The sequence below is a fragment of the Cyanistes caeruleus genome, chromosome 4, assembly GCF_971803275.1.
Source record: "Cyanistes caeruleus chromosome 4, bCyaCae1.hap1.1, whole genome shotgun sequence".
Classification (NCBI taxonomy): Eukaryota; Metazoa; Chordata; class Aves; order Passeriformes; family Paridae; genus Cyanistes; species Cyanistes caeruleus.
The window spans coordinates 54318209-54379156 of NC_141704.1; the positions used below are offsets into that span (position 1 = coordinate 54318209).

The window sequence follows — 60948 nt, forward strand, 5'->3', positions numbered from 1 at the left end:
TTTGTGCCAATTTTTTCCTACACTCATGAGAACATCTACAGATTACATAATAACTATTAAAGGTTGCAGCTTGCTCCTTGGAAAAACAGTTTGAATTTTAAGTTGTTTATATGACTTTTTTTTTAATGCCTGTGGTTTGAAGTTGATTCTGCTTGAACAACTGCTGCCTCTTTTTTCTTAAGTCTTCAGATTTTTTTTCTGACATTTCACAGTGTTCTGTTAAAAATTAAAGTTTCAATGATTAAATCATAATGTCAGAGCCACTGCATATCTAGTGAGTGACAACAGCCTGCCACCTTTTGGGTTTCCTACTCTTAGGTCTGGATGGAAACATTAGGATTCAATGTAATGCAAAGGTTTGAAAGAATCTTTGTAAATTGTCCTCAGGAGCTGCTCAGGTCCCTGGCATGCTCTACATAATGTCTGGAGAAAGAGGTGATATATATTTTATTCTTCTGCAGGGGATATGTGGCCAAATAAGTAGATTTCTGGTCCACATTAATGTGTTTTTCAGATTGGGAGAGACTGTTATATACACAACTTCCTCTTTTCATTGTCCCCTTATTGTATACACTATGAAAAAAAAAAGTTTAAAACAGTCTTTTAAATATGATTATATTGAGTGCTCTATAAACAGATAAACCATTCCTTCCACATGATATTCACCACATTTTTAAGACTAAATACCACATTAGCAGGTGGCCAAAAATAGAAGATATGGATCCTTTTCAGTCAGACAGTAACCTGAAAGTGTGAATATTTTCCTAACATAGTTTGTTTGATTTTCACTCTATGCATTAGCTACTGAACACAGAGGCTTCCAGCTGTCCTGTCCCTCAGCAGTTTCAGCCCAGATACCAAACCATGACTCACAAATAACAAAAATAAATGTTAGCAAGTAAATGAGAGTGCATCTTTTCTGCCTTCATCAGCTACCCACGGCTCTGTATCTTCAAGTGACAATGCAATGCAATATACAATATGTATTTTAGATACCCACAGTGGTGTAGCTAAAGAAAGAGGCCAAGATATGTGTCCTTTTTAGAAATGACAGCTTTGAAGTGTAAATTGTTAAAATAACAACTTGTTTATTGAAAAACAGAGGTTAATTTACAGATAACATTTTAAATACAAATCAGTTATATTCTTAGAGGCCCTTTTGTTTGCCTTCCTGAATATGAAAGCAAACTGAAATGGATAAGAAAAAAACAAAATGAGACAGGGGGAAAGGAGTAAGAGACTTTAAAGTATTCTTTAAATAAAAATGTGAATACAATAATAATGGAGAATAAACAGAAATGGACCCAAGGATACCAGTGAATGCACTTGAAGTTCAGCTTAGCTTCATAGCTTCAAGTACAATCTTTCATGTAAATCTTGTTATTTATTTATACCTATTGTAAAAGCAGGTTGGGGGCTTATTCTGAGAAACATTATGTGTCAAAAACATTAGTTCTTCTATAAAGTGTTCTTAAATGGGTGCTACTAAGTTTTAAGAGTGTGAAGCTATTAAGGTTGTCTCAGATCTAGTTTTAATACCCTAACAAGCCAGCCTATATCAAAGGAACTGAGTGTTAAGTAGAAGTGCCAATATATCATCTCTCTTTTCATTAAGCATGCCATACTTGTCTTATGAAATGGCAATTAAATGAGCAGAGGCTTCTCAAACCAGTAAGTATCCAATTACACATTGAAGGCTTTTCTCTGATCTTTGTTTGAAGAAAGTGAATTGTGCTTTACCCCTCACTTTGTGAATGTGCTAGGTTTTTTTGGTAGCAATGCAGTAGATGGCTAGTGATATTAATCCCAGTTCCACCACCAAGGAGAGATAAAGGTGGAAAGAAGTAGTGGTGGAAATCAGAAGTCAGCTCAGGCACTAGCCAGTGTGGAGGCAGAGGTCCAAACAAGACCAGCAGCAGGGCTGAATATTTGCTGTGGATTTGTGGTCAAGCACAAGATTACTTAAGGACAATGGGCAGGTTTGAGTAGGTATCGGAGCAACTGCATTCCATTCTCCATATTAGGTTATTCCTCAGACTTGAGATATGGATTACTTTTAACTTTCCTTTAACATTGTCAGGGAAATGTGTGTGAGGTATTGACTTTTTCAAATATTTGTAGGTATCAAAGGAATTTAGAGGAGTTCCTGGAAATCCCTCATTTGACACTCTATGAGAAGTTTGGTATGGATTTTGTTTGCTGGCTTTGTCTGAGACAAATCAGTTGGAAAATTCAAGTTGAGTGAAAAGCTTCAACTGAAGAAGTATAAGAAAAAAAAGGTGCTATGTCAAAATGATCCATTTTCATTGAAAGGCTATCAATTTATGAAAAAATAAATAAGGATTCACCTGAAAAATTAAACAGCATGATTAGTCAATTTAATTTTTCAATAAATTGGAAGAATCTTTCTATTTTGAATTGATCTCAATATTATTTTCAATGTCCTATTTTAAAAAATATACTTTAGCTACTCTTTGAGAAAACAGTTGGCCCAATGTGTCATCAAATACAAAAGAACTGTGTATGCACAGATTTCAAAATGATCTGAGATCATTGTCTGGGTAGTCACACCCCAAACTCACACCAGTTATTGAAAAGACTGCGGATGAGTGGGTGCTTTGCAAATATAGATAGCATTATATCCCCTCTAGAACTATAGGTCTGTGTCAGTTTTTGTGCCTCCTTTATACTGTTACAGCCCCTTGAGCTTCCAAAGGATATTTCTGCTAACTATACTGTCCTTCTGAAAAGCCATTAAAACCTGCATTGTGTGAAAAAGAATTATGAGTTAAAACTTCTTGGACTTCAAATGCAAATGAGCAAGAAGTTAATAACCAGGCAATTGCTGAGTCACAAACCTCTTATGGAAGAATAATACAAAAAAGCCTCTGGACATAAATAATGCCTTCATGTTTTGAAATTTGTCATACTAAGTGGCATGCTAGCTGTATGAACTAAGGATTCTGGTAATTTTTAGCACACAGATGCTTCATATTATAATAAAGAAAATGGCCTGATCTTCCTCCCACAGGAAATGCATTCACTGGGGAACACAGAGTCTGATGAAAAGGCACATCACTGAGAGGTAAGTTCTACACTGAAGCATGCAATCATCTCCTCCAGAAATTTGTTCACCTCACACTGGACACTGCTCCTTTATGATGAACATGCCCATCAGAAATCAAGGATTTATACTGACTTTAAATGAGAAAGTTAGTGTATCATGGAATCAGATTATTATTTAGGTTAGAAAGGATGGTTTGAAAGTTAGGAAAGTTAGGTTTGAAAGAGATGGAGTCCAAACCCCTGCTCAAGTTCAGGCTGCTCAGGGACTTGTCCAGCACAGTAAGCAGCAGAGATTATAAACTTTTTCTATTTTGTTTTTTAACTCAAAGCCTTGTTTTTGTAATTAGGTGATATCTACTTTTGGAGAATTTCAGGAAGCTTATATAGTCTATTTTTCACTTATTAAAACCATAATATTTGCTTATTCTATTTCCCAAGCACACTCTAGTTATACCAATACACAAACTGTCAAGAAACTTCCTGCTGTAATGGATTTAATCATGACTTATTCTTTACTTTTGCATTTGAACTAGAGTTACGTGAATTATTTATTAGTTTAAAGTTTGACAATGTAGTGGAAAATTTTTTACGGATCCTTCAGCTCTATAAAGCCTTTTGTTTTGTTTTGTTCTCAGATTGCAATTTATGCTATTTCTATTTATTTCTGGATTTTGTCAGCAAGGATTTTACAGGATGGGATGATTGGTCTGGATGCATTCTCAGAGCTATTTCATCACTACTGCTGGCCTGCTACTTCCATACTGCTGGATTGGAAGTTTAATGAATAAAGTGAAAACATTCAACTCTTTGTGCCTCATTGCCTGAATATGGCCCAAAAAATTTCATGCTGCTTAGTAGGTGTTTTGGAAGCCAATATCTAACTTAGACCACAGCTCTGCTCTTGAGTTTGGGAGTTCTTGATTTTGGCTCCAGTCTTCAGTTCAGGTATGAAACCAGACACATCTGACTGAGGCAGGGGGATAAAAATGCTGCGCTCTCCTCACCCTTCCTACCTCTGCACTGGTGTCCTTGTAGCCACAAATAAGACAAATGACCACACTGCCCTCCAGCACCTTCCCTGCCTGGATGGCTGGAGAATCAGTCTGCTGAGGGTGCAGGGGGTGGCACAGGAGTCCAAGCTGGGAGGTTTCCAATGCAGTTAGGGGCACAATGGATGGAAGGAGCAGGAGACAATCTTGAATCCTTGGAGATCATCTCCAGAGAAAACACCTATCTGTTAACTATTCAGACAGGAAAGGAAGGTTAGCTGACTAATATAGCAATCTAAAGCTGCCCTGTATTACTTTTCTGCTACACACACAGAGGGATATAATTCTTTGAAATGGTGTCTCAAAATTGCCCAAAATCACAGCAAGATGGGTAAGGGATAAGTAGGCATGATACCTTGAGGGATCCACATAAAACCTGAGTGACAAAACTTAATACAGTGGATGATAAAAGTGAACTTTTTGCCTGGGTAAGATTAAATGTTCAGTGAGAAAAGATATGACAGGAGAGAGAGACAGAACATTTATTTTCTGTTACAGGGGCAGACAGCCTTAGAAGTGGACTCATTTATCACTGATTGAAAAGTAGGCTAAATTTTTACAAATGGAAGAATGATACTGAGATGGCTGTATCTTTTTGACAACCAAGTGACAGATCATTTCTTGTCCTTGTCTTTGTTTCTTTGTGATAGAATTGTGAACAAAGGAGCTATGATAAATATTTTAAACCTTTATTTCATTTAAACATCAAAAATTAATGGGATTGGTGATTTATACAGAATCAAAGTCATTTTATGTTACAAAGTATCTTCAAGATCATCCAGTCCAACCTCTAACCTACCACTTCCAGGTCCACCAAATCATGTTCCTCCCATTCAGCCAGCCATGGTTTGTTCAGAAAAATGAGGCTGCCTCTGCTACTTATTTTTCTTTGTTCCTTCCACCCACAGTTTCTTCAATTTATTAGCTTAAAGTCAACCTAGTTACAGTCAGATTCTATTGTCTGTCTTTGTTTTTTGACTGCCTTTTACCATATTCTTGCCTTCATTGCAGTTCTTAGCCTGAGTCTTAGATCATAGGTCCAAAACATCTCCAGAGAGGTCTTCTATCTTTCAGGTATCTTTTCATAGTCTATCTTCTTTCCTTTAATCTAAGCACACACCACAAAGATGCTTACTCCATTTCACTGTCAGTGTTACCTGAAATCTTCACTGGGATTTTTGTGGAAATGGATGTGGGTCAAGCAGAAATGCCTTGGATGGATTGTAGGCTTGACTGAAAGAGTGAAACTGGGAGATTGGATGACCAAAAAGGCAAACTTCCTAGTGACTTCAACTCTATTTTGTGCATGTCTGCTTTAAGTCTCCTATGTGTGCACAGGTGTGTGAGGAACAGAGGCTGAGTGGGTACAGCTTTGGCATTCAAAAAGTCAGAGAAGAGCCCAGGGATAATGGGTAACTGTGGAATCTGGAGCCTGCCTATACCTGCAGTTTGGACAATAGCCATACCCAATAAAGAGTGAATTTCCCAGGGTGGTTTGCTCTGAAATTGTGTGGAAGTTTTGCCTGTGGTGTCCTAAAAATCTAAAACAGCTGACAATGACATTTATAAAATTAAGTCAGTAGAGCAAGCTGAATTGTTCACAAGGCCCATGTCTGGATAAGTACGCAAAGATAAAATATTAGCCCGTATATTACCCAAGACATATACACTCTCCTGTAAATGGATTATGTGATATTCTACAGAGCAGTACAAATAAATCCAACTCAGGCAAAGATATGCTTAACAGGCTGCTTGTTGAAAGCCAGAGAGTGCACAGACAGATACAGACACAGGCACATATGTATATGCTATTTCAAACGCTTATAAAAAAATAGATACATTAAATTTCAAGGAGGCTTTTTGGAATCCTATCAGAGTAGGGTTTACAGAGCTTTTTTAATATTTTTAAACTCAGCTTCTATTTAAATGGATGGGAACTAAACTTCCACAACCCTTAAGAAGTTAAAAATTAATAAGTCAGTAGTAATTTGGTGCCTCAGTTTCCTCTAAACTATCACAGCTAATTTGAAAATACCTCATGTAGAATGACATCCATGTTGATTTTCTCTAGAATCATCCTGGAGCTATGGATAGATTGACCAGCATATAGTTCTCCAAATCCTCTTTCTTGCCATGTTTTTTGAAGATAACGTGTGGCATTTGCCTATTTCTGGTCATCAGTCTGGTAATTATTTATCTCAATTAGGAATTTAGGCATTTCTGGTTTAGGCAAGCTGGTTTTCTACTCTGTCTACCTATTTTCTTGCAAACAGGATGAATTGCACTTACACATCATGGAAGTTATTCTTGACATCAACCAGTTTCCCTGGGCACTTTTGCCTGTGAGAAAAGCCTCCCAGGACAACCATTTTAACACTTCCCTGAACAAGCATATTCCACTAATCCTGAAGTCCAGTTTTTAGAATAATTTAGTTGGAACAGCCTCCATAATTTAGGTGGTCTTGTCCCACACTCAGGGTGGGTCCAACCCATCTTGGGTTGCTCAGGACCAAGGACAGAGGTTCCACAAAGCACCTGGCTCATCACTCCAGTATTTGACCATCTTTAGAGTTAAAAATATTTCTGTCTACCTACTCAGAATTTGCCTTATTTTAACTTGTGAATCTTGCCTATCACTGAACACCTTCAGCAAGAGTCTGGCTTCATCTTCCCTATACCCTTGCACTAGTTACTCTGTTAGCATTCTCACTTGCTTCAGGACATGTTGTGGTTCTGAAGCCCAAATCTGCCCTCGACTGCCATATCCCCAGACAGTTATTCTTTGGTTTTGAGTAGCATATCCATAGGAGCACCTCCCATGTGTGAAAAAATCTTCCTCAAAACATTCCATAAATGTCTCTGTTGCATGGGTGATGGATGAAAGAAAAAGTTAATTTCTTATGTTTAACTAGAAACTAAATGACTAAAGCTTGACTAAATTACTAGCTTGGCCAAAGCAATGAACACCCTAAAAATGCACTGTTTATTAGCCTGTGGCACTGACAAGGGCAGCATAGGTATGATATATAATTTTTCAGAATTTAAATAGAAAGTGCAACTACAGTTATATTCTGAAAATATTTCCTGTCTTATAGCTGCTGATGTGGAGAACACTAAAGTCTATTTGAATTGAGTATCCTTACTAGAATAATTTCATTAGATATCATACAGAATAAAAGTAAGAAACCATATTATTTTTAATTTATCTCAAAAGGGCAGAAAAGCCTGCTTGTATAATTCCAGTTTTCCAGTCAATCATTTAAACCAATAACTATAGTTTTATTTCTGACTACCATTATTATTATTATTAGGCTGTTGAGCAGAATTTAAATTAATTATGAGTACCACCTACTGATGGTTTAAGTGCTGCAGATTGTTGTAGATGATTTGCTATTTAGTCGTTGATTAGGATTGGGAAATCAGATAAAATGCAAGGCTTTGTCTCTTCACAAAGGAATATGCATCATTGTGGACTTATCTTGCTTCCTCAATAGTCCTTAGTGAGACCATGCAGGAGATCTCTCCCTGAAATGTCTGCAGGAAAGCAGTGGAGTAAAATTTATTACTCCATATTTTATTACTTAATCATTTCCCACTAGAACAGAGTGGAAAACACATGAAAAAACTACATTTGGATATATTTAGCCAAGAGATTTATGACTTTTAGGAAACTCCAAATAGTACACAATGTGACCATGTCTTCCTCAGCAACACAGGCTACTTTGGGCACTTCTGATTTGCATTCAGATCTTTGCACTCACTTGCCACTGCTGAACTCAGGGTTTTAGTTCTTATGTATACTTATTACACTTTAAGGCCTAAGTTCAGATAATCTGAAATAACATCAAAGGCTTACATGTAAAAACATCTGTCCTTCTTTGTGTGCTGTAGCGTAAGTAGTGCGCCGTATGTTTTATAGATAAATTTTTTTACATAAAGGTAAGTACTTTGAAAACTCAAGCAACTCAAACCAGGCTTGAAAATTAGTCAGTTTTTCATCTTGTTCTCCTTGTGCCTCAGCTCCACATCTCTAAAGGAGGGCTCTTAACACCCACTATCTCAACAGGATGCTGTGAAAATGCAATTACATGTATACAATGCTCAGATACTGGAAAGACAAATACTATAGAGAAAGTCTATGAAGAATTCCCATGTTCAATGCAAAGTTTGATTAGTGTGTTGCACCTCAAGCTTTAAGCTGCTCATCAAACAGTAAGCTTTTGAACTCTGTTTGTCTATGTGCCAAATGACACAGAGATCTCAGGAAAAAAAAAGCAGCAATTATACATTGAATTTAATCCCTGTTATAGGCACAGGAAAGATACAGGCTTCTACATTGTCTACCAATATGAGTGTCATGGTGTGCATTATGTTTATGCAGATTAGCTAGTCCATTTAACCATTTCATTTTGAAGCCCTAAAAATCTTGTGGTCTGTGTGCATATGTGTTTAGTGGAATACAATTTTTGTCATCGTATGTAAGTGACTATATGCAGATGAGATGTTCCTTTTCAGTTTTGCAGTTTGTGTCGAGATTATTTGCATCACTACTTAGCCAAATGTGGCATAGTCTCCAAAAGAATATATTCAGTCTGATGATTTTCTGGCTCTAGTAATGTTTGTTTTGTTTTATTTTTCTAATATTTTCTGTTATCAGCTATGGATCTGTCATTTACATTTAGTTCAGTTATTATTGTTCTAGCAAAGATTTCATAGGGTATTTCTATCTCACTAGGTTCAAAATTTGCTGAATCATAACTGTTGAGATATTAGTTATTGTAACCTCCTTTGGAGATATTCTTTCTGATCAAATATGGTCAATTCCAAGGCAGAGTAGGTATTTTTCCATGGGACAGGAGGATTTATCAATAAAGTATTCATTGATACTGACAGGATGTACGTACCTACCTGAATGTATCAGCCTTTATTTGAAAATGTCCTTATAGGTGGGGGAAATGAAATGAGATGAAGGCATTTGAATCTTAGGATCTGTAACAAAGGGACCAAATTCATCTCTGTTTGGGTGTATTTCACCCTAAAAAGATGTATATATCTTTTCACAATCACCCCTGTCAAGGATGGATCAGTATTTTCTTGGTTTATGACTTGGCATCTGCCAAAATCTAAGTCAGTTGCTTTGCCTCTGTCACCATTAGTACAATAATTTATCCATCTGGGTGTCAAGACACTGGGTGCTACTTGCTGGGGACCTTGGAAATGCAAAGTGGTATTATATTTTCTTTTTCCAAGTATTTCAGGTGTAAGCACTACAGGGAAACAAATCAATCCTATCTATTTAAAATACTTAAAATAAGTGAAATAACTGAAATTAACTGAAATTAAAACCCATGTCTGCTACCATTTGTTTGTGGAGAAAAATGGCTAATTATATTAATATATCTCTTAGTTGCACATTTGTCCTGGATCTGCATCTATTTATTTTTATGGTATTTAGGACATTTTTCATGGTCTCCCAAAAAAAGAAAACAAGCAAACAGTCATTTTAGTCAGATATTAAAATTATCTCACCTTGGAATCTTTCTGGAGAGATCATGTCACAGCAACTCATTTTTTATTGTAGTTCTTGCAACGTTAATCCTTTTAATTCAGCTTTCAGTTGATCCTAGCTCAAAAAACAATATGATTTGACAAGAGCCCTATATTATTCCTCTCTGATACAAGTTTTTATAGTGTTCATCACTAGCAGGGGAGGGAGAATGAGTTTACTCTGATGTCCTTGGCAGTATTTTCCTTTCTGGATGCAGTTGTGTGCAGTTGAGGGAGCCTGAGGTCTGGACAGGACTATTCTGGGGGCAATACATGGCTACAGAGCAAGGTGAGAATATGGTCCTTGGACAGAACATAGGTGCCTGAAGGAGACAGTATGAACACAGGAGGTAAGGCAGGAACAATGTTGATCTATACAAAAGCATATTTTTCTGTCATTCTTAGTTTGTTTCCAGGGTGAAAAGCCCATGCATGACTTGTGCCTTTTTATTGTTAAGACATGTTTAAGTGGAAATGAAAAGTTTGTACAGGAAAAATTAGAGCCTTTTAGAAACACAGAAATTAATTTTTCAGGAATTAAAGAACCCCTGGGACTCAAGTGTAGCTACATGTTCTCATGGAAGAAGTGACCCCTTCTTCAGCTTTTCTGTCAGCTGCTTTTCTGAGTGACTTTTACAGACTTTCACACCAGAACAATTTGTTTCCACTGTGTTTCATACAGCAAAAGCTTTTCAATACTTTCAGGTTATAAAACTTCTATATATAAAATTTACTGCATGGAGCAATTTATAGAGGAGAATATTCCCTCTGCTTCATATCTTGGGATGTCATCTGAAAACTCATCACCTGTGTCTGTAACAAGCAGTCCTGTAGGAAAGAGGGAACAATTTTGTACATTTTTTTTTTACTGGCTAAGTAATTTTTCTTTTGAAAGATCAGCCTGTGGACTCATTTTGATTGTATTTCAGTTGAACTTCCTGATATATTTCACAGGACTTCACTAAAGATTCCCAGCAATGATTTCCCAAGTCACCAAAACCTGTCATGTTTCAGTGCAATGGTTTACTCAAAATAATTTCTGTTTGCTCTCAGTGTATAATACTGGAAATGTGAAGGAACATATATTACAAGACCTTCAGTAAATTGATATATTTTGCTTTCATATGCAAACTTGCCATTCTTATAACCCTAACTTGTTTTATTGCCAGTCTGAAATTTCCTGAACATTCCCTTCATCCTTTGGTAGCTGCTGCTGAGCTTCTTTATAAATATTAATGATTGCTTCTAATATACAATATTTAATCTGCATCACTCCACAGATATATACCAGCAAGTTAATTTGTTATTACTTTTTACTTGGTTTCTTTTTTTTATTTTATTTTTTTCTTCTTTTTACCATAGGAGAAGGAAAAATTAAATTCAGATCTGTTTGTTGACTTTATATTTTGTTGTTTATTTGTATTCTAGGGTTGTGGTCTTGCTCCTAGTCTTTCCTCACAGAGGAAACTGAAAATCAACCCTTTCTCTGCTAAGCCTATTCTGATTTGAGGATGGTCAGTATCCCAGCACTGCTTTGTATCTCAGCTTTACTGATACAACCTCTCCTCTGCAATGCCAGGGCACTGTTTTTCCATAGTCACTGTGGCAGTATTTTCCCCATGTGTTATTCTGCTCTCCTTGATCCCATGACTTTGTGCCTACAGACCTCTGTATTGTTCTTAGGCTGGGTTCTCATGGGAGGTGGCTGCCACCAGCCTGAGATCTGTACCCTTTTCTCTCTCTTGCCTCTTGCTGTCTCCTCTTGCTTTGCAGATTTTAGTTTATAGCAGAGAAGAAGCAAACACAGATCACAGCAAGGTCAATAGCATTGTTTAAAGATGGGATAAATATTATGAAATTATATTTGTGCATATGAGCTGAACACACAATGGTTATGCAATACTTACACTTAACATGCTCTGGTCAGTACCAACATCATCATAAACTGAAACAAGTAACAGGGACTTTGAACAAATCACAATGGCAAGTACTAAGGGGAAAAGTGTGACGGAAATCATCCTTCCAGACATCTTCAGTGTTGCTATCCGCTGCACTGAAGGGTGAATCCTGAGGACTCATGCTGGTTTTCTTATCTGGCTACATTTACAGCTTGTTTCCTTCCTCTCACACTTCTCCCTCTCTTTCTCTGTCTTCCCCGCTGTTGCTTTCTCCATCCTTTCCCTCTCTTCCTCCCTCAACCCTCCTTTCATCACCCTGGTTTTATTGTATCTGAGAAGCAGCTTGAACTCTTGTAATTGATGTATGCCACCAGCTGTGAACCACCCTAATAAATCTTTGTGTATATGAAACTTGACATTATTTGTACAGTGGCACCATTCAACAATAAGGTGCTCCTTGAATGTGGGGCTCTGCTGTTTTAACACAGTCTGATGTGTTTTACAAGAGAAAAAGCATGTTCACTTAAGAAACAGCTGTGGGATTTGAAAATACTACCAAACTTCAGCTATTTATTACTGATCAGTACTGGGAAGAATGAGCATCTGGGAGTGCTTCTCATGATATGCCTGAGTACAGTTTAAATCTTCCAAGTGATGTTACAGGTCTTTGTCATCATCAAGCCACACCTGCACCCTTTGTAGCAGCTTTTGGCTCCAGAAATTGCCCCTTTCAGCAAGACATTTTTTTCCAGCTAACACAAGGCTTCATTAGAGACAACATCAACATACCTGAACTCTTCCAATAATATGTCATTGCTGAAAGTGATTCAAACTGAATGTGCACATTTCAGTGAGCGTGTACTAAAGAGGATCCACACTCTATGCCATTGTCCTCCAGTGGGGTCTGTAATCTCAAGTCTCTGAAATCTGTGTGAAGGGCAATTAGTGAACAAATGGAGGGGTTTTGATTACTTAGGGATTGCACAGCCTGGGAAGTGTAGCTATGGGGGAGTGTGAGCGTTGTGAACCCAGAGAAATTTGTATTACACTAAGTATGAAGAGGCCATTACTTCAAGCATTTTATTTCTTTTTCCTGTGAAGTACTGTCTTTTCTGAGTAAAACCCCCAAATAATCTTGAACTTTTTCTGGTATAGATTCCATCCAGACAGTATTAAAAAGGGAAAAAATGCGAGTAAGTCCTATCAAAGCATCATTCACCTCTTCAGATCTTCCAACACATTGATTTATTTTATTGTATTTTTGGCCATCTCTTTTTGGACACTGCATGAACTCTCACTTTCTTTTATAATTTTCCTAAATACCAAACTGCCACACAAGGTAGGGCTGACACCCTGCCAAGAGATAAACAGTGCCATTTTCTTGGTAGCTGGCTGTTTTGATTTTTTCCTTTCATTAATAAGGACTAATTTTAACACTTTTTATATGTTCTGAGTCTGTGGTTTCATTATTATTTTTAAAATGCCATACTATTTCATTGTGATATTTTCAAAATGCTGCTTATTGTTAACATCAGAACAATAATTTTAACACTGACCTAATTTGGGAATCCTTCCTGATCAGAGCAGATGAAATATCCCTTTCTGTCATGGAAATAATTTTTGGTTGACCAAATAATGAAAGATAGAGTGTTATACACTTCATGAAGGTCAGTAGCTTGACAGAGGAGAGAGATTGTCCTGGTGACCTGATGGAGAGGCTGTCGAGAATCCATGCCTGAGATACAAATCCACAAAGCATCAGACTTCATTGGTACTACCACTTGTGTATTTTTCGGTTGATTTTCTGATCTTTCCTCTTCTGGTCCAGCTGCTCAAAATACATTATTCACAGTGGCAGTGTTAGAAATCCATCCCCATGTAGCTGGGCTTTTGTGCAGGTATCCTTTGAAGCTGGTTGTTGCATTTTTCCTTGTTGTGGTAGGGAAAATCTGCTCTTTTACTCATACTGTAACATCCTGTTCATTATCCACTTCTACTGTCAAAGACTTGGTTCTCTGGCCCATAATAGCCAAGGCCTTGACTTTTTAAGGAGTTAGTCCTTTATTCACTTGAACTTATGCACAGCAAGAGGGTAAAAAAAGGCTGCAGTAAGTTTTCAGCAGGGCCCCTATGTTGACCTCCCTCAATAATCCCCCAAACTTGTATCAGATCTCTCCCATGGTGTTTCTTTCTGTCAGTAAGAGAAGAAACTGGATACAGAATTCTGAGCATATGGAAGCTTCCACTTTTAAACTGTTTTAGAGACTTGCATCTCAGTCTGAAGCAGGAGCAGCAGCTGCCTTTATTCTATTTATTAGAAATAACTGTCTTTTTGTAGTCTGAAAAAGGCCTGGTATCTAATTTTGCTCTTGATGGCTATGTTTTTCCAGTATGTCTAGTCAGACAACACCCATGAACACATTTAATAAAAGCATTAATGAAATTAAAAAGCAGTGAAGGAAATTTAGGATGGGTATTGTGGAAATACCTTCTAGTGGGAATATTTAGACATGGGATTAGGTTGCCTAGGGAGGTAAAAGAATCTCCATCTCTATAAACTTGCAGACCCTTGTTTGACAAATGTCTGCCAGGAGTTATTTAGTTGATCCTGTCTTATAAAGACAGATAAGTAAAATGACCTTTAAAGTCCTTCCCAGTTCTATTTCTTGTGCTTGCCAAGAAGGAGCAGTATGAATATATGAATTAGGAGCCAGGAACACTCATGCCTCATCCCAGATTCTATAACAATTTTAATAACAGGGCTGTATAACAGGGACTAAAACACTCATCTTCACGAAGCCCGAAGGTGGCCTGCAATAATCATGTGCGCTTTAGAATACAGAGGAAGCATCACCATTAAATACAGGAGTTAAATGTATTTTTAGACATATAAAAGGACATGTTGTTAGTAGCCTAGCAACAGGCTCATCATCCAACATTGTGGTGCATTTAGAGACACACAGATGTGCTTGAATGAATACTTTGAAGATAGAAGAAGTAAAAATAACTGGAAGCTCTCCTGCTTGCTCATCTCCATCGATATCAGCAGCATCAATTGTAAAAGTTTCCATAGGGTGTGTTCTGCAGGCTGTTTTCATGTCAGCCAGGGAACTTTGCTGATTTCCAGCATTATCTTCAGATGTGGTGGAGTCATGTCAGTAAGGAGGATACTGTGGAGTAACTAAAAAAATACCTCCTGATAAATGAGATCCTGCATCTAAAGACCATTCATTTGTTCCCTTAACTGAGTGAGCAGTGTTTTCCCAAGCAGTCATGACAAAGCAATGACTCTCTTTTGTTTTTGAAAATCTTATTATTTTTTTCTAATAAAGGGGCAGGCAGGGAAGGAAGGAAGGACGGAAGGACGGAAGGACCTAGATGTAAATGAGCCATTCATTCTGTTCATAAAAAATTACGTACAGTGTGGTCCAGATCCTTCTCAGATGGCTGCAACCAGTTGACAGTAAATAAGGGCAGGAAAAAAATAATCTTGTTTTGCTGTGGAATACTACAGCAATGACTCTGAACAAGGATTTGCAGCAAGTCTGAGGATGCGGTGTATAATTTTTAGAGCATCCTTTATGGACAATAAATCATATTTTGGAGAAGTTAGTGCTAGGGGTAAATGCAAGAAAGAATGTAGCCACTTGAATGTGAGGGATTTCTAAGGGATTTTAAAAGGTTGTGTCTACAGGAACTGGACAAGGAGACATATAACCACTTCCTTCTTTCCCTCTTATTCTAACACACAATTAAAGAAAGCAAAAGGGATACAGCAGTATCAGAAGTTATTTTTATAAGACAGTTGATATACAGAAAGATAAATGTAGTAGACCTGATCAGAAGCTTTTGGGACTTGCAGCCTGAAGTTAAAGTGAGCCAGCAGCACTCCTTGGGAGCTAATGTGTTTTCTTGTGTTTCAGAAGAGCGTAACCTCTGCAAGGGACTATGAGTAAGCCTCTGGTCAAAATTTGATTAGCAAAATGTGTTGTGAGAGGTATGTCTGTACGTGGGAGAAAGCTCAAGCCAGCTCTACAGATGCAGCAGGGATTGATCCTGCCCTATGCTTAAATGCACCTTAGGAACTGTAATTAATTTGAGTTCATCTGTTCCTGTTGTTGCTCAGGATGGATGAAAGGATGTGACTTCATTCACAGGTACCAAAGGATTTGACCTGCTCAACATACATCATCTTGTTTTCACATTTGCATCAACTCTTGGTAAACTTTGGTGCCATTCTGACAACAACTGTCTCATAGTTTGGTCTTTTAGGCTCCATCAGATGGCAGATGTTCTTGTGTAAAACAGTTTTTGTCATCTAGACCAGCTGGTATGATTAATTCTGATATGAATGTTTTTAAATGTGGAAAGTATAAAGACATGACAAATATTCAGAAGGATAGCTGGAAGAAATACATGACTAAGAGGTTCTATGGAGATTGGGTATGTAATCTTTATACTTGATTTTGATTTTATACTTGACTTGCAGGGATGACTGCAATCTTATTGTCTACTTTGTTCTTTTGTGGCTGTATAAATGCACTAGAGTTATTCAGCTGAGTAAACAAAACGAGAACTCATTTTAACACAGGGAGTTACAGGTAAGAGCAGGACCCACTGAAGGACTTTGCAGAACTTGCTGTGAGTTAGGGTGTTGAAGAAACCTGGACCACAGAGAACTGGTAATGAGGCACCTCTGCACCCAGTAGACTGTCAAGTGACATGTGTCAAGGCTCACACAAGCCAACAAGCAAATCTTGAATTTTTAATTGTATTCTAGAATTGTTCATTAATCCTCATTTATGCAGAAACTTTGTTCACTCTAGCCTTCCACTCAGGGAACTATCTTGGTCTTATTTCTGTTAGATCATATTCCTGGCACTCCTGATCATGGATTCAGTGATTGCTAACAGCCAAAGATTGAACAGAAGTGTAGTTAGTGTAGTTAGTGTCCTTAACTCCCCTGAATACCTTCTGCAAGTCTTTTAAAGGTACAGCCTTCCACTGAGGTTATACTTAACTCCCTTTCTGTATTTATTTGAAGGTGCCAAACAGAAGATTAGGACTACTCAGTATAGAGGCATTTCCCCTGTCAACTCTAAAGAGACAGATGCCTCAGGGATCCTGGAAAAGTCTGGCTAAAAAGATAAGTTAACAGGGCTCCTGCCCAGCCAGCCAGGGACCCTTCTTTCTTGGATCCTCCTGAATGAAACCTTCAAGGTCAGGCTCAATGTGAGCCTGCACACAGCTTGCACAGCTGCTTGCACACCCCGTTACCATTGTCCCAAAAGTCTAAGACTAGAAATCAGGCAGAATTTGCTTCATAAACAATGACGAGCCAGACATCAGCTTCAATGTTTCCCTCCTCTCCACTTTTCAAGCATGAGGAGGGTGCCAGCTCGGCTCAGGACCTGTGGCTAACTACAAATCCCTGTACTGTGGTACACTGCTCTCCTGAAATGTTTTCAATACTGCAGACTGTGCTTTTATTATTTCTTTTATTACTGCTATTTATTGCTAGACTTACAAGAATGTTGCAAAGGCTGAAAACAACATTTTTGTAGAAGTGTTTCTTTGTCTGAGTGTTGAAATCAGAAAAAAAAAAATGCCAAAGGGAGGTTAGAATGTCACACTTAATATGTTGAAGTATAGAGTGGGTCCCTGAAAATCCTGAAATGAGAATTTCAAGGTCAACTGTCCTAATATTCCTCTTAAGCTTCCCCATCTCCTCCTCAAAGCATGCCATCTTTAATCCATTTTGAAAGCAAAAATTATGCTCCTTAAATGTATATTGGCAGATTTAGGGATAAGATCTTTCTAGTAAAAATACTCATTTTGTGCAAGTGAAATCAACAGCTTTGACTATTCCCTGGAAGGTGGTTTGATGGTTAAAGTTCACACCTACAGATGCCCTTCTTTTGTTTTCTTAGTATCAGAATCAAGATGGAAATAATTTTTTTGTTTTCACCTCCCAAAGAAAATTTGAGGGTAAAATCCCAGCATCCATATATATATATGTCACTTGTCTTTTTTTTTGTGAAGAGGCTTAAGGGAAAGGATTTTCTAAAGCAGCTTAATAGCTGCCATAGGAGCCCTACAGATACATTGCCAGATAAGAATGATAAACTAAAGATACCAACAAAAATAGTCCATAACAGAGGAAGAAAACACAGCTGGTGTCTAAGCAGAATGGAAAGAACTGAGACAAAAGAATGTGAGAGCAGGGAAAATATTTCTTCCAAAGCAAAATGCATCTTATTTAGTTAAACAACTATTATGGCTTAGTTAACAAAGAACTTATTTTTACCTTCTCCCCCTTCTTTGGCAAATCTAGCTCTTAGGATAGGAATTACATGGGGGAAGTTGATCATCAAGCATGAGGCAGTAACAGCTGACAAGCTAATGAACTGAGTCAAAGTTTCTGATGAAGCTGCCCCTACATAGGCACTAGATAATATATAGATATATAAAACAAGAAAACAAATTTTGATGGCTGGGAGAGGTAGCAAGTAAAAGTTAGGAGTGGTATTTCTAATCTGTCTGTTCCAACTAGGAAAAATATCCAAACTAGCTTTAAAAGAGTAGTCTGCAGCTGGGAGGGGATTCTTGTCTGTAAAAGTGATGGAAGAAATGAGGAAGACGATTTTGCTTTTGCTCTTTGGACCTTCAAGAAACATGGCACTGCTGTGTCACTGATTAAGAAGGTGAATTATACATGTTGCTTTTAAAAATCTAGGCCTCACTGCCAGTTTGTGTTGTTAGTCCTCCTTTCTAGAACACAGCTCCCCATGAGCAATGACCCAGTTACATTCTTGTGCATGGCAGCCATCAGTGGTATTAAGGAAGGACATGGGTGAATGGATTCTGTCATACCTGTGTTCACTGGGCCATAAAAAAAGGTGAAGAAACAAAACTATATAGAGAATTTATTCTTGTTTTCTTACTTAACATTTGATCTCAATCCTACTAGAGCCACTGGAAATAGTTCTAACTTCAGGACTTAGACATAAATATCTGTTTTGTAACTGAGAATATTGGCTTGGAACATAGAAATCAATTCAGATTCGGGAATGAGGTCTGGCATATGTTTGAAAGTGCCCTTGTAAAAATGTAGATGTTTTTCTATTACAGTCATGTACAAAACTAGTAGGAGACAGTAAAGAAAGGTGTAACACCTTGAAGGTTTAAAAGAAAAAAAAAGCTTTTAAAAATCAGATGTTAAAAGGCCTTAATTACAGTCAGAGCTATTGCGAGACGTAGCATGTCTCTGAGTGAGTGAGTGAATAATTTTTTTCTGTATTTTAATAGCTTTCTATAAACATTACAGTTCCCACGTTACAGTTTTTATCTGGATTTAATAGAGATTAAATCTAAATGAATTCTACCTGAATAATTGCAGTGGGAAAATGTTTTTAAATAGAGAAAGTATGCACTCTTAGATTACATTGTGAATATTATGGTATATTAATTCAAGAGAGAAGCAAAGACTTTAATATATTTCCAGTACTTTAAAAACACTTATTCTTGGCATCCTTCATTTTCATGTGAATTGAAGTGTATTTGTTGTCATGAAAGTTTTGGGTTTTTATGAAAAATATGTCTACAAATTATCATTTTTCAATATAAAAAGAAAAGTTTTCCTACAGAGCTTATACATGAAAGTATCTAAGCACAGGAGAGAAAAATAAAGAGGCTGAACACGTGCAGAAGTACTCAGTTTCTCCTTCTTAGGTATTTTGAAATTCTGTCAGCCTCAAATGCATATTCACCAGCCCCTGAGAAGAGGATTGTGATTTTAAGCTGTTGACTGCCTGCTACATGGCTCCCTGTGCCTTCCTTTGAAACACTAATGGTGCAGGTCTTCGAGACAAGCTGTTATCTGAGAGGGCTGATCTGCTCTCCACAAAGAGGCAGTGGCTGCCTCTCAGACTTGGGCATGGAGTGAGCATCCTCAGCCTGGCTGCCCCTAGCCAGGAGGTGCAGGACATGACCTGTGCTTCACCTCTGGCACCTTTCATGCCCTCTCTGCCCCAGAGGAGCAATATGGGGTGGCTTGGAGAAGCCTCGTGTCTGCCTCCCTTTTCAGACCCACAAGTCCAAGCAATGCCTCCCCTTGCTCTCTTGGTGGCTGGTGTCCTGAAAGCCATGCTGATCCAACAGGATTAAAGTGAAGATCTGTCTTTTATAAGGCATTTGTGTAAGGCTGAAGGAATTATAGGCTTTGTGTGCATTAGTACATTAACAGGGCTAGGGCTGAGCTCTGGTATGTGCTCACCATCTGCTAAAATGTTTGCACAGACTTTGGCCCAGTTCTGCCTTCAGTCAGCTGAGTGCTTCCCAAAGAGTCTCTGGACTTGAGGTGGTTACAACAACCCAGAGACCATTCTCAAAGGGCCATGCCAACATATTAAATTGTATGTATAATAGTAATATTAGTACATTATTTTTACCATATATAATATAAGTAATAAAAATATATTTATATAATGCATAAACATTTATATACTAGTTTAATAGAAATACTATTTTTATAGAGTAATACTATTAGTAATTACTATATAGATAATAATTACCATCTAGCTATAAAAATCGGTCAGTGTGTTAGTAATAATAACATCTAATAATATGATAGTACATTAATATTGGTCTCTGTGTAACACTAATATAACTGCTTTGTTTAGGGGTTTGGGTGTATACCTGCAGCATAGCATTTGTCTCAGAACCAAGGAACAGCTCCCATTTCATTTTGCTTCCCATTAGAGATGTGACTACAAAGTCATAGTGGTCTGTTTGCAACTGCTCTGCAAAGAGAACAGTGGTTTCTAAATTGCTGTGGGTTATTTCTGTCTTCTGGAGACATCTGACACACACCATGTACTGAAGCTAGAGATAGCTGTGCTCAGTTTATGATGAAATCATCAACCCTGCTCTCATAATACTGGTAGCTAGCAATGGCTTTTGGGGTCACTGGGGCACCTTCCTGCAGCCACAGGGGCCTATACTCACCTTATTACTTCTTTTCTATTGGGATGCTTTTCCATCTACTTTATCCTTTTTTTATATTGTCACTATGGTTTTTAAGAGTGCAGTTAACAGGCAGTGTTTCCATCTACAGACAAGAAACATGTGGCCTCGTCAGTAGCTCTGCTACACTCAGAATTTGCAGCACTGTGAAGAATATGACACGGGGTTCCTTCCCAAATTCATAATCCACAGGAAAAGTAGGGCCAGAGACTGGTAAAACAATCTGTTTTGTCAGCTTTCCTAAAATGTGCTCTAATCACTTCCCTTTATCAGGTCTATGCAGCCCTTGTTTGCTGGGAGAAATTAGCTGGAACTAATTTACAAGCAATGAGTAATAGGCAATTTATCTAGTAGTTTACAACTGTTGCCTGGATACAAATCTCTTCCAATGTTTTTATATATTAAAAATTGCTTTGCACCAATTTGTTTTGATGACAAATTGTCAAACAGAAAGCCAGGGCACATGACATTACTACTTTTACCTCCTTTATGACGCAAAATACTGTCCCTGTGCTGCCACTGAATAGGTATAATAAGGAACAATATCTTGTCAAGCCTTGTCTGGTGAGAGAACTCTATATTTAGTTCTCATTTGCCTCTAGAGCATTAGAGACATGAGGGTGCAAAGATCAGAATTTCATTTAATCAGATGATTAAATAGCAGCTGCTGCTATTTTTGCAAGGTAAAACATTGGAGAAAACTATTATAAAAACCCCACAATCACCCATTCAATTACACTGAGTTAATAAATGGCCTTCTCTATCTGTCCTAAAAGAGGAACTTTTGGAATTGGTTACAAGGCTGTTAAAAATCTGTGAGTTTGAACCAAAAAAGTTGCAAACCAGATTATTGTACGCTCTGAAGAGGTGTTTTGAACCAGCTTTTTCCTTGTTGTAATATGTGTGTCTGCCAAAATCGGTCTGTGTACAGATGCATGCAAATCAAATACTGGAATTCCCAAGGTGAATGCTAAGCTGCACCCACATGTCCAGCTGCTGAACTCTGCCCCAGAAACACAAGACTCTGGTGGGAAACAAGGAAATCTCCTTTGCAGAGATTTGTTGCTCACTCTGATTACACCCACACTCTCCTTCTGGCAGAATAAGTAGTTTAATCAAACTGTAACATATAAGACCTTAAACTAGAAGATCTATTCTTCTTTTTTTTTTTTTTTTCTTAAAAAATAAAAAATAGTGGAAAACAAAAGAAGTAGGAAAGCAACTCAGACATGAAGGCAGCTGTATGTTGCATTTTTCCTTATTGATTTATCCCTTTTGTTTTTGAGCTTCATCAGAGAAAGGACATCAGAGTGTACTTTAAGAGTCTGGAACCCCTGGGTGAGGAACTTACTTTTGATAATTTGTAATATTGCTCAGTTTCCCTTTCCCTGGCAGCTTCCCAAACAGAGCATAGACAGGCTGGGCAGAACAAGCTGGTTCCCATGCATCTTCACACAACTCCAGCTAAAGATAATTTATGGCAGTTTATCAAGAATTTTTTTTTGTATTTTAGAAGTTTCTAAGAACCACGAGCTTCCCTATTAAAACTGCTACTTAACATTTAAAAAAAAAACTGCATGCATGAAAGCAGTGAAGCAAACAGACTAACACATGAGATAAAGTAAATTTTACCCACTGCTTCCTTCTGTTGCCTTTGGCTCTGGTCTGCTGCTATACATCTCCTCTAGGTCTAAAAGGTTCAAAACCAAACCACTTTTGCCATAACTATGCCCTCTCAGCTTCCCTCACCACCCCAGGCATGGGAATAGATATCAAGCTCTAGAACTTGAGGGAAACGGTAGTGGGAAGGTCAGGGGTTTGCCCAGAGCAAGTCAGTCACCTCCACACATGATAACTATGGCTGTTCAGAAAGGAGAAGGGCAATTGTTTCAGAAGGAAATCTTAAAGGTGCAGGAGCAGACCATCCCTGTGTGCTGAAAGATGAGCCATTGTGGCAGAAGACCAGCTTGGCTGGACAGGGAATTTTTGCTGGAACTCAGGTTAAAAAAGAGGGTTTATGACCTTTGGAAGAAGGGTCAGACAACTCAGGAAGAGTACAGGGATGTAGTTAGATTATGCAGAGTGAAAATTAGAAAGGCAAAAGCTCAGCTAGGACTAATCTGGCCACTGCTGTGAAAGATAATAAAAAGTGTTTTTATTAAAACACTTTTATTATTTCCTTAGCCCCAAAGAGAGGGCTAAGGAAAATCTCTTTTATTGGATGTGAAGTGCAACATTGCCACAAGGGATAAAGAAAATATTGAGGTACTTAATGTCTTCTTTGCCTCTGTCTTTAACAGAAAGAATGAATATCCTCAGGGATACTGAACCAGCTCCCTGAACTGGTAGACAGAGAGCAAATGGGCCCCCTGCAATTCAGGAAGAACCTGCTCTGTCACTTAGACTCTCACAAGTCTATGGGGGCAGATAGGATTCACCCAAGGGTACTGAGGGAGCTGGTGGAAGAGCTCACCAAACCACTTTCCATCATTTATCATCAGTCCTTGTTAACGGGGGAGGTCCCAGGTGGTGGGGTGTCTCCCTTCTTACAAAATGCAGTCAGTTTTGCATGACTGATCAAAGTGCAGTTACTTGGCACAAAATATTAAGGACCTTGTTAGAAAGGTTTTCTTCGGAATGTAAGTCCTTGAAAGATTCAAGTATATGTTCAGCGCAACCCTCTCTATCTCCAGAAAAGCAACCAACAAGTGTATTTCCCCTAACACAAGTGGGAGAAACAGCAGAAGGCAGTTTTCTGTGGTGCTGCTTATTTGCCATGAAGCCTATAGAAGCAATTTTACCAGCTTACCTTACCTTCTGTTTTGCCAAATAAACCTAGTTTGTCAATCACTTGGGTGGTAACAGCTACTGTTTAATTACTGAGCAAAGAGTAACTTTCTTATTTTAACGTGAAGTTAAGGAAATGTCTGCTATCAAGAATGGTGGATCAAAGACAGCACCTGCTTAGCACCTGCCATCACTTCAGGGCATCAAAGAAAGTGTTCCTTGAAACTGCAACCTTTGGCCATATCTCTTTAAGGTAAGTAAGATATGGTTTCCACATCTTGAAATGAAGACTCACCTCAAAGCTGAGAAATACTTACCCATACTTTTAAAAGTGAGAACATGGGACACTTTATTAGAAGAATATATGTTATGGCCAAAGTAAATGATTCAAAAAGAATCTCAAAGATCGTTTAATGCTGTATAAACCAATGACTAAAAATTTTAAGATGAGCTATTTAGATGCAAAGCAAAAGCCCAATCCTTTCCTTCAAGTGGCAAAAACTGCTGACTGAACAGACAGAAAAATGAAGGGAATACTAAAGAAAAAAACCATTGAATTTATTTTTTATGTTGTTCTAATTTTGTAAGACCCTTTAAAATGCAATATTTAAAGTGAAGAATTTAAAAAAGAAGTATAACTGAGTATGAGACACAAACTGCAGCCGAGGAATGCTGGGAGTTCAAAGGCAGGTGGCTCAGAGCCTCTGCTGCCTGTGCACTGTGTGACCTGGAGCTACACTGCCTTGTTGGACCACATCCTGCAGCTGATGGATCCATGGAGAGACACCCCAGGCATGAGGGAGCAGGGGCATTTGCTGCTGAAAGATGCTGAAGGTTGTACAGGGATGATGAAACCATTCAGGAATGGGGAAGGGTCTGGAGGGAATCTGTCATGCTCCCATTTGCCTCAGTGCCCAGCTGGCTGTGGTGGGAGGTAGATGGTCAAACGATGCCTAGTGGTGCAAACTTTTCTGGTTGGTTTTCTGGATTGGGGTTGGAAGGTAAAAGAAGGAAGTATTCCCAATTTCATGAGAATTGTTTCATTTTCTTTATGTCCGTAATTGATCTTCAAGACTATTGTCAGTTTTTACTAAAACAGATTTTAGGGGCTACATTCTTCCCTGACAATGCCTCATTTATGGTCTATATTAGCCCTGTTTTACATTTGAAAAGAAAAGATAAGCTTTTGTCCTCAGGAAGTTGAATATTATCATAGAAAATATTTTGAGTAGCTAGTAGTCTTTGATATCTTCCAATTTCGTGTTAGCCTGTATCAGCAAAAGTAAGTGAAAATGCTACTTGGAATTTATAAGTGACTGTAGAAAACTTCAAATGATACTTCAGTTCACTGAGTTTGCTTCCTGGAAGTTAAAATATACATGGAAAATTGACAATACTGTATGCTGTGAGGGACAGAAAACCTTAATCCTAATGCTTGTGTGTTAAACTTCCATGGAAAGTGCTGAAGCAGGCTACACAGTTATGAGCTTATTAATGTTCAGTTCCATGGCACCATTTTTTCCCTCTGCCTGTTTTTGATTCAAGTTTAGAGTGATAATTGTTTTGCCAGTTTGAAGACTTTATGACAATACAATAGGTTTAGCACTGTGCACACAACATTTTTTCCCCCATATTCTAAAGCATGCAAGATCAAGACAAAATCTGTATTCCTGTGAAAAATAAAGCTGTGTTTTATGGCTCTTTAACAAAGCATCTTCAGAATCATTGCTGTCAGACACACATATAAAGCATGTGACTATTTTCTCATTAAAAAGCATGGAATACATGACAAATGCCCCCAAGTTTTGTCCTACAAATATTCTTTTTAAAGTTGCATGCATTGCCATGAACAGTCCTATTAAAGTAATCTTTAAATGTATTTAACGATGCATTATTAATAATTATTAACTTCAATGTATGCAAAGGTCTTTTAGGTTCCCTACATTTGAATAATAATTTAGAAGTTACTACACAAATTATCATAAATCAATGTCAGAACACCAGATGATTGTAGCAGCTCAGGCCAAATCTCCACTTAGCCTTCCATTCTGTCTCAATAAGACTCAAAAATACAAGACCAGGGCAAATGTAGATGACACTTCCCATCTTTCTGGATGCATTTTGCCTACTTAGTGAGTCCAAGCAGTAGAAGGTGCTGAGATGGTGCCTTTCCACCTCATCATCCAGCTCCTCCTGAGCCAAACTGACTATTTGTACACACAGTGTCCTCTGGCCAAGACTCTCCCTGTTCTAAAAATGTTCTACCTCATTGCATGAAGCACTACATTTGATTAGTTCAAACATTTGTAAGTTATGGAGAGGAATTCCTGCTCTGCAGAAAATTTAATGGAAAAATGTCACTAAATCTTTTCCTCCATAGCATGTGTTTTGTTATTACTGACATCTGGATGGTGCAACACCTGTGAGATAGAAACCTGCCATACACTGCAGAGTTTTCAGCCAATTCAATATGAATCTCCACGGCCAGCATAAAATCTGAGCAGCCCCTACTTTTCAAAATAACAAATGAATGGTCCAGGTTAAACACAAGAGCAAAGCTTGATCCATGTGGAAAAAACCCATATGGCATATTACACCCACCTGGAGCAGGTCTCCATGAGTGGTCTTCTCCCTCCCATGTACAGATGGATCCCTCTCTGGCTTCTGCTGGGCATGTTCTGTTGCCAGCAAATGCTGGGCCGTTTAGGGGGTGGGGAAAACTTGGGTGCTGGAATTAATACAAAATCTAATAAAATACTACAAAATGCTATTTTTTTCATGTGGATAGCACTTTACATCTACAAACTCTCATTTCAGAAATTTGTTATTCTTTGTTCATGAGATTCAGATGCAAGAGGAAGGACTGAGCAGCCTGTGGAGCTGTACTGGGAAATTACAAAGCAGTCAGCAGACATCTTGGCACACACATGTTCTTCTGAAGGTGGCAGCTGCTGTAGTCTGATTAGCAGCCATGAAACTGGTTGGTTTTAAGCCAGATTGATAAATAAAGTAACTCTTTCAATAACAAATCTGCCTTTAGATGTTAGAATGAAAACATATTCAATAAACCCTTGTTTATATTTTAGTCTTTCAGAATGTCTGTTAGACTAAAACAAGGGTAAGACCCCATGATGCAGAAAAATGTTACCTGAATATAGTGGGTCTTTTTTAGGAACAATGAGACAAAAAACATAAATTAGTTTAAACTTTAGAGAGATCAGAATGACTTTAGTTCAGATAGTCAAAAGTGAACTTCATCTCCCCTCAGCTCTAAAAAATATTGCTTGTTTTCAGCAGTGTCCAAAACTGTTTTGATTTCCTTTTTGGCTAAGCTGGGCTTCTGAACAGCTTGTTTGATTCTCAAATCAGAATGAATATGTTTCTAGATGCAGTGGTTTTATCAGACTCTCTAGGTTGCCTATAGGAGCTCCAAAAGCTGAGCATGCTAAAGAATGGCTCCTCTAATCTTTGGCACACAAAGGATTTTATGAAGGGATAACACTGACTTCAAAGATAAGCAAGTTGCTGCAAAAATTAAATCCCATTCAGTATGACGACAGCTGGGGAAGCCAAGTAAGAAGATTAGTTGAAAATGCAGTAGTTGTAAGTCCCAGCAAGTCAGCAACTCCAAATTGATCCTGGAAAGCATTTTGAGATGGTGGAGAAAATAACAGGGCACTACTTCCTAGGTACCCTTCCTCATGGTATAAACTTTATTTACACTTAAATGGCAATGGCAAAGAATAGAGGAAAACACTGGAAAATAAATTAAATTTTACAGAAGGCCCCAAGATATCTGCAAGGCACTTCGTTCTTAGTGAAAATTCAACCAAAAGAGAGCATATAATTGAAACACCACTGAAACACCATCTCCCAGGGGCCTGCAAATTGTCAAAAGCTAAACCCTAGGCACATCAACCTGGTACAGATCCCTTAGCCTGCTGGAGGTTGTAAGCTCCTCTCTGCTCCTCATGCCTGAGTATTACCATGCTGTGTTGATGAGCTTGGCAGCTGCTCACTTGGATATCATGGTGTGCTGCTGGTAGTGATGTCTGATGGGAGCTGCTCAAGCAGAAAGGCTCTTTGTGTGGAAAATAGTGTCTGTCTGCAGCCTACCAGACTGTGTAAGGGCAGCTCAGGCTGTCAAATGAGACAGTTTGCATATTGTAATAGCCATGCTGCTAAAAGCAGAGGTTTCCTTTAGAATCAAGTGTTCGAAGCTTTTAATAGTTGTGTGACCCAGTGAAATAACTGGAGTGGCATATGGAAAATAAGAGGATTTATCAATGACAAGATGTTTCTTTATCATTTAAGTTCTCTGTTACATTTCAGTCATTCCCAGGCAAACAGTGTGCCAATTAGTTCAACTTCCCTGGGGAAAGAATCTGACACTTTTTTCTTCCCTGGGAACATGTTTTCACACTTTTAATCAGAATATGCTGAGACTGCCTCGGATCACAGGAGTATGTCAAAATCCATAATTAAACCCGTAAAATGGTACTCACAGGTTGGCTTTTCTGATTTTATATTTCTTGGTGTCTTTACCTATAAGGAAAAAAACTTAAACCTCTACAGAAATATGTATATGAATATACAGATATAAATGATTGGTAATGATTTTGGTGATTGACTTCAGAGACTGATTTCAGATATTGGCCAATAAAAGCAGAGTTTAGAGGTAGCTGGCAGCCCTGGGGGATGCTATCAGAAGTAGGAATGACCCTGTCTATTCCAAAGAATATAAACTGATATCCAGGCCCCTTTCTACTCTCCCATTGATATTTCTCATTAGGATCCGCAGCACAATCTGAAAACAAAGCAGGGCTTAGTGTGGAAGGATTATGCTGTTCCACTGCCACTGATTCAAGTGGATGTTCCTGGATTTCCCTTAATCATGCTGGGATGTCTCCAATGCCATTGTAACTTCAAAGCCTGAAAGAGGCTCTGCTGCCCCCTTGTTTTCCAGCCTTTCACCTACTATTTCTTGCTAAATATGGCAATGGGAAGGATGATAAAGGAATTGTTGTCAGCAATATTGTTGTCAGCAAAAATAGATTGTTAACACTAAAGTATTTGCTCTAATTCTGAGAAGATTTGTGAAAGAATAAAGTACATTTTCTTTTTGCATTTCCCCCTAACTGGAGAAGGTAAAGTACAGTGAATTTTCTCCATTAATTCTGATGTTTTGCATCATGATGATTCACTTCCCATTCAGCAGAAGCAGAGCTCTGCATGCAATCTTAAAATCAAAATGGCATTTTTGCAGCCACAGAGTACAGTTGGGACATGGATAGGAATCATTGTCATTCTTGTTCCAGCTTTCTTTTTTTCCTTTGATGACAAATTTTCACCAGTAGCAAAACCAAGGGAAAAGCTACACCTTCTCCTTCCCCTCCTCTCAGTACAAAAGTAATTGAAAAGGCTTCCACCATAAAATGTCTGCCTGGTCTACAGATTCTTGTGTGAACACAAGCATATCTTTGAGCCAATATTATATTCAGAAATTATAACTGGGAACACCTGCCTTTTGTTTCAGGCAGTGTTTATTGGTTGAAAAAAGAGTGTTTCAGAGTGTGCTGTGGGCCATGCCAGTAGCAGGACCCTTGTCCTCTCCCTGCTCCTGGCAGAGAGCTTGGAGAATCCCATTGCATCAGGGCTTCAGTGCTGGAGGGGAAGGGCTGCTGTGAGAGGGAAACACAGTAAGTGACCTCCAGAGCCCTGCTGGAATCCATATTTCTGGGATTTTGTAATTTGTGCATGAATACTTAATTAGATCTATAGCTTGGAAGATGTAGAGTCTTTTCTCAGCTTTCCCAAGGCCGTTCATGTCCCTGTCTGGCTCTAGATCTATGCAATAGGGGTGGTGAAATCATCTTTCTTTTACTTTTTAGTTGATTCTTCTATTATATTCAGAACTGGGTGTGTTTGCAGGGTCCATCACTCCTGAGCCACGTTCCCTTCAAAACAGCAATGGAAATTTAGCCAGTGGGCAGTTATATGGCAGTTGAAATGGGTCATGGGAGAGGGAATGTGGGTCAAAGTTTGACATTTTGTGTTAATTTGGCACTCATTCTCTCAAACTCTTTAAAAATATTTTTATAGCATGTTTCATAGTCCCTTCAGGATCACAAGTTAGTTCCTCTTCTCTTACATTTTTCATGTTAGATTTATGTTTTGGCTCAAATCTAAAACCAGTGTTTCCAGTTACAAAGCTTTTCATCAGTTTTAAGAGCATTGATTCCCTTCCCACCAAATTTTAAAACAGAAACACAATATTCATTGAATTAAATAATCTGAATATTTATTACTAAGGATTTCATTTAGAAGAAAAATATTGACCACTTAGGAGTTTTGAATAAAGATGAAGTGCAATGCCAAAGGCATGTTGTACGTGTGGTTTGGTGAAGCTGCTCTAAAAGTAAGCAGTTGGCAATAAAGGAATAATGGAGTTTGCAAATGGTACAAGGCATGTGGGTCATCTTTGCCAGGATTCCTGTTCTTAGAGAGCTGCATTTTGCTTATGGTATTTGTGGCAGGTTTCAAATAGTTTCATGTTTCAAATGACTCAAATGTTTTCACTCTGGACGGGAAGGTTTGCATTTCTTCCTTTGGGAGCTACCTTACAGTGACCTTTTTTCCGACATCAGATGTGACACTAGACTCAAATATTTGTCCTTTATTGGGGTTGCTCCGAAGCCCTTTGCAACAAGAAGAAATCACAGCTGGCTGGGAGGCAGCTCTGGGGCATCCTGACTTCACTGTGAATTTCATTTTGTGAGACTCTGATATATTTGAGGGAGAAGAAGGAGTAGCATTTCCCAGAGGAAGCACTGAGTATGTTGAGGCCAGGCCTTTTGTTATTTCAGGTCTGCATAAATTTCATATAGTATAGTGCTTGAGTGCTTTGTTATTACACCATGTCAGGTGGCAATGGGACAATGGAATCAGCTCTCTCTTTTAGCATTTCTAGCATCCTCCCAGACCTGAGTCTGTATAAATTGTGTCACCTCATCTTAGCAGCTGCTGCTGTCCCTTTGAGGCTGTGAGCAGGAGGTGTGCCTGGGGTGTGTGTTGTGCCTCCAGGCCACTGGCACAGACTGCCAGCCTTGGCACACCACTTCCTGCCTCTGGCCAAGCGTCTTGGATCTGCAGGGAATAAAAAAGATCAGTGGCATGATTTGTAAAGGCAGCCTGATGTGTAACACCTACATACCTTTAAAATGCTACCTTTAGTCTTTAACTTCCTCTTAAGAATAGAAATACTTGAGGAAAGTGCAGCAATATGAAAAGCTTTCTGTTTGGAATTACCTACATCTTGCCCTGAGAAAGGGGGCTGGGAGAAAGTGCAGTGGAAATTTGTAATCTTTGTTTTCCATAAATTCCATGTTAGAGGGCCATGTATTTGGAACTACAGTGATAAGTGTCTCACATCTGACTAGGTCTCTGCTGAGTTTTCACATTGTTTGTGGGATCTTGCACAGGGCTGACTGCCTGAGGCTGGCTCAGGGAATTTCTTTCATAAGAAAAATGGACTTTTGTTGTAAAGGACAGGAAATGGTCTGTGTGGAGAACAAAGGATATCAGGGTTGATTTAAATTTTTAAAATTAATGACTCTACTTTTGTTTATGTTACTCATATCCCTTGAAAATCATAAATCTTTTGGGAAGAAAATCAAAATGAACACTTAATGTTTTTAATGTCCCTGCAGCTCTGAAATGTTATTTGCTCCTGCATTTTCTCTGGAGAACTGCAGAAACATGGTTGTTGTGCAGGTGTCAGCATTCATTTAAAATTGTTCATTCACAGTTACAGCTTTTCAGGAAGATAACTTGTTTCTGTTTCAAAATCCATCAATTTTCCCATTACAAAGCAGTAAGGGGTATTTCCTGGAAGGTTATTGATCCTGTCAAATGTAAAATACTCATGTCAAATACTGCAGTTTTAGAGACTGTCCTGAATAAAAAGGCAAGACATATTACTCTGTCATATAACATTTCACTACTGCTTCATGTTCTATTGTTAAAAAATCATAATATAAACAATAAAATGCATTTTTACAATAAATGTTGAGAATCAAGAATGTGTTGGTTTTTGTGCTTAGAGGGAGAAAGTCGTAGTGTGTGTAGACTTGTTTTGGCAACATCATCAAAATATCTTTTTGCTTTTTAAAGCAAGTACAGTATCTTGAGAGTTTTTGGGGTGTGCACGTGTGCGTGTGTAACAGAGCAAAAGCTGTCTGCCTCTGTATCAATTACCATCGTTTCAGCATTGTGTTCACATCAATGCATGACTCTCACAGCATCATTTCACCTCCAATTAAACTTAGGTTAAAAGCTTATAATTTTAGTTGTTCTTGATTATTGTTGTTGTTCTTGATTATTGTTGTTCTTATTTAAAACCCAAATAAAACCTTTCACTTCTAACTAAAAAAATTATTTGAGAAACTTACAACATTTCTTTAACAGTCAGATTATTTTTTTCCTGTGGTAACTACAAAATGTAAAAAACCTGCAGGTGTTTTCAACAGGCAGTTGTGACAGTGACTCCCACAAGTTTTCCATCTTTTCTGTCTCTTATGACGGGGATTAGATCAATGATTTCCACTATTGTATTATCTACACAGCTGTTGATGGCAAATTTTTCATATCTGTATTTATCAAAGAAACAGATCAAATTATTAGACAAGATCCATAGCTGTGTTTTAGTATTGTATTCTTTGCTTTTTTTCTTCCATTTCAATATACTATCTGCTATCAATAGTGAGGGAGCCGGAGCTGCAGACCCCCCACTCTGACAGATTATTATAAGCAAAGTCTTTTCAGACATAATGGAGAGTTAATTTTGAATCAAGTAGGTTAAAAAGCTATTCTACCCATTGAAAAGGCAACATCTAACATATTTACATTAGCTGGTGGAAGATAATTGTTCTTACCAGCCAGGGTGCAGTCAAAGGAAGCTGAGGATTTCAGTGCAGTAAACCAGGGACATATCTACACCCCACAAGTTTAACGTGTGAGCTTGTGGCAAGACAAAGAGATGTAGGCTGTAAGCGATGCTTGCTGCAAGCAGCAGGCTCCTGGCAGCCTGATGAGCGATTTTGCAATAGGATGTTGTATTTTTGAAGTCCTGAAATGAGATCAGTGTAAAAGGTGAACAAAAACAAGTAAACAAAGAATGTCTGCAATCCTTCAGTACACACCAAACCCCATTGATAAATCTGTAAATTTATTTCATACGTAAAAATACAGAATAAAATTTATTGAAATCTCACAAACTGGATACTTGAAGAAACAAATTTATGGTTTTAATGTGAAAGATGTAAAATAAAATTTCATTTGGATTTATGACTGTGATATCATTATGGTGATTTATATGTTTAATAGCTGTGAAATTAGTCACCTAAGATGATGAAGCTGTGGCTGAGCTCATGTTTCTGTAGCAAGTCTCAGATATGTGTCAGTGTCTAATATATTTTAAAGTAAAAATCAAATTAGGATTTTTTTAAATTTCTTCTAATTAATGGTCATAAATAAAACATAGTTTTGTGCTCATCATCTGAGGGTTTTTTTCCCTTGCAGGATTTCCTACCCCAGTAAGTCTCAGAGCCTCAGATTATTTGTTCCTCTTTCACTACAGTAAGGAGGAGGAAATAAAAGAATATAAGCCAGCATTAGTCCAGGTTTTCCTTCTTTGTCAAGTCCCTGCTGGAGATCTGAGCTGTGATTCAGGTCAAAGCAGATGTCCTCTGAGCCAGCCAAACCTTGAATATGTGCTTTCCTCACAGTGGGAAAACGCAGTGTTTCTGTACCAGGTGGGAAACTGAGCTCATTGGGAGAGAGTCCCCCCACTTCTTAAGGGACTAGACAGATAACTGAACCTCAGAGAGGGGCTGCTGTGCTGCTGGTGAGGTGTGCATGCCTTTCCACAGATGTTGGTTGGGACTCTGGCTTGGAAAGAGTCTGCTGTTGTATCGTCCTTATCTGGCAGCAGCAGAACATTCACCATTTCCTGCAAACAGCCTGTCAGTCTGCTGGAGCCAGCCCTGGGGAGGTTAATTCAGTGCTGTGAGAGTATTCATAGTCTGTCAGTGGGCACTGAGGCAATATGGGGCTGTCACTCCAAGCCATGGCTTAACCCCAGCCAGCAGCTAAGTACCATGAAGCTGCTCACTCCCTCGGCTCCCTGCAGAATGGGAGAGATAACTGGGAATAAAGAAAAGGCAAAACATGTGGGTTGAGATAAGAACAGTTTAATATTTTAAATAAAATATAATATAAAATTAGTAGTAATTGTATAAAAATGGAAATTAAAAAAAAAAAAATAAGAGAGAGGGAAATAAACCCCTAGAAAGGTAAGTGATGTGCAACCCAACTGCTCACCACCTGCTGGCTGATACCCAGGCCATCACTGAGCACTGATCTGCAGCTCCTGGCCACCTTCTCCCAATTTATAAACTGGACATGATGTTCTATGGCATGGCATATCCCTTTGGCCACTTTGGGTCAGCTGTCCTGGCCGTGCCCCCTCCCAGCTTCTTGTGCAGCTCCTCCCTAGCAGAGCATGGGAAACTGGAAACTCCTTGACTCAGGGTAAGCACTGCTTCACAACAATTAAAACATCACTGAGTTATCAACATTATTCTCATGATGAATCCAAAAAGCCATGGCACTATACCAGCTACTGAGAGGAAAATTAACTCTGGTCCAGCCAAAAAGAAAGGACAGTCTGTAACTACCCTCCAGCTAGAGCCAGCTTTACACGGTACAGGTTTTCTCACCACATAAAACACCGAATAAAGAAACTTGATGTAAGATTAATAACAGCTTCTGCTAAGCATAGGATCTAAAGGGCTTTATATATATTGCTTGCTGTGAAACTATCCCTCTCATGTCTTTATTATCTCCAAACAGTAGCTATTCTTGTCACTGAGAGCTCCTAAAGCCTAGTGGCTTCATAGTCTACTGACTCGGAACGAAGGTCAGACTGCCGGTATTTGTGATCTATAATGTGCTTACCCAAGCAGACATGGCTGAAAAGGACCCCTTGTGGTGTTTGCTGCCACTCCAGAGAGGAGCTATAGCAGCAACAAGTTTGTTTTCAGGCCCGAGGGGCTGCCAGAGGTCAAATGTGTCTGACTGCAACCAGTTTGTACTATTAATAGAGGGGCACAGAGCTCTTACAGCTGAAGTGCACCTTGTGAGGATGCTTTGCAGCAACAAGACTTGTGCTTTCGAGGTACTTTGGCTAAGGCAGGCACCTGGTGAATCAGTTTTCTTAGTTTCTTTCAAATTTCTTACAGAGATAGAGGTGTTTTTCAAAATCTTAAGGAAAAGAAAGGATTGTATCTATACAAATGAAATATCTGAGCAAAATCCCTTCTAGAATTTTCAAAGATCTTCATCTTGTCACTGGCTGTACAGGAAACCTGAGGCACAATTTTGAAGGATTGTTGTGCTCAATTCCTTCGTGTTAGACTTCAGTCTTTCTAACTAGTCCCTGTCTGAGAAGCAAAAGTGATTTGGAAAGACATTTGGAAACAGGGGAGATTTGTATTAGGGAACTTAGGTATTTATAATATATACTATATACTTGGGTATTTATTATATATATGTGTATATATATATATATATATATATATATATATATAAATATATGTCTAGAATATCCCCCAGCTATATTCAGTAGATGAACAGACATTTACTTAGTTAATTTCTTCTTCTTCATATCAAACAGAATTTAACTGTGGTGCACCTCATGGTAGAGACATACAGAGTCAGGTGAGATGACTTCTTTCAGGAGGCTGTGGTGGAGGGACTGACCACCACTTACTGAGGACTCAGAGAAACAACAATCATCCTTGAGGATTATTTATGCCTCTGAAGCCAGGGGTTGCCTTGATACATATCCCTTCACTATCTGGTTTTGCAGTGCCACTGCTGCTGCCCTGTTCCTTTCATCCAGAAAATCACATATGCACTTCTAACCTTTACTGTAATGCCCAAATATCTGTAACATTTTGAAAGTAACACTGAAAAAAGGAAGAAGAAACTTTCGTGTGTGTGTACAACCAACACTCACCTATTCTGATTGTCTCAGGTTGTATATTCTCAGCAAAATTCAAAGGGTGTTATGCCACACAGAAGATGTTGTGCACATATCTTCCCCTTCTCAAAAGCATGGCTGCAGCGCTTGAGCAGCAAACCAGACACCCCTGATGAAGGGTGTGATTAAACACTCACTCTATTATCCCGATTAATATGCAAATAAGCAACGCTAAACTGTTGACGGGATTCAAACAGTAATCACTGACCCACTTCAACAAATGAGGAATGCAATCATGCTCCACGTAAGGACAGTGAATACATTTCTTTCTGCCATTCATTTGAGCAGAAGGCTCTCGAGTTTAATGTTTTATGTTCAGAATATAAATGAGTTTCATTTTATCTGAAGCTTTATTTCTGTAAGATTGAAGAGAATGTCACACTGTTTTGTTCATACTCTACCCTTCCGTATCAAAGATACATTTGAGATTTAAAGATACATCTGAAATAAGGGGGAAAAAAGTCCCAAACCCCGCATTGTTAATCTGTTTGCATATGTTTAATCAACAACAGAATAAAAATAAAATGCATGTCTTTAGTTTCACTTCTGCAGCGTGATCCAGCAGCACCATCTGCTGTTTACAGGGAGCACTGCTGCTTTAGTTATATGCAAAATAACTAAATTTCTTTTTTCTAATTTCTATTTTATACAGAAATGTACACACATTCCATAAGCATCTATACTGTTTAACCTTTCTGAATGGCTATGAAAAAACCTTCTAAATTGCTTTTGTGTGCTCAGAAATGTCAATCCTTTACAGGAAAGGCAGGTATTTAAACAGTGATAATTTTTTGCAATGTGCCCCATAATATTTAACAATGCCAAGAGATATGTTTCCTGGAAAACGTCTGTTTAGATGCTTTATTCTAACTGTTTTCTTTGTGGAAAACATTTTGTCTGAAACTCATATCTTGGTAGCAGTAAATGGTCTGGTAAATTAGAAATCCATTACACTGGTAATGGAGAAATTAACTGGTAAAGGAGAAAATAGAGCAGTGATTTTTAATTTTTTTTTATTTTTTTCCTAAGTGGGAATAAAATTCTAAAGCATTTACAGAGATCCACTTGGGGCTGAAGAAATTTAAATTAGCTCATGTTAGTAAGTCAGAAAATTGCCTCATAAATGAACAAAGGATAGTATTTTTTTTTGTCCCAATCTAAGATAATTTTGAAGTAATTAATGAGCATATAATCTGTCCTGCTCCCTTTCTCTGTTTCTCTCCCCTCCTGCCTTGGTGCTGGCAATTCATGACTTCCAGCACACAACTTGGCTTTCTTTGCAGCTTTGAGCTGTGCCTGGCATTGAGAATGCAACGAGGGGGGACAGCACCTGCAATTGGTGCTGCATTGGTGCAGAGATGCCCCACAGAGGAGCACGTCTGCCAGTGCCAATGCCAAAGCCCACTCCTGCCTCCCATTTCCCTGAGCATCTCACAAGGCCTCAGAGTGCAGCTGCTGCTTCTGCTCCAGCCTTACAACACAACAAGACAGTTCCTGTTTGTGGAATTCATGGAGAGGAACCAAATCATTCACCTCTAATGCCTTTTCCCAGGGCTGGATGTGGAATTTGTCTGGTTCTGCCTGGGTGCTTAAAGAATTCATTCTGCTGCTCACAGTGTCTCCTGGGTTGCTCAGGATGGAGATGGGTCTTTTGTGGTACCCATTACTGTGCAGCTGCAACCTCTCACAAAAGTTCCAGGAGTAATGTATAGCAGAAGTGCCCATAAAGCTTAGTGAACTAAAATTGTGTGTGTGCAAGGTTGCACTTTATGATTAGGAAACACTGAAATCACACTGCACACGTAGCATCTAATTCAGATGGGTTTGTTGATTCTCAACATGCCATTTCTCCTTACTTGTAATAATTCAGGGTTAGTGTATAACTGAAGCAAAGGACCAGACATTTCTTCCTGTCGGCAGCAACAGCCAACTATAATGCTAATTCATTTTAAACTAATATATCCACCCTGGGCCCATTGATCTGAAACACACTCTGAAGTGAAATTTGAAAACCTGGGAGAGGCTTGTAGAGTTAGAGTGTTTCTGCTATAACCTAGGACTGAGACAAAGTTCATTTCCCCAGAGCAGCCCTCATGGTGCTGTGCTGTGCACAGGTAGCTGGAAAGGTGCTGAAAGCACACAGGTGCTTTGGCTGCAGCTGAGCAGCACTGGCACAGCATCAGCGCAGTCTCCCCAAACTCCTGGCCAGGGGTGGGCAAGATCCCAGGAGGGGACACAACCAGGACAGCTGACCCAAGTAGTCCAAAGGGATATTCCATACCATATGGTATCAGCTCACATATAAAACCTAAGGGAAGGAAGAGGAAGGGGGGTAATTTGTTATTTACAGTATTTGCCTTTTGGAGCAACCACATGCTGAAGCGCTGCTTCCTGGGAAGTGGCTGAATGTCACTGCCAATATGAAGCAGAGAATTAACCCTTCTTTTTATTTCTCTTTGCTTGTGTGACATGCAAGCTTTTGCTTTTGCTTTAGTAAACTGCCTTATCTCAACCTGTGAGTTGTTTTCCATCTGGTTTTCTCTCTCCTGTCCAGATGGGAGACATAGAACAGCTTGGTGGGCAGCTGGCATCCAGCCAAAGTCAACCCACGTAAGTCCCAAGAAACTCCATAAAAAAAAGACAAACTGAGCATTTGGGGTTTTCCCCCATTTAAAGAAACCTATGCCATGAACAATATTCTCAATTTTAATACTGTAAGCTCTTAGTAAAAGCAAAAATATACCAGCGATGCAAATCCGATATTAAACCCCACAAATTTCTGGGGGAAAGTATTGTTGAGACAACAGCTTATGGTGTTGCAACTCTTTTGCCGTATCTGAACTCTCACTGCCATTCAAGGACTACAGCGAACTTTTGAAATGGGTTGTTAGTCTTAAAATAACCACCATTAGCAGAGGATTTCTAGTACATTGATGAAACTTCTAAAGTTGCCAGCTCATTTAGCAATTTCATGTAGCATTTTGTAAATCGCTTTGAAAGATCTCTTACTCTGTAAAACATTACAAAACGTGCAGTCCAGAGGGGCCACCTGGACAATGTTCCCAAGATGGGATCAGATATGGCAGCAGTGTTTCTACAGTACACAGGACACTCCTTGTGATTTCATAGCACACAAAGCAGAACAGGAATGTTCTTTTCTTACAGGGAGAGCAAAATGAGCAGGTCAGAGACAAGGTAAGTAACTCACCATATAATAAGTGACCTTTATGTACTTTAGCAATTTTACCAAGCATAACCTGTGCTTAAAGTCTGAAAGAAGTTAATGAGTTGAAGGACAAAGTAAGCCTAATCCTGTGGTTATTAATGCAGACTAACCTCCTACAACATTATGCTTTTGCAGGCCAACATGTGCACTTCAAAATATTCCAAGTCTCAAAAATTTTGAGATTTGTTTCTAACTTACTATCCAGTTGGAGGCCAGCTTTGTAGCTGTTGTGAACCGATTCTAAATTCCTCATGAAAAGATTACCAGAAGAGTTTAGAAAGTGTGTAAAAGAGAAATAACATTGAAAAGGAACTAGTTTGCTCCAGTCCCAGACTGAACTTGTGGTGGTGGTGATGACACCATCGTGAATAATGAAAAACACATCCTCAAGCAATCTAATGGCTGTAGAATATAATATACCAGAAGATTTCAGCTGGAAGGGGTGTCACAAGGATCACCTAGAGCAGCTATGATGTCTCATCAGGGACCAGACGATCTAGGACTTTTTCACTGTACTAGAGCATACTAGATCCAAAGAGTGGGACACTGACAGAATAAGCAGAAAGTATTTAAGCAAATTAATTTTCCTCAAAATTAATTACAGTATCTGTCTACTACAGTGATAACCTATGCACTAGAAATAGTTAATAAAATCAGTAAAGGGGAGTAATTTTCTAGTTCTGTAATTCTGTTTCTTGCAAAGTAAAGTTCTGCTACTTCCACTAGCAACCTGCTCTGTAGAACATTTTCTTCTGTGTATTATTAAGGGTACATGCATTACCCAGCTGTAGGCTGTAAGAGGATCAATGCAGACAGCACTCACTAAACAGAGCTCTCCCTTTTACTAACTAGCAAAAATATCTATGATTAAGATTGCTTTCCACTTGAGCTGAATCATAACAAAAAAATTAAAAATGAGATGGGCCTGTCTACTGGAACAATATTCTTATGAGAATTTTTGTTTCTAGAAACAAATGAAAGGAAACATCTTTTATGAAGAAACAATTTTAATAATATCAAAGTGTACAAAAAACTACCAGAACAATTGTTAGATGAACAGAAAACTAAAGAGCAATTTTGGCCTCACTGGACAATGCATATATATATATATATATAAATATATATAATTGTTCATCCTATATGCTTATTCTGTCAATTCTCCTGCTGTCCCAAATGCAGGCATTGCATGTTTCAAAGAAGCCTGCAGCTAAGGAAGGGTTCAATTACGTTTTATTGACTTAATTCACACACTTAAGAAAACTTCACCCAATTCAGGGTTGTTTTTTTTTAATCTTACTTGTCAGTCATGTTTTACAGACAAAATTCTCCACTTAGCTTTGACTGATGTAATATTTTAAAGAGTATTTGCTATTCACACAATTAGCATTAGATATTTAAAACATCAGAACTGGAAACAAAGTTAATTTGTCCAAAAGTACAGTCAAACAGACTAAAAAGATATTTTAGAACCACCAATTGAAAGTCTTTACTGTAACATAGTCACTTCAAGTGTTGTAAAGTAGTTTTCTACCATCTTCAGCTTTTCTTCAGAAAGCAGATTTTCTTGCTTCAGTTGTCTAATAAAAGCTTCCAAGGACCTGAGTCTCCCCAAAGTTTTTACCTCCTGCATTTCAAGTAAAGTTATCTTAGAGTGGAGTTTTGAAATTTTCTGCCAAAGGTGATCTCTGCCTATGTCTTGTCTGCAGTATGAATGCTCAGTCTGCAGTATTTCATTTCCGTCATATTCATTCACTTCTGTCTTGTCTATGTCAAGAAACTCTTCCTTAACAGGCAGAAAAGAACTACTTACTCTTTCAGGCTCTTCTGGACTCTCAGCTGGCATAATAATAGCAATGACAGACTCTTCACTTCCACTGAACTGTTCAATAGTTTGTGTGACTGTACTCAGTAAAACTGCATCTTCACTTGTCTGCACTTCAGCAGAACAGACCACGTGAGGGACAGAATTTTCAACTGCATAGTCAGTAACCAACCCAAAAGCATTGTTCAGTTTCAGAGATGAACTCAAGTAGTCAGGGTCTGTAAATTGCAGCACTGTAGCTGTACAACCTCCTGAATCCTCTACAGAAGTTTGAACACTAGTACCTTCCATGCTCTGGACTGCTGTTGTCATTAAAACAGGATTAGGCTGATGTATATACTGCTCAGAAGAACTATCAAGAATGACACTGTCTGCCTGAAAGCCACCTTCATCTGGAAGCTGCAGGTTTTGAATTTGTAAAGGTTTACTCAGTGCAGTTGAGCAACCCACTTCTGAAAAAAACACCTTTTCCTCTACATTTTGTGCAATTACAGGATTTTTCTTTGGTATACAAGGTTCAAGCGGTACAGATACTTTCTCTGACACATTTGTTTCTGCCCGCTCTTCTCTCTGTACCTGTTGGGAACTGCTTTCAGAAGAATCTTTTTCCTGAAGGAGAAAAAAAAATAAAAAAAGAAAATTACCACCTTGTAACAAGAAAACAACTAAGCATAAAAAAATTAAGTCTCATTTATAGCATGCTACTGCAAAAGGACTAACTTAGATGAGTACTGTTTAAAAATTACATCAGAGGCCTCAGAATTCATGTAAGCATCTTCCAGAACTTTGCTTCAGGTCCTAAATGTTAAAATACCATTTTTAAAGCTCTAAAAGTGCTAATAGTGTTAGGTTTTATAGTTGGTTTGTTTTTTTTTTCTTATTGTGGTTTGGGTTTTTTTATTTGTTTTATTGTAGGTTTTTGTCAAACTCTAGGGAATTTGTACTGATTTACACACAAGATACCATAATTTTAAATGCACTTGAAGAGAAGGGGCTACACAAAGACTAGCTGGCATCTTCTATTACCATCTGAAACATTGTATTAAATATATTAAATGTACACAGCACAAAGTTCTTGCATTAAAGATGACTGTAAACCAGCAATTCAATTCTGCCAACTAAATTTTACACTTTATAAAAATGGAAACCTTTTTTTTGCTTATAGATAGAGATCTTAGCAGAAAAATATGAAGTTAACAGGACTTTAAACTGAAGTTGATACTGAGACAATTTGAAGCTTATCCTTTTTTAGCCACTTTCTTTTCCCTTCCTTCAATAAACTACATCACATGATTACCTTTGATTACATTATATTTATTATACACAAATAATTATATTTGTAATAAATAATATTTGTAATAAATAATAACAATAATAATACTTTTAGGTATGTCAGTCAGTGAAACAAAAATACAAAAATAGTGGGAGTCTTATTTTTTCTAGTAGATCTAATTACATAAAGAGCACTCTGAAGAATCTGTACTCATGCAAAACTGTGTGCATGGGAACTGAAACAAAAAAACATACAGAACAAAGAAACAGAAAAATAAACAGTTTTAACTTTGCTAATTAAATATAGGCCAGGCAAAAACCTCAACCAAACCAACCAACCAACCAAAAAATTAAAAAAAGGAAAACAGGAAAAAGAAATTAAAAAAAAAAGAGGCCAGGCTGAAAAAATTTATTACAATGAAAAAGATAATTTCAAAATGTATGTTCCTAAAAGTATGTATGCAATCTGAAGTATCCTAAGTGCATTCAACTTTGTGATTCAGTTTTATTTGAAATTTCAGCCTCAGAAGAACTGGAAAATTTATACATAAATAGCATTCATTTGGTTAGCTTTACATTTTCAAAGACAATACCTAACATCATGTCAATCTTTGGGATTTTGTGAAAATGAAGCAGTTCCCTTTCTCTGTCTTATTTGCAGCTGAAAAAGACTGTCTCAGACTAAGTATTTTAACTAGACAAATCTCTTACAAAATATATTATATAAATGTTCCCGAAATCTCACATAGCAGAACTGCCATTAATGTTGAAGGAAATGCACCAAAACAAGTCTCAGGACAGTTGCTTAAAGGAAGACTCTAACTTGCATTGAAAACCTCCTTGTCTATCAGTCCCTGCCCTCCCACTTGTAGGTCAATATTCAAATAAAAACCCTTGCAAGCTAATGTAGAGTAGTTACTGATACTGAAATGCCAGCAACTATCACTGCTCTTGAGCCACAAGCATTCTTTATTTAGAAGAAGAAACAGAATGAAATGTTTTATGAAGAATCATTAAGCATTTCTGGGAAGACTTCCTTCACTTGCTCAGTAATACATAAAGCAAGGTGGTGGTGAGCAATATGCAAATACAGCAATTCTTTGCTCTCATGTTTCCAAAGGCAGATTGGGGTCCCAGTTTTCTTTTCCTCAACCTTTAGTCAGAGACACACTAATCAGAAATTTTTCCCCAAAATAAGAATTCATATCCATATCTTTCTGAATACTCAGTCTATGTAGAAAGTTAAGGTTTGGGGCAAGTAGAGAACTAGAGGTCAAGTCAAAAGATATTGTTGATTTGCTGATGTGGTCACTAAAAACATGTGATTTGATATTCGGAAAAGTGCAGGGAGAATAGAGTAATGCCAGAGAGAGAAGTGAGACCACAGGAAAGCAAGTTCACAGAATCACAGGTACAAAGCACTGGCATATTTTTTTTTCTTTTGAAAGCAGGAAAATGATGGATATATTAAAAATAAGCACAGAAATTACTTTTCCAAACTGGATAAATCCATCTGGGATTTCTCAGATATATATTGCTGATGCCAAAATAATTTAGAGAAGGCATTGATATGTTCTTGGCAACACAAAAGTTTTTGCATAAAAAGTTTGCTACCTTAATAAGTCTACTTTCCACCCTTGTAGGTGTACTATGACTGGTCTATGGTCACGTGCATATCAAGAGAATGAAGAGGTGGATAACAGACAACCTTTCTTCGGGCTCAAAACACACAGCTTATCTGTGCACAGAAGCACAGGACAGCAAAGTCCAGATCCAAATTTACTGCTGTCTGTTGCTGTAGAAGAGTTGTCAATAGCAGCACAGGAATGTGAGAGATCTATTGAACCAGGGCAGGGGGAAGTTAAAGCAAAGTCATTTCTTGCTAAATTAGTACTGCCACAACTTGCAAGATTTTCTATTTTTGTATTTGAGAGATTTATCAAGATCAATTTTCACTCCACAAAGTCAAAAGAGTCTAGACAACAATTGCAGATGTTCAAGAAGACAGAGTACTTCGTGACTAAAAAGAAACTGTTTTGTAAAATTAATTAGCTACGTATTTCAGTTTCACTTATTTAGCCTTAAAACCAGCCCTTCCATTCCTCCCACCTCCAACTGATGATCCAGAGGAAGATAAATACATGCTAGAAGAGAATTAGCATAGGTTTGATCAAGATTAGGTGCCTGTGTAGCACAGTATTTTTATGTAACCAATAGCATAAATCTGTGAAGGACAAGATGGACTAGTCTTTGTAGATTGTCTTTGGCAGTCTACAGTCCTGAGCTCCTAGGTTAAAGGTTAGGGACAGGAAAGAGAAGTACATAGTTTGAAACTAATACATTCCAAAGCCAGTATTTCTCTACAGCTAATAAAAGACCTTAAAAGAACATTAAGAGTAATTGCATAAGAAAAAGCTTAGAAGCATAATATTCTCATATGAAATTTATTATTTTCTATAGTAAACGCTTCTGTAATTTTCACTTAAAAAAAAGATATTGAACCACTCCACTCAAACTAGAGGAAGTTGCTTTTCCTTTACATTATGGAATCACATACCTGTTCTGTGTCAGTACTGCTGACAAACTGTTTTGATGGATGGGAATTCTATTTTTTAAATAAAATATGATTATCTGACAGATTAGAAAATCTGTATTACATCAATAGTTGGTTAGCTTTGTACTACAAAACAACAACAAAAAAAGATAAAAAGATAGGAATAGATTACCTCATCATCTGGGGAAGAGAAAATAGTTGGCACAGCAGTATTTTTCAAGTACCGTATCCCCCATCGCACATCCAGGGAATCAGGGGTAAAATGATCACTGCAGAGGAGCTGGTGCTTACTTGGAGTCCATGAATCTCTCTTCATATTCCGCAACCATTTCTCAAGTCTCTCTTTATCATGAAGTGGAAATCTTTTTAAAGCAGTTGAAAAGATAAACAAGAAAACATACAAAGCCTCCATTATTGTTGTCTTTCTTTGTTTTAAATAAGAATATCTTGTTACTTAGAAGTAGCCTTCCTTTAGAAAATATTAAAATAACTATTTTTCAAAAATTTTAAGTATTAAATGCTAATCTGGATGTCTTGTACATGGTAACCAAACATTATCCAAATTATTCCTAGTTGGGTATTTTCTCTGAATTCAGCAGCAGAATTTCTGATTTCTGCTAGCAAAGGGTTTCAGAATCCATGGCCAAGATGTTTTTAAAGGTTTGATCCTACAACACTTGCTCAGAAAGCAGTTCTACTGAAGGGAGATGAAATACTGAGACTTAATTTAAAGAAAGTTAAGATTGGTCCTCATTTTATTAATAGTATTTCTAGGGCTTGTCTTTCTAGACACAACCAGGATTTTCTATTAAACAGAGCACCTCCTAATACATGCTTCTCTTCAGATTATTAGATAATTTGGCAATGTGAATATTTCCAATACAAGCTTTAAATTTTGTTCAAAAGTAAATGCATGCAGATGCAAAGCATTTCTATATTTTGTGTTTCACCAATTAAACTTTCTCATTAGGAGCCCACATCATATTTTATAATTTCTCATAAGTTATAATTTATAATAAACTTTTCAATCATCTAATCTACCTGAAAAGGAAAATGACAAGTATATACCTTCATAGAAAAAAAATTGACTTTAAAAATACATGCAAATGGTCAGACAAATTACATCAGAAAGAGAACTTTCTGATTCAATTAAATTAAAAGGAAAGTGTGTGAAGACACAAAATTTATTTAATGACAAATTGAAGGGAAACTAAAGGCTTATTATGATGCATGCACAGTCAAGAGGTGATGATAAAGGGAACACGAACATTCAGACCACTCTTGTCTCTCACCTCTCCTCAGACAGGTATAAGGGTATCTGAAATGTGCTTCTATATTTCTCTGGTGCATATCAATTTTATTTTAACTCTAGCATATAACTACATATGACACATAAACCATAAATTGAATTCTGAGCACTGTTAAGTGACTACTGTTAAGAAAACAATATTCCTGAGAATCATGAGCAATAATAATTACAGTGGAAAAATCTCCACTTTTGTGATCCCACCCTCAAATCCCTGAAGCTGCAAGTTTCCTCCAAAAGCCACACGTAGCAATGACTCTTACACAAGGCCTGTGTTTCAAAACAGCAAACTCAGGTGATTTTGAGAGAAAGAGAGCTGAATTCACAGCATAAAGGTGCATGTATTCACCCCTTCCTCAATCTTTTGAATTTGTTGTCATATAAGTCCTCAAATTACCAAGGAAACAGAGCAAGCTTTTGAAGCATCCAGCTCTGCACATCTGCAGGAATGCAAGGAATAGTGCTGGTAAGAACACAATTACCTCTGGAGGACAAGTTAGACGTTCAGGCTTTCCAAATCCTGCTTAGATCATGTACACCCAGTGGCAGCTTTGCATGTATGACAGAGCACGCTACTCTGTAACACAGCTTAGCCTGGGTGTTACTACAGAGGTCCAAAAATGTCTCTCAGGAAGATGATGGCTTCCTTTCATTGAAGGTCATGTCACCAACCACATCCTCTCCAAGAAGGCCTTGAGAACACTTGCTCCCACTGCAGCTACCCTCACAACACAGGACCCACTGATTTACCCAGACTCAACCAGCTTCAGATGGAAAACAAAATAATCTGTAGATTATTTCTTCAAGAGAAGGGTTTGACAGTGAAAGTTATTATTTTAGCTTAAAGGCAACTTTGCTAATTCTCAATTCTGCTCATTCTCAAACACCCCCTCACTAATCAACAGAATCTGTCCTCTGGCATAAACAAGACACAAAAAAAAAAGGGGAAAATGGGAAGAGGAAGTAGAATTTATTTAGCAGCTGCCATCACTCCCAAAGTCAGAGAAGTGAAGAAATAAAACAAAGATGGGCAGTTAGCCCAGTTGAGATTAGGTGAGCTAATCCTAGCTGGAAGGGACGCAGACCCCAACCACAGAGCAGCAGAGGACTTCTTCGTTGGTGGTAAAAGGCAAGGGAATAAAACCTGCAATTCATGTCTGTAGTAGTCACTAATATAAGTCAAGAGAAATCTATAAATCAAATCTCAGCACCCCTTCCACAGGCATGAAGCTCAGCAAGCAGCACAACTCAAAGGCTAGACAGAACAGCTAAGTTTTGGCAATCATCTCCATACTGATGCCATACATTTGAATATAAACATGTCTCAGTGCTCAAACTTGTTTTGATTATCCATGTGACACTCACACTCTCTAAAGCATAAAGGAAAATAAATTATTTTCATGATTGTTTTATGATGCATTCCATATTAGAAATGTGCCAGGGAAATAAGCTTTCCTTCAATCTAAAATAAAATTTTTTTCAAAGCAGTCTTCCTGTAGGTCTTCCTACACAGCCTTCCTGATCTTAGAATAATCATGACTAATCAGAAACTGAACGAAAACTTGGTTTAATGTACAAATTTTGCCAAAACAGATTTTGAGGCTAATTGTGAAACTTGTTTTTCAAATTTTTCTTAAGTTGCTTCTGTTGGCAAAGAGTTCCATACTTTCATTCTACACAAATACATGAATATTTAGTTACCTGCACTGTGCCTCTCTCAGGATTGCGATATAGTTTATAACTCACCATCCTGGGAGGCGACAGCCACGTAACCAGAAGAGTGCAGAGGTTACTGCAGGCCGGGGATGGTGACTGTCCTCGCAGTGTCTGGACAATGCAGCCACCATAAACTTGCGCTCTGGTAACCGAGGTAGCCGAGTTCCAGCTAACTCAGCTGCTTCCAAACAACCAGCAATGCCTCTGTTCACAGCGCAGGTAAGGCAGTAATTCTACTGGGCAAGTTTAGTTTTAAGGAATGTTATAATAATATAATTATAGGTTTACTTGCTTACTCTTCCGGGCCCTTCTCCTGGCTTGTATATCGTCATACACAAGACACCTCACCATTAAGCCAAAGCTTCCACGACTGCCTGCCGTGCTGGAACATCGCTTCCATACAGGCAGGAGCGAAACAGAATCAGAAGTGCAAATTTTATTTTTTAGTCGAATCTCCTTGCTCTTCACCGTACGGACCCTCCGCAGCTATTCCAGAGTCCTCAGACGCTGCGGATCACCGCCCGCTCCCCAAGTTCCGTCTTGCGAGAGGGACCGTGTGTGTGTGTGATTATGTCCCAGCTGTCCACTCTTTATTCCCTACACTTTCCCTTCCCTTCCCTCACGGGGTCAGCCTTGTTTCCCTCCAGCCTCCCGGGACCGGGCGGGGTTCCAAGGTAACCACCAGTGTGGTCTATCGGTGGCGTTGAGTCTTTCGGCTATTTACTTCCGCGGTGGGGCTCACTACCACCCGCACGGCCAGCGCTCACCCAGACCCTGCCCCGCTCCGCGGCCACTCACGGGTAGAAGCTGAGCTTGCGCTGGTCCTTGGCGTTCTGGCCGCCGCGGTTCTTGCAGTGGGTGGCGGCGCAGTACCGCGGCATGGCGGGTACGGCCGGACCGGGACCGGCACCAGGAGCGGGGCCGGGCCGGGCTGGGGGCGGTGCCGCCTCCTCACAGCGCCCCCAGCGGCGGGTGGCGGAGGCGGCGCGGCTGCGACCTCCCGCGTGCACCGCGTCACGTGCGCCCGGGCGGCCAATGGCGCAGCGCTTCGTGTAGAAACCGCGGGGGGCCGGACTGCGCGAGCGCCGGGCGCGGGCGGGCGGGAACGGCGGCGGCGCTGAGGGGCGGCGGGGGAGCGGGGCCGGCGCTGCGGTGAGGACGGCGGAGAAGGGCCGAGGCCGCTGGGTGAGGGCTGGGAGAAAGTTGAAGGTGGCTGAAGGGAGTGGAGTGAAGGCGGACGCGGAGGGGTAGTGGGGGGAGGGGTGCTGGGAAGCTTGGGGGCAGCGTGGGAAACTGGTGGGGGGCGGCGGAGAGTGGGGGGCCACTGAGGTTCGGTCCGGAGCATTTCTTTGGAAATTGGGCCTCTCTGGGCCACGCTGCCGTGGTGTTTCCCAGCCGGGTTGCACTGGAGGTGCGACAGCGTCGCTCAATGTGGCTGTTAGCGGCAGCCCAGCTCTGGCCTGGCCCCACCCGATGGTGCGGTCCGGCTCCAGCGAGGTCTTCAGGGGTCTGGATAGGCAGCGTGATGCCAGGTTGATTCTTTCGTTCCCCTGTGCTCCAGGGCAAGATCCAGGAACCTTCTTCTGTATTTGCTTTCGAGTTAGTATAGGAGAGGCCAAGACGAGTACGGGTCACTCAGTTTGACAGACTTGCTTGTAGCTGCTAGAGGACTCCAAGACTTGCTTACTCATCGGATTAGTCGTGGTAGGAGAACGAGGGGAAGACCTCGGTTACTTTAATACTACTAGTAAATTGTTTGCAGAAATAATTATAGGACGTGAGCGTTCCGCAGGTTAGTGTATAGCAATTCTGTAACGAAAGCAGTAGCAGAACACTAGTGATGCTTCGTGTTCTCTGAGTATGAGAGGCTTTGAACAAAAGCATTTATTCAAGATTTTGGTCTATTACTTTCAAAGAAGGATGGACTAGGGTATTTGTGTTGCAAGATGAAGTAGCTTCTTAGAATTTTCTAAATCTGATAGGTTTTAATCTAGGTACATCATCTTCAAACATCACTTCATTGTTCAGCTATTGATAAATGATATATATATAAATAAACTAATGAAGAACTAATTGTTACCGCCTCTGCAGTACTTTGGATAAACATTAGTCGGTGCACTTTTTATACAAAGGTGAACAGTAGTTGAGATCTGTACCTGCTCACCCAACAGAGTTAAATAGTTACTATGTGGCATAAGGTCTATTACTTCATTGACAGATGTACCTAAATAAAGTGTAGCTCTTCATTATTATTATTAGAGCTCATTATGGCATGAGCTTAATGTGTACAGAATTTATTGAATTCTGGAATGTGGTTTAAGTAGCTACAGTGTATGGCCGGGAAAGTGCAACTTACATGTTGCTTTTTGATTGAGAAACAGTGGGTGAAGAAACATAAGCAAAAAAAATATTTAAAAGAGTCTTTCTTTTGAAAAGGATTGTAAAAAAGTAGTTGGAAATGGCAGGGCTGACGTAGTTGAGAGCAGCAACACTGGGATACTGACAGCATATAAAATAGGTGTTTCCTAAAAAGTAAATTGAATAATTGACAGTATCTAAATATAAGACTTGCTCTCGCTGATGAACCTATGAAGTTTAATGCTGCTTATATTCTTAAATTTGAGTTTGATTGATTTGTTCAAGGGTAGAATTCAACCTATGTTTGCTAGTTTAAAAAACAGTGAAACTTAAGTACTGTTTTTTTACTATGCTTTATACATCAAATATAGCAAAGAACTTCATTAAAGAACTCCTAATGTAAAGAACTGTAGAAAAAGAAAAATTCAGGTGTATTTTGCTATAAAGAATAATACAAGTTGAGATAGTTAGCCAGAGCAGAAAATCTGAAAGGACTAACTTGATCTCTGCCTCTCATGAGTTATGAAAGAGTATTTTGCTTTTAATGGAGGACATGAACTGTTCCTTTTAGTTCTTTTCAGTGTTCAATAGTAGAAGAAGGATAGTTGACCTAAAGAGAATGCAGCAGGTGATTATGCAAGGATAATGCAGGTGTGGGTTAATGAAGTAAATAAAAAGAATCACATGTGTGAGATGAACACATAAGTCTGCATCTATAAAGCACAAACAGGAAGAAAGCCCCAAAAGCATGGAAGGATGTACATGTGTATAGTTCATAGTGCCCAAGTGGTAAAATTTCAGGTTAGTGAAGTGATGAGAGAAATGTAGGAAAACTTTGTACTAAAAATGTCTGATATTGTGCATGAAGAATACTGGAAAGAGCTGTCCGTTTGGTATCGAAGTACACTGATCAAAATACAATTTGTTTCGACTGCTGTCCCTTAACACTTGATATTGTGCAGGCTGCTGGCCAAATAAATGCTTAAGAGGGCATGGGTAGATTAATCTTGCAAGCCTTTTGCTCTCGTCGCACAGCATTCATTTTAGCGCCCTGACTTAACCTATTAGAAATGGTATTATTTTTTCAAATTTTTGGTTCTTGCATTTTAATTTTGTTTAGAGTGTATTGACTTTCAGGTAAATACTTAATTTTCATATTTATAAAATACTCAAAAGTTTTGAAATCTGCCTGACAAATACTGGGTCCCATGCTGGCTAGCAAAAGTATTCCAACTTTAATGGTGCTCAGACTGTAAGTTTGTTTATTCAACTTCCAGGAGAGTAACATCAATTGTCTCTGAGTTGTTCTTACATTACATTAAAATCAGTGTAATCTGGTACGCTGCGGGGGCACTTTACATCTGTAATGTTCCGGGTCGTGTCGTGCATCCTTCTGGTCAGGTGTCAGCCAGCATCCTGTATTTGAACATTTGCCTTTCTACACTCTGTGTTTTAAATATAATATGCACAGGCATATTATCTGTTCTCACCTTCTAGCAGGATCAGCTCACCCTGTCCTTAATAAAAACCTTGAGACATCATGTGGCTATATGGAACTATTTTCTTAAATAGTTTATATATGCCATAATTTTCCCCTAAGTTCTCATATATTTGTTTCAAAATATATCTTTCTGACAGATGTATTGTTGAAAAAAAAGTTACAGATTTTGATTATTGTTGGAGCTACTTGCCTTGTGTAAAAGACGTTTTTTGCCTTCACTTCTGACACCAAGGGTTTCATATGTAAACCTTTCTATGCAGTGGTATTTATCAGATGAATTCTTTGATATCAGAGATATGGTAGGTGTTTTCCTTTATAATGCAATCTGATATGCAGATGAGCTAAGCCAGCCTATTGTTAAATAAAGGAAAATGTGCTTTACTTGGCTGAACTATGGAAATGAATGATCTGCTCTTTATTATGTTCCCCTTAGGTTGGTTGAACAAACTGAAGCTGAGCGTGAGTGTCTAACAGTTTTGTCTTCCTGCACCTCACAGTCATCTCTAGGCCAGTTGTGTTTTCAGGCTTCTTTTGTTGCACCAGTTAATCAGTGAATTGGTTGTCCAGTACAGTCAGTTTTTGCAGCCTGTGCTTAATTTAGAGCTGCTGTATTTAGGGTCCTAGAACTCAAGGGTTAGTGTAAAGTTAGTTCAGGTGTGGCAGTGTGAAACCTTAGATGCAATGGAATGTGCTGTGTATTTACATTTGCAACTCTGAATGACAGCAATCAGTTAAGTGTAAAACAAAGGTGAATTGTTATGTATGTGAAATGTCTCTTTGCAGTATTTTCACTTACATATTCTGTGACTATGAAAACAGCATAATGGAGTTTGACAGGTGTGAAACGGTGCACTTACAGGTCTGTCATTGACTCCTGAAACATACTGGTCTTCCTCTGCCAGCCTACAGTTGTAACTAAGTTGTTGTGAAATGTAAAGTAACTTATTCTTCAAGTATGCTTCCTTTTCTTTTTAGGAACTGGAGAAATGGCCACTACACAATCTGTCTTCACATTTGCTCTCTGCATTTTAATGATAACTGAATTAATACTGGCTACAGAGAGCTATTATGATATCTTAGGAGTTCCAAAAAATGCATCTGACCGCCAGATTAAGAAGGCATTTCACAAGCTGGCTATGAAATACCACCCAGACAAAAATAAGAGTCCTGGAGCAGAAGCAAAATTTAGAGAAATTGCTGAAGGTAATATACAGTGTCTTTTGTCTTAATAATTTGATAGACGTCTTACATTTATAATCTAAGTGCATTTTGTTTTTACTGAATAAGAGGTATAAAGGGTTTTTTTCTGAATACCACCTAAGTGCTGTTGAATGTTCAGCATCAAAATCTGACTTGTTTCTGTGTTCTTGCACATAGGAAGGCCTTTTACACAGTCTATGCATTTCTGTTTATTGGGCTTTTGGCATATTCCTCCTTTTACAAAAAGATACAAAAAATACTTGGTAGGAGGACAGCTTTAGCCCTAGGACATTAATTGTTACCTTTTGATCTGTTTCATAAGATCCAGCTCAGGATTGCTACCAGAGCTTCAGGAAGGTCTAACAGCAACCTTGCAGTAACTATGGGGAGATTGTAAGAAAACACAGAGCAGGGTCCTTCAGAGATTCATGGTGGAATACAATAGAGAGCAGGTGCAAGAGGTTTAAGTGGTTATAAGGAAAAAGCTTTTTCACCTTGAGGATGATGGTTTGATTTGATGGTTTTGGAGATCTTTTCTTATAAGTGATAAAATAAAATGGTACAAGTGGATAATCAAGAACAGATTTGCTGAAAAATAATGTATACCTACTTCTATTCCCTGAAAACTCAGGTATAACATCCATCAATCTGTATAGTTCTCCTAACTAAGCTAAATGGGATTTCTGGCTTTTACCTTCTTGTCTGCAGCAGAGTTATTTTGAAAGAAAAGTAGTTAGTAGTATAATGAAAAGGACTAATGAAACAGCCCTGTTAGATACCTACTGCAGTTGTTAGCACCTACTACAGGAGGAAATAGGAACTCTAAATGTCGAATTATATAGAATAATTGCAAGTCTTTGACAGGTAAGGAAATGAGTTTTTAAAATATTTAGTTATCAGAATGGGTATGTTTTCTATCACAGTTTCTGCCTTGGAATACCAGTACCTGTAGTTCTAAACTAAAGATTGGAGGGCAATCTAATTTCATTTTGGGTATATCCTGCCACAAAATCTAGGTTGATTGCTGAACTTCTGAAAAATTGAGAATTGGCACATGGTGAAATTAATTTTCTTTATCTCCTCGATGTTTATGTTGTTGCTTGGTCATAACTGGTGTTCCTAGAACTTGCTGGCTGTCTGGCAGATAGCTTTGTATATGTTGCCCTGTTTTTCTGTGATAGGAGTGCAGCTGATCCTTGGTCTTGTTAGGTAGAGCTCCTAACTCATTCTTCTTCCTTCAGGCTTTCTGATCACCACCTCTCATTGTTATTTTCTTTCAAATTTATTTTACAATATAAATATATTTATAATACAGCACTAATCTTTATTGATAGTTACTCCATTGTGTTACGTGTAACCTGTCCTCATAATATAGCTGTGTTTGTTTATTATTGTAAGTAACTATTTTGAAGCAGTTTATTTTGGTTTGGAGAAAGGTAAATAAATGTTGATCTTGACTGGGCTTAAACATTGAATGGAAGTCTTGTTTGAAATTTGTTTGGCTCAGGAAGAGAGGGTGAGAAAGCTGCTGTTCTTTGTATTTGTGTATGGTTTTCTTTTTTCTATTTTTTTAAATGGTAATGAACTGTAACTCTTTTTTTCTTTTTAAACATAATTAGCATATGAAACATTGTCAGATGAGAATAAACGAAGAGAATATGATCAGCTTGGCCGTCATGGAGGAAAAGGAAGTAATGGAAGCCCATTCCATCAGTCATTTAATTTCAACTTTGACGATCTGTTCAAAGACTTTGACCTATTTAGTCAAAACTCCCGGTCAAAAAAGCACTTTGAAAATCATTTCCGAAGTCATCGGGAGGCTCACAATCGGCAAAGACGTTCTTTCCAAGAGTTTTCTTTTGGAGGTGGACTGTTTGATGATGTGTTTGAAAATATGGAAAAGATGTTTTCATTCAGTGACTTTGAAAATGCACACAGACACGCGGTACGAACTGATGCCAGGTTTCATGGATCCAGCAAGCACTGCAGGACTGTCACTCAGAGACGAGGAAACATGGTTACCACATACACTGACTGTTCTGGACAATAATGTTTCCTTTCTTCTAAACTTTTCTTCTTTTCTCAACATCTTCATAATCTTTCTTGGGTTTGTGCTAACATGGAAGAAATTCTCAGAACTGTATTTTCTAAAAAACACTTAAACTACTATAAAGAATTTGTAGATGAAACTAATCTTCAGAGTAGAAACAACATGCTTTTGGGAAGTAAATGTGTCAACAACTGCTTAGAACAGGAGACAGATAATCTCATGTGACAGAAAAATTATATATATTTCAATTTGGTAAACACTGTCCCTAAATTTGAATGCAAGATATATATTTTTCATTTCAGAAATGTAATATAATTTTTTTTCATATAAGCCAGTTCAGGAGTGATTGTATTACTGGTGTTGGATCGAAGCAGAGGAGATACTTTAATTTTGAAGTGCTGCTTTTTTTTTAGTCATGTCTTTCCAAGTTTGCACTTGCAGTTTTTACTTGATACAGATTTACATGCAAATTACATAATTTACACAAAATAGCAGCAGAAATATGACTTCCCTGGGTCTTTGTTACTCTCTCTAGCATTGCAAAAGTGCAAAAGCAAAACCCTTACTTTTTGGAGGTGGAAAATAGTGAGGGAATATGTTAAGACTGTGAGTGATGTAGGAATTAGTTTTGTTTCAGAATTGGCCTGAAACAATATTAGGATTTGAATAGCCCTTGACTTATTTAGGGAATGTAGGGATATTCGTGTGTGTGAGTTTGTGTGCACACAAAGTTTTTGTTTTGGTTTTATTTTTTTCCCCTCCTTTCACGGTACAAACTCTAACAAGGTTTGGCAGGGCACACCCAAAACACTCTTGTTTTATGCTTACTGTATTACCATGTGTGCACTCACAACTCACTTTATTGAGCTAAAATCAATATTGAGCTCTGAGATCTTAGGAACTTCAATGAGATAAACTTGCCTGTAGATTTGTGGTGTTCCTGGAAGGGTCTGAGTAAAAGCTACAGTGTTTAGATTGACAGATTTATTACCTGTCAGCAGGAATTTTTCAGCATTGTAATTTGAAAGGTAAATTCTTAGCCTTACCACAGAGTAAAACTGAAAATTAAAATCCTTGTATTCATCCAATGCCTTGTGGGGCTGGAAACTGCTAATAAGGACAGCACTAATGGGTATTGATTTTAGGACCATGGAAACACAACCACCAGAAAATGCTGCACAACAAAACCCCCAAATACTTTAGCTGATGTCAATCAAAAAGTTCTGTTGTAACTCTTTAGCTAGTCATACTAGTCAGGTTCAGTATGTTAAATTGGCTGTCCCTTTGAAACTGGGAGGTAAGAATTTATCTTTCAGGTTGATTGCATGAGCAAAATAAGCATTTTAGCTAGCAGTGTTCTAAATAGGCTTTGAGTTCTTAAAATCTTTAGTAAGAGATTTAACCCTTTGCTTCTTGGATGGATATTGAAAGCTGCCTATTTGCTAAGGAACTTTAGCCTTCCCCTCAAGTGTACGTATTTTTGCTTGTTCAGTTTTCATTGCCTAATCCTTGGAATGGATTGTTGCATTATATTAAGTGCTTTTCCTTTTCCATGTTCTTCTTTATTTATTAATAGACTAATACCTCATATATGGTCTTTATTAAAAGCCAGTAATTTGTGCAACATTATCGGAATGTGCAATATCCTTATAGTAGGAAAAGTGCTGAATTGAGTGTGTTTGTTTGTTTCACCCTTTTCCTGTGTAAGTAAAGATTTTTGTTTCTTCTGTATAATTAATATATGATTCAAGCAAAGTTGTACTTCCTGTAGATTTCTGCATTTATTTTTTTTAACATACTCCATTAGTCCTGTGCATGAATCAAACTATCTGCCCAATTCATATCATACGGGCATTCAAGTGAACAAATCATTAACTTAAAGTTATGAATTACTTTCTTTCACAAAGATTAAGTATTAAACATGAGAGTATTTGTGAATGTCCTTTGGTGGGAGGCAACTCCACAAGTGGGATGCAAAGGTAAAATATTAATACCTTTCTTAATTTCATGCATATTTTCTTAATTAAAAAAAAAAGAAATTGGATATAGTAGATCGAGAAGTTCACTTGCGTCTCTTCCCAGACTCTGAATTAGAGGGAATGAAAGCTAAAATGAACACTGTAAATTTTAGGAAACACATTTCACCCCAAAAACTCAAGTCATTTAAGTGACTGTATAAGTTCACAATCTTTCGAGCTAAACTTTGAGGTGGAAATAAAGGTTTTGGCTCCTTCTAGACTAGGGGAGCCTCTTTAAGAATGCTCCAAACTTAGTACAAAGTGTACTTGTTTTCCTGATGTCTTTAAAGTGTAAGTATAAAACTGATAACCATTATTGTTGCTATTTTTTTGCTTATCTGCCTTAAAAGTTGTCTGCCTAGTCTATTTTAACTTGATTTCATATTATTTCTGTTAATTACTTGTCATGGGAAAAACCACAAATGCTTTCCATTCTTTCTATGGCTTCTCCAAGTCATCTTTCTGGTTGTTTCTGTTGTCGATCCAAGGTCAAATCCAAAGGAAAGGTTGCCATGAGTATTACAGAAACCAGCGTATGGCTGTCCCTGTGGTTTTCTATGATGGGTTTGCTTTGAATAGACTTCAGCTGGGGAAATCTGGCCAAGAGTCTTCACTTTCATGGCCCTCAGAACACAAGCTTGCAAAACATGTTATGCTTCTCACTTACTCAGAGCTCTTGCACATTCTTTCTCTATTTATAGTGTTGGCTTCATGGCAGGCTCCAGCGGAAGTCCTGGTATAACCTTATGGCATCCTGACTTCAGAGTTTCTTAAGTGCCATCTTTCATCTCTCTTTAAATCTTACGGAAATACCCAACAAAATCAATTTTTGTTAGATAAGGGTGAAAAAAACCTGAATTTTTTTTGAAAGTAATTTATGCATTATGTAACTACAAATGATTTAGTTCTTAAAACTGCCAAAAAAGTGTTTTTTCATGTTTTTCTTCCCATTATACTTTTGAAACACAGTATCTAGTGGAGATAAAAGTACTGTAAAGTTAATTAGAGTGCCATTACATTAAACATGTGAAAATTAATGGTGTGATCTGTCTTTTTTTGCTTCAAGATATAAATGGGGAACCAAATTGAAGTGATTTATGTGGTGCTTGTGTTTTATGGAATTATGGAATGTTTTGACCACTGTATTTTCACTGAATGAGACGATGGGGTTGGCAGGGAGAGGAGGGTGGGGTTGAAAAAAAATTTAGTTTTGCCTGTTTTGTGGTTTTTTTTGAGATGTTGGGAATGGCTTGGCATTAAGGTATTATGCCTTTAAACAAAGCAGGCAAAAAAGCCTGTGCAAAAGGACTTTTCTGAGAAGCAGGGGGTGTAAGAAAGCTTCTGCCTGGAGCTGATGGGTCACTGCCTGTGCTCTGCCCTGCTGAGGTGTGTGAGGGCAGTATTGGCCAGTGCTAGAGGCCTGGAGTGCCACAGGGAATTGCACAGTCAGGTGCTGTTGGGCTGATTCACAAGACTACTTGAACGTTCTTGTTTTCTGGGTCTGATATTTAAAAGGTGGAGTGTATGAAAATTCTTGGTTTTGGTTTGTCTCATCTGGCCATTTCTCATTAGAATCATCTTCCTTAGAACCCAAGAAAATTCATCTTAATAATGCAAACCTAGATTTTGAGGACTAAATGCGTTGGAAACAATGTAAGATCTGCATTATATTTTTATGGTGAGGAGTGGGGGGGGGTTTAAAAATTATTTGTAAATTGAAAACTCATTAGAAGTGTCTGTTGGACAAAAGCCTCTTGTAGAGTTTATTGGCTGTGCCACGTATGGGGCTCCTTTCAGAGCAGAATGCTATTCAGAGGATTGTTTGGCTCAGACAGCTGTTGTAGTTGAGCCTGACTGGTCTGCCCTTGGATAGTGAGTGATTCACACAGCCATGCTGCTGGCTTCTGTCCTGTGGGCACCTGTTCCTTCAGGAATGGGCAGAGAGCAGCTCTGTAGGGGCCACTTAGCAGTTGTGATATCCATCGAGTGTCAGTCACTCCTGGTATAAGTCTGAGTCAATTCTAGGTTATGGCTGTGATTCATCCTTGATTCGTTTCTTGTTCTGAAGTTTTCCAAAACAACAAACTTTCAAAATTAAACAAAAAATAGAATAATAAAAAAACCAACACCAAAGCCTGCCAAAACTGCTTTGAAGTGATGTACTCCAAAGCTTTAATTTGGAGCATGTTACCTGTTATGCAATGGCATGTGATTTAACAGCACCTATTTTTACAAACTACAGTGGCATTGAAACAAGTGAACATTACTGCTAGTATTGTTCCTGCTGAGGTTGCAGTTGCACCAAAAAGTGTCGTGGAGATGCTCATGCCCCTCAGGATGGCTGCAGGATTCCGCCATGGCTCTGAGACACTGAGATGGTGGACCGTCTTGTCCAAGCAGCTCTTCTGGGACAGTCCACCAAGAAATTAATGTGACCCTGGTATTAATATCTCTTTTTTGTGTGTTTGCACAAAAAATTGTGCTGGGGGTTGTGTTGACTTGTATTGCTGGTCAGTTGAGAATCTGAGTTGTGTGTTTCTCTAGGCTGGCAAAAACTGGTTCACGTCTCAAAGGGGAGGGGATCCATGAGGGGAGAGAGGTGTCTGATGCACCTTTGCTCAGCCTGACACCCCATCTCCAGCCATGGGCAGCTGGGAATGGGTGCTGACAGTTGGTCCAGTGGCGCTGGTGTGGTGGAACTATTGATCACTGCTCATCAGTGGTGTTGGTGTCTGGCTCTGGTAGCAGCTGGAATCATGAACCTCTCTTAGGTGGGGTTGTACCATCTCATATACCGGCTGGAGAATTCTGGCCAGCGTACATTTGGTAGCCAGAAGCACAAGAAGAGACTGTTACGGTTGCTCCAGATAGTTATGCTGGATTTAGAGGAAACAGGAAACAGAAGTGCAGAATATTGAGTAACACATCAAGGGACCCTGAAGCTATACCTGTGTTGCTGTCTTATGAAGATAGTAAAATTTTATCGAGATATGAGAAAGAGAATGAAGTTTAAGTGGTTACTTGTTGGATGTTATTGCCATAATCTGTTCATCTCCCACTGACATGGAAGTGAGTATGAATTAGGAAAGATTAAGTGAGCTGTCCAGAGGTCACAGTAGAATTTAACTCATTTTAATTTAGGACTTGGAACTTGCAAGATTTTTAGCCTTCAATATGCAGGATTTTAGGTAGTGATCTAATGACAAGTTGTGTGTTATGCCCATGTGGCAATAGTGAAACACCTGTCTCTTCTGCTGTGCAGCAACAGACATTTTAGGGAACCCAGATTATGAAGTAGAGCTGAAGTGCCTGTGGTGTGGCAGTGCTCGCCAGACTCCACCTGGCTGGAGCAGGGGAATCCATTGTAGCACCATGATTGTTAGTGCTGAGCATGCAGAGCTCCAGCTGAGGGAGAAGGTACAAATTGCCCAAATTGCTTAAAGAAGCCCAAAAATGGATTTGATTCAGCCTTTCTGCTTTAATATGTAAATTCTTGCATTGAAAGTTGTATTAAAATGATACGGATCTTCAGCCTGTCAGGCAATCGATGCCTCCTTGGGTGGGTGGTTCTGCCACCCCTTAGTAGCTTGGAGACAGGTGGGGAGGCAGGGCTCAGGCTATTGCTGGGAGCAGAGTGCAGATGTTATCACTTGTGTACAAATAAAACATTACCTGTGCAGATGGAGCATAAATATAGCTCACTTCTGCTGGGAGCTGAATGCAGAGCTTGTGGCTTGTTGGTAGAAATGTTATTACTATCAACAACACGTATTGTCTTTACCTCTTCTTACACCCTCCTCCTCTCTGTTTTTTTTTTTTCTGCTTTTGATGACTGATGACTCTGCCCCAGTTGCTGTATTTTTCCCATTTGGCAGTGGCTATAGTAAAGTTTCTACTTGCTTTGCAAGTTCCTGTCAATTGACTTTAGTCTATACATACTTTGCTTGAAACCTATTTTGCAAATCCAATTTAAATGGGTTGAGGGGATTTTAAGTAGTGCAAGCCATTTAAATGAAACCTCATTTCCTCCTGTCTCTTTCCCCATATCCTGTTGAGTTAGCTACGTATACAGCAGGAGGTTTTCTACTGGGTTTCTGCTTTTATTCTGTCTGTGGGAGGACAAATGATACCTAATTTGGCATAAAGTGCCAAATTAGTAGCCAAATTAGGTGCTGACAGATGATATCTTATATAAAGTCTTACATAAAATCTGCTGATACAAATTTAACCTACAGATTTTTGGAAAAAATTATCCCTGGCAGAGTAAGTTAGTCTAATCAGCACTTTGCATGATAACCTTGAAGCTTAAAGGTGAAACAAACCTGAAATTCTGCCCAACCAAACCCAAGCCCACTACCTTGGTGGCTGTGAAGGTTAACCTGAGCAGGATAACTATTTTACCAAATTTCTTCTGTATTGAAACAGACTTTTTGACAAATAATAAATGCATA

The 60948-nt window shown here is 38.5% G+C and overlaps 2 protein-coding genes and 1 long non-coding RNA gene across 15 annotated transcripts; 1 reads left to right on the forward strand and 2 right to left on the reverse strand.

The window, feature by feature from the left end:
• Nucleotides 1-31044: 31044 nt before the first annotated feature.
• LOC111937142 (uncharacterized) lies at nucleotides 31045-32493 on the reverse strand. Its single transcript, XR_002868451.1, has 2 exons — nucleotides 32305-32493; nucleotides 31045-31275 (listed from the first exon to the last, which is right to left on the reverse strand). It is a non-coding gene; the product is annotated as an uncharacterized LOC111937142 (long non-coding RNA).
• Nucleotides 32494-39689: 7196 nt separating this feature from the next.
• Nucleotides 39690-48390, reverse strand: THAP5 (THAP domain containing 5). 7 transcript variants are annotated; one of them, XM_023930497.2, is made up of 3 exons: nucleotides 48169-48390; nucleotides 44521-44710; nucleotides 39690-41131 (listed from the first exon to the last, which is right to left on the reverse strand). In XM_023930497.2, exons 1-3 carry the CDS (start codon nucleotides 48249-48251, stop codon nucleotides 40187-40189), a joined length of 1218 nt encoding a protein of 405 aa, XP_023786265.1. In that variant the 5' UTR covers nucleotides 48252-48390; the 3' UTR covers nucleotides 39690-40186. The 7 variants fall into 7 exon arrangements, with proteins under 7 accessions (XP_023786265.1, XP_023786272.1, XP_023786290.1 ...); XM_023930504.2 differs by having other exon boundaries at nucleotides 47401-48340; XM_023930522.2 differs by having other exon boundaries at nucleotides 48138-48320.
• On the forward strand, nucleotides 47465-57534 carry DNAJB9 (DnaJ heat shock protein family (Hsp40) member B9). 7 transcript variants are annotated; one of them, XM_086884731.1, is made up of 4 exons: nucleotides 48458-48522; nucleotides 48932-49074; nucleotides 52205-52432; nucleotides 54049-57534. In XM_086884731.1, exons 3-4 carry the CDS (start codon nucleotides 52216-52218, stop codon nucleotides 54477-54479), a joined length of 648 nt encoding a protein of 215 aa, XP_086740857.1. In that variant the 5' UTR covers nucleotides 48458-48522; nucleotides 48932-49074; nucleotides 52205-52215; the 3' UTR covers nucleotides 54480-57534. The 7 variants fall into 7 exon arrangements, with proteins under 7 accessions (XP_086740858.1, XP_023786323.2, XP_023786340.2 ...); XM_086884730.1 differs by having other exon boundaries at nucleotides 48464-48579; XM_086884729.1 differs by having other exon boundaries at nucleotides 48464-48555.
• The last annotated feature ends 3414 nt before the right edge of the window (nucleotides 57535-60948 follow it).

Excerpts from the sequence above, each read along its gene's own strand:
- DNAJB9 (XM_086884732.1), top strand. The coding sequence starts at position 52,216 with ATGGCCACTACACAATCTGTCTTCACATTTGCTCTCTGCATTTTAATG. Across the intron at positions 52,433-54,048 it reads ATTTAGAGAAATTGCTGAAG|CATATGAAACATTGTCAGAT; the intron begins GTAATATACAGT and ends AAACATAATTAG.
- THAP5 (XM_023930497.2), bottom strand. The coding sequence starts at position 48,251 with ATGCCGCGGTACTGCGCCGCCACCCACTGCAAGAACCGCGGCGGCCAG. Across the intron at positions 44,711-48,168 it reads CGCAAGCTCAGCTTCTACCC|ATTTCCACTTCATGATAAAG; the intron begins GTGAGTGGCCGC and ends TGCTTTAAAAAG. Across the intron at positions 41,132-44,520 it reads TCTCTTCCCCAGATGATGAG|GAAAAAGATTCTTCTGAAAG; the intron begins GTAATCTATTCC and ends TTTCTCCTTCAG.